At 43.6% G+C, this 72,089-nt stretch overlaps 1 protein-coding gene across 2 annotated transcripts; it reads right to left on the bottom strand.

Moving 5' to 3' along the window:
• Positions 1-24,207: 24,207 nt before the first annotated feature.
• On the bottom strand, positions 24,208-58,942 carry PDGFRA (platelet derived growth factor receptor alpha). 2 transcript variants are annotated; one of them, XM_038135721.1, is made up of 23 exons: positions 58,656-58,942; positions 51,222-51,282; positions 49,554-49,868; positions 46,551-46,814; positions 45,699-45,829; positions 44,216-44,387; positions 43,924-44,113; positions 43,315-43,430; positions 42,724-42,850; positions 42,026-42,219; positions 41,478-41,572; positions 41,232-41,364; positions 37,049-37,153; positions 36,268-36,378; positions 35,378-35,531; positions 34,182-34,348; positions 32,931-33,046; positions 32,268-32,390; positions 31,576-31,687; positions 29,881-29,980; positions 29,654-29,759; positions 28,708-28,943; positions 24,208-27,609 (listed from the first exon to the last, which is right to left on the bottom strand). In XM_038135721.1, exons 2-23 carry the CDS (start codon positions 51,268-51,270, stop codon positions 27,462-27,464), a joined length of 3,264 nt encoding a protein of 1,087 aa, XP_037991649.1. In that variant the 5' UTR covers positions 51,271-51,282; positions 58,656-58,942; the 3' UTR covers positions 24,208-27,461. The 2 variants fall into 2 exon arrangements, with proteins under 2 accessions (XP_037991649.1, XP_037991648.1); XM_038135720.1 differs by lacking the exon at positions 58,656-58,942 and adding an exon at positions 58,193-58,450.
• Between the last annotated feature and the right edge of the window lie 13,147 nt (positions 58,943-72,089).

Here is a 72,089-nt window from a genome sequence, read left to right as displayed (position 1 = left end):
ATAAAAATGTCCTCAGAGACTTTCAAGTAGAGTATTTCAATTTTACCTGAAGTGTGTGTGGTAAAATATTATCACTCTCAGGAACATAGGATCTTCCTATTTTAAGTAAATAAAAAATATAGCTGGTTTGCTTAGCAAGCAGTACTATATATATCCTTTTCATCTCTAATTAATTCCTGTAATGCCTTTCATTTTTGAGAAGCATCGCCTGTAGACCAGGATGCTTAGTTAAGCTGGGTGGTTCTTATGGAAGCAGGAGTTAGATTCATCAGTACAGGAATGTTTTGAAACTACATGTGTAGACCATCTATACATGAAGGCCAGCCATTGCTTTTTTTTTTTTTCTATATAAGTCTGGCCTTTTCAAGCTCTGCCTCAAAAGCCACTCAAGGTGCACCTCTCTTTTCAGTGGTACTGACTATTCATGCAGTATGTGGTATATTCTAGTGGATGCCTATTGAGGCTAAGATCCTGTGCAGGAGCCTCAATACTTACATTGAGGGTTTTTGCCACGTGCAACATGACACAACATCCAAAATCCTTTGGCTTCTGCTCACAAAGGGAAAGCTTTGCCAGGAGGTGAATGCTGCATGAACCACCAGATCTGTTACCGTGCACAGTTTCATGATAGATCGTGCCCTATGGTGTAACCCTGCAAAGAGGAGTAGCTCAGAAAGGAGAGGATACACAGCTGCTAGTAACCAGCACCCCCAGCCCTGCTGAGTCCTGCAAGGCCTCCCACCTTTTGAAGGGTCTGGCTCCCCAGGCTCTGCAGGGACCTGGTGTATTTCCCGCCTGGGGGCACAGGAGGGAGGTTTTTGATTGAGCAAAGGGACACCTCACTGCAGAGATGGGGGCACCACCAGCTCTCCTCGGATCACACTGCTGACTACACCAGGTTAAGCAGAACCTGCTGTGGGAAGAGTACACACAGCTGGAAGAAAGGTAGAGAAGCAGCCCAGCAACCCAAAAGCAGGAGTGTTTGCCATAAATCCCAGGTCTAGTTTCTGGAACTAAAAAAAAAAAAAAAAATAAACCTTTTTGTCTGAAATAAGCCTGCTTATTTACACAAGTGAGCGCTATACACTTCTAGGCTGAGTGGAAGTGAACACAAAGTGCCTCATGTATACTCACCCTTGCTACTTTTTCAAATCTGAGCAATGTTAACAAAGAGGTATATCAGAAGAGTGTCATTGTCAGGACAAGCACTCAAAACTCACAAATGTTTCGTTTGTTTTAATTAACACAAAAGCTGATCTGTAAAGATCATCTTCTGACAAGCCAGAAGCTTTGTGTTCAGCAGTTCAGCACTTTGTGTGCAGCAGTTCAGCCAGTGTGGACAAAGGCTCTTATTGAAGTGTCCAGTGTGAAAACGTGACCAAGACTTCCTGGCCATAAGTGAGAGGTGGTATTATTATTGGTGCATAGAATGCATTTTTAATATTGCTCCACATCAAAGGGCCTTGGCTAGATATTTGCTACTTGACCATGAAGATTCAGGAATGAGCAGAACATGCAAGATTATTAACTCCAGTGAACCTTGAAATGAGAAGATATTACCTAGTTTACAATCTCTTTCTGAGATGGTAGCATGGCTTTCCCTTATAACACTTTCCCTTTCCTTTTGAATTTCTTTTTCTTTTTTCCTTTTTGCCCCCTAAGTTTTTTCTCATTTTAGTAATATCATTGTACCAGTAATTACCATTGTTCTTGACAAAGGTATTTCCTTATCAATGTAGAATTATTGATTTTAAATGTCTGCATCCATATTTTTGTACTTGTCACAATAGGATGCTTTGAAGCAGAAACAATAAAGTCATTCACATTAACACCTGGACTTCCTGAAATGTCTGTTTTGTCTCCCAGTTCGAAACCACTGCTTTCTGGGGAGGGGAAAAAGAAGTTTTTTTTTCTCTCATTTGTGTTTTTAATGGACTAGAAAACCCAATGGATTTGTTGTAATTACAGTGCATTTAGTTTCACAAAATTAATGCTAATGCTACAAAGGATAAAGTTAATTTAAATTAGAGCTGTATGACTGGGCTTTTTATGCATTTCAGACCAGGAGTGTATGCAGGTACAGAGTCCCATCAGAACTGCTAAAACACTTAAAATTCTAAGTTAATTTGACTGTGAGGAGAAATATTGGACTATAATGCATTGTACAGATTCCCTGAGCCAGGCTGCGTGTAGCTGAGTGTGTTACTGGCTATCCTTACCAAAAGACTTGACAATGAAGTCAGAGAGCAGCTAACACTGTCATTAACTTGTGCATTTGCTGTGATTTCTTCATTGACAAACATGTTTGTTAGAACACATATCAGACAATGTCATCCTAGGAGGGAAGCAAGAACAAGGAAATTAAGACAGTTTGCTTGACATGCAAATTATCATCTCAACTCCAACCAGCTTGTGAAAAAGATACACTTTACAAGAGTGACACACACAAGAGAATACACATCAGCCTCATTTTATTTTCAGGAAACTGCTGTTCCATTTTTTTCACAGTATTTAAGGTAAAGCCCCTCCTTTCCTAAGTATATTATTCTGGATTCCCTTTAGAGAGAGAAGCTTTTTGCTCTGGCTGCAAGTTTCCATCTTATTCACCTTTCTTCTCTCAGGCTGTAATTGAATCTGTAAGACATGCTTCTTATGGTTCCCTAATCCAGTGTCATGGAAACTTTGGAGTCAGCCAAAAGGAAAGTGATTCAGAGCTGGCAATGATTAAATAGTGCACAGGATATTTTCTGAAAACAAAGGCTTCAACATTTTCGACTTCCATGAAGACAGAGAAGCAAGTCTTTTTTGAGGAACACCCAGCACATGCACAAGCTCATATACTGACATCTTTCCTTGGAGTATTGCAATAATGCAGACCTAGACCAAAGCTACCAGCACTGGTAAAAGGGTTCTCATTAACTGAATTTTTTTAATACCAAATGCTTAAGTAACTTAAAAAGTATTCAGGCCTAACAAGAATGGTCTGAAAAAAAATATTAGTTTGGGCTAAACTATTCATTACTAAAAAAAAAAAAAATTAAAATTAAAACCAAAAACAAATCAAAGAAGCCTAGAAGTTGAATTTCTAAGGTAAATCTATACCTTTTATGAACTGGAGCTGTAATAAAAATGGTGCACACATGTAGAAAAGCTATTGTTTCACAAAGAAAATGATTTGATTAGCATTAATGCAATAGATGAGACTACAGCAGAAGAAAAGAGTCACAAATCAATGCCTATGCTTCTCAACAAATTGAATCTTCCCTAGCAGCACTTTTCATACATATCTATATTAGGTATAGAGACTTCAAGAAGGGAAAATGAACACAGGGAAGGAAAGCTCCTATACCTTTGCACTATGATCTTAGTATTACATTGTTACAACCCAGATGCACAAATAAGGCACCAAACTTGTCCCTTCAAGAGTGAGAATAAATAGCACCAATTGCAAGTGTGACATTATGACAAAAGAAATATATTTTGTCATGAAAAAAGTACGCTGAAAGTTAGGATATCAAAGCTAGACTGATCTACACTGAACAAAATGTCTATTAAAGGCCTTTTCTAGCTAACAAAAATTCCCAGTTCTCTGTTCTGGAGACAGCTGGGCCCAACAGTACAACTCAGAAATACATCTTAATGCAGCATTTCCACTGCTGGACCTACAGCAACTTAGTAAAAAAACTTTCAGCAATCTCACAATGAGGTATCAGGGTGAGAGGAACTCATATTTACTCTGAAAATGGCCTTATCTTCACCTATTTCCAACACACTGGACCACTGAAATGGCACCGTGGCCTAATAGCTGAGGAACAAAAGGGCGAAAGCAAATTTTTGGTTTTCTCACTTTGCCTTAAACAAAAATTTTGCATTTAATAACTAGAAAGACATTGCAAAGCAATGGGAATCAAATCTGAACGGTTTGGTGGTGCTAATACAGTCTGCTGGAGAGCCTATATCTGTTCCTGTGGTTCTGGTTTTTAAAAAGCCTCATTTTGTTTGTGAGTAAAATGAAAAACCAGTTATTCAAACTAGTATGGCACAGGCAGTCTCATGAAAATAGGCTAGCCCAGCAGATGAGCAAAAGCTTCCCTGATAATCAGAGCCAGCCCTCCTGAACAAGGGCTCTGCTCCCAGCTGGGAGTGGGGACACTTTGAGGATTTGGAGAGCTCCCCTAGATCTAAGAGCTCACTCTTTGCAACATTCAAATTGCCATCACTACCTGTGGCCGCATTTTTTTGAGCTGATCCTTCCTTCAGTGACCTTAGTGTGAGTTTTAACCACATCACAGGGGAAGTGCCACACTTTATGTGATGTTTTTTACAGTAGATATCACTTTAAAACTCCAGCTAGCATTTGGATGCTTCCATTTACAGCATTTACTCCTCTTGGTGATGATTTGACCCAAGTCCACTGCAAGCAAGAAACATTGGCAGTGATGGGGTTTTTCTCACTTACAATTCTTTGAAAGAAATGAGGCATGCTATTTGGGCTGCCCTGATGTTAGCATCTGATTTGCTTTTGGGGTTTTAAGCACTGAGATATCATTTTCACAGCCAGTATTTATGACCTGGTGTGATTGATATAAGTAACCATCAATCATCTGGTGGTACCCACATATCAAGCACTGAAGGACCTAAATGGAATTAACTCCCTGACACTTAATTGTGGACAGAACATTTTTGCCTGCAACTTGTTTACCTGCAAATACTGGGCAGGAGGTGTATTCTAGGACTTGAAGGTCTGGCCTTCAGGTTTTTGTCTTTTTGTTGCTGTTGTTGTTTCTTTTCCTTCTCTCAGCTTGTATTTCTGCCTTTTTCTGTTCATGTTCAGTAGTGTTTTCTTAAGAGCAAAACTGAGTTTTCCGTCTTTCCTCAAGTTAGTAATTTCTATGCAGTGTCCCGTTATTTGAGTAAGTATTACTCACAGGTTGGAGACCTTGCTGGTTCGGGCTCCTTTCAACGGAAGAGAAGGTACCAGACAGCAGCAATCTATTTTCCAGCACATGGCAAACACCAAACACTGTGAGGAAGAATGTGTTTACTTTGGAATATGAAAAACAACTAAATGAAATGAATAGGCATGAGGCATCCATGAGACAACAGCAGGTGAATGTTGTTTTCCTCTTCCCTCTTTCAAAACAAAAGGATGATGTCCAGGAGAAACAAAATCATGATGCCAAATGGTGTCTCAGGAAGCTGCACTTGCCTGATGCTGTGGTCAGCACAAAGGATGACCTGCTATAGCAATGGCCTACGTTTTCCCACTGATGTTTTATTATAAGCAGTCATGTAAAAGAAGAAAAATACCTGTAGCAAATATTTGTATAAAATAAGGGTTTCTCTCTCTTACTTACACTACTAAACATACTATCTTTTGTCTAAGAAATACACAGTAGCATGCTTTTTATTTTTGACATGTATAAAATGTAAATATTTTAACCAAATTGACACAGCTGCATGGCAGAGATATGCTTGGTATGGTTACCTTGTTTGTCAGTGGATTCACAGCTTCTTTTTAATTTGTTTTCTGCTGTGGCACCATGCACATCCTCTCTCATTTCCCTGGCAAGCAAAACAGAGCTCTTAGGGCTCTCAGGGATGGTCCCAGTTCCATGGAACCTGGGCTGACCTTCCTGTCCACGTGTGCCAGCTGAAAGTTGTTCTGATAACACTGCTGTGGAGAGTTTCTGCCAGAGCAATGTCACCCTATCACTGCATTTGAAAGTAATTGGAGCTGCCAAGAGTAGCCTCTGCAACATGAAAGCTAAAGCATACTTTATTTAATACATTTCTTTCATTAGTCTTCATGGTCAAAACTGAGTTACAGATGCTGAAAAGTCTGTGTTCATTCCTGCAGTCATCCACAAACAAAACTAACCATTCGCTGCTGAGGATGGAATTATTCAGTGCAAATAAATTTAGTGTGTGCAACAAATTCCAGCTTAACATAAATTAATAGCTTGCAAACTGATTCCCTGCTATTCTTGAAGACATTCTGGCACACAAGGATTTGCTGGGCGCAGCGTCTTGGCTGGTGGGCAGCTAAGCCACAGACCTCTCCCAACACCCACCAACTCTGCCAAGCTACCAACTTTACCTCAGCTCTTGGTGCCTGGAGTGTGAAAGCTGAAAATGGCAAAGTGCAAGTGCAAAGGACTCAGGGGCTATACCCATGCCCCACACCCAAAGTCAAACTGAAGGGGCTGTCCTAATTTTCCCCTCTGCCCACAGAAAATATTCACAAATTGACTCATCTTCTACTTGATTAGCTGATCTGCTTCCTGTGTGCATGTGTGGGGAAACAGGGAGGAAAGGAATAGCAGCCTGATCATTGAGGAGGTGAAATTATTGAAAGCAAATTTGTCCCTGCAAGGGTCTGCACTTGTGGACCAGAGCCATGTACTGCAGGCCACTGGCCACCCCTGCACTCATCTGTCTTTTAGATAATTATAAACACTCTCTATCACCTTTTTGATTAATTTCTCAGTATAATACTAAAAATAGCAGCATTCTATTATTTTAAGAAGATTTTTCATCAATGACTAAGGAATCTCTGATACATTCATATTTGCTTCTTAACCAGTAACTCGTCCCAAAGATTAACTAGCTGCCCACTTTCCTTGGACTTCACGTTGTCAGTGATAATTCTGTATTATATATGATAATGGCTTCATATTGACTGTGCTAGAGGCAGAAATGTTGCTGGGGACACGAGTGCAGAATGAATATGTTTGTATTTTGTGTATGCTTGGAGAATTAGCTGAAAAAAAAGTGATGAATAACAAACCACCTACTCAAGTCAGCCTCTCTAGATGTATCCAACTAACTTTAAAAAGTGCAGTGTGGAAAAAAAAGTTAAACACCAAATACACTTTCCAAGTGAGTATCTCTGGTATATCTGGCTTTTTTTGCATACACTAAATCATTTGGGGTTTGTTAGGAAGTATTATTTTTACTAAAATGATACTTTGCATTCCACAGCTTCCCATTTCCTGTAAAGGAAAACAGTCTTAAAATACATGGCTAAGCCACAGGAAGACAGGAACAAGCTAATGCATAGATTGGCTCCACCTGTATAAGCCAGAATTTTGAAAAAAAAAAAAAAAAAAAAAAAAAAAACAGAAACAAAAAACCACCACCACAGCAAACAAATTTAAATTTACAAAGGTGAAATTAAATCAGGCAGCCTACCTTCTTAAAAGTTGCAATTGTATTCAATTCCAAGTATCAAGGAGCACAGGACAATGCACTGTATAGGCTTTTGAGCTCACACCATACTAGAGGCAGCCTTTTATTCCTTCCACAGGCCTCCTGACTCTGAAATAACTTCCAGAAAAATGGTGTCTCTCACAAGGGTGCAAGACTGAAGGAAGCTGCTAATTACAGGTTACCAGGCATCTGCTCTAGGAAAGCAACCTGCAGGGATATAGAACTGACCTGGTCTGGACAGCTTTGAATAAACACTACAAGTGACCTTGCTTCACCCCAGTTTTCACAACAAGGTTTTACCTCTTCCCCTGCTGACACACATTTGTTAGCTCCTCCATGCATCACAGACTTTGTGTGGGCACAAGCAGATAAGAAGGCAGAGAATAACTTTTTGCCAGAGTCTGCAGTGACAGGACAAGGGACAACAGTTTTAAACCAAAAGATGGTAAGTTTTGGTTGGACATAAGAAAGAAAATTTGACAATGAGGGTGGTGAGACACTGGAGTAAATTGCCCAGAGAAATTGTGGATGTCCTATCCCCGTTAGTTTTCAAGGCCAGGCTAAATGGGGTTTTGAGCAACCTGGTCTTGTGAAAGTGTTCCTGTCCACAGCAGGGAGTTGGACTAGATGATTTAAGGTCCCTTCCAAACTGGACTATTCCATGATTCTATGCAGGATGAAGGACAAAGGCCACCCTGACAATGAAACCAGTGCAGATGGCTCTCAATATTTTGGCTGAGCTTGGAGGCTCCTACTTCCCAGTTGGGTAGATACTCACTGCAAAAATGTTAACAATCCTGCCTGAAATCAAAAATACTGTCACTGCAATGCAATCTCTAATTCCCTGAAAAAACTGTGGGCAAAGCCACACCAACACATGGAGGAACTAGGCTAGTGAAGTGGCAAAGCCTTGAAGCTCCCTGCTCACTGGGAGCTCCCAACACACTTGGCAGAATCTGGAGGATGTGCGTCACGTGATGGAGGCATCTCCGAGCCTTTCCCGGCTGTGCTGGGAGCAGCGTTGTGCACGGTGAGTCACACTTGTCACCAGCTGCTGCAGACATCCAGTTACACATGAGCAGCATCTGAAAGATTGCTTCTGACTTCTGCTGGTGCTTGGGTTTATTAGTGTTGAATTGAAAGTCCTTCCAAGGCTGGAACTGGAGTATGTCAGACATCTCCTCCCCATCTGTGATAACTGAGCTCGTCAATGCTGTGATCCACACTGGTAACAGGAGAATGGTATTTTCAGTGTTAGACTGTAGGCAAGGAGAAGTCCTAGTAGAGAAACTGAGAAGCTAGAAGAAAAAAAACAACTTGAGAAGAGAAATCCCAGAGCACAGGAGTCTGGTTTTGTCTCGTGCTTTTGCCTTCACTGTGTCCTTTGCCTTCATTGATTATGGAATCAGCAACTTGATTTTTCTGACATTTAGTTATTATTTTCCTTGTTTGAGGCTTCTTACACATGGTTTCCAGTTCTGAACCTGTCAAGCAAATTGCAATGTCAGTTGCAATTTCTTCTTTGCTGACCATTCTCTTCTGGGTTTCCTTATTCACGGCTTTTGCCCAAGCCCCAGGATGAGAAAAATCTGCAGTTTTCTCATTTTCCTTCTCTCAGATACTCATTTATGAGGGATCTATCAAGTTGGTAACATTTTTTTCTCACAACAGCGAGATAAAAATGGAGCATTATGTTTTCAGAAAGCCGTGAATACAACAAAAAGGCTTCCATATGAATTAAACATCCAGACTAGTAGATTGCATGAGGTGTCCAAGCCTTTTATTGTGAGGACAGTTACCTCTGTAATTGCTGTGCTGGGACTGCAGCTTGCATGAGAGCTGAGGAGAACGACTGGAATCCCTAGAAACACGTGAAACCCAAAAAGCAAGTAGCACTACAACTCTGTTTAATCCAGTGTCCTCCAAAGTCAATGAGGAATATGAAAAATCAGCTGGCTTTGGATCAGGCCCCTGGTACCTTCCTGCTGGTTTGTAAGAAACAACGAGGGCCAAGTGGTGACATGAAGCCCATTGTTCTTAGTGGAGATCTACACACAAGAAAGAGCTGCACATGGATGTGTGTGTGTGTGAAAGTACTGTTCTGCCATGGGAAATTAGCTTAAACTCTTGGGTTTTTCTAACAGAATTAAAACCAGAAGGTTTTTCAAACTTCAAATATTTATACGAACAGGAGTACTGTACTATATCAATCAAACATTTGTGGACTGAAGACACATTGAAACACATACACACTATTGTACCTGCTCTCTGAGAGAGCTCTGTGAGCTGCTTGGAGCTAGTTTATGTTAAAAAAAGAAAAAAATCCCTAGCCCAAATGACAATACCAGAGCTTGTTAGTTCTCTGTTTACACTGTGTGAACTTAAGTTACCAGCACGACAGGAGAGGATGTATATTTTAGATAACACAATCTGGTTTCTATCTTTTGTATTTTTAGGTTTTAATCCTATCAGTCTCTTAGTCAAGCAACTGAGTATAAGATTTAACTATTGTTGTATGGAGGGAAAAATCCCAGCTTATCTTAAAAAAACAATGGTTTTGAGTATATATATATATATATATATATATATATATATATATATATATATATTTTAAAAAGTTAAACCTAATAATTCCCCTTGGAAACTGAGTCAAATTGCTCAGACTCCTCTTTTAGTTAACGAACTCAGCAGTGATAAAACAAAAAGAAATGGATTTGCAGAATTTCTGATTCTGGTGCATGCCTTTCATGAACAGAAATAGACTCTGAGAACTGCCTTCTGCAGGCATTATTTTTGAACGATTTCCATAACATTTCAAGTAAAACATCCATTTTTCCTCTGTCTGCCTTGTAAACACCAATCTGAGAGTCAAGCCAGATACTCTGCTCTTTCCATACAGCCACAGAGCCCAGCCCCACACCCAGAGAGTTCCAGGAGCTAGTGGACCTCCTGGGAACATCTGTGCTGCTTGAACAGGCCACCTTCGCTTTCTACTCAGGTACTACTGCCTCACCTCACTCTCCTGCTCCCTAAAAGAACATTTCAAGCTAATAAGTCTACTTCTGCTCTAATGAGAAAAATTTGGGCCTTGGAAGATTTATTAGCATCAAACAAGGTTGCTGGACAATGGTGCTGGAGTTGAGGAGGAATATTTTGCAAAGATCTGACTGCTGTCTCAGAAGAATGGATGGGTCTTCATGATGACCTCACCCAGCTGTGCCTGAGGTTCAGGAAATGGCTGTGTCCAAGTGGTTTGTCCAAACCCTCCCTCACTGTTATGTCCATATCTGTTGTGATAACCGTATCTGCCTGCACAGGATGAGCAAGGATGCCTCGGTCAAAGAAGGTTAGTGTCCAACTATATGTGTAGGTCAGGGTATCACACAAGTTGATTTCTACTAAAGCAAGCAAAGCCAGGACACAACAGGAGCCAAAGTCCTGGTGAAAATAAAGTTTTGCCTGAGTACGGTTTGTAGCTCAGGACTTTAATACAAACCAAGTCAAAAAAATATGTTTGACTCAGCACCAGGCTAGCTATTTTAAAAGCTTTGAACAAAACCTCTGATGTGAGTGACCTTGAAGAAATTTTGAATTCCTACCATGGCTTTGCAGGGTGGTTTCCTAGGAAATTTATAGCAGTGGTAGCAAAAGCAGTAAAAGCAATTCAGATAAGCAAATAAGGAGATACAGACCTGCCTTTTTCAGAGGGAGTAAAATGTAGAGACAGAGAATGAGCAGAAGAATTCTATGTTACCTAAATTATGGTACTTATTAATAGATAAGGTATCATTAACACATTATTAATTCCCGGGGGACAATAGTGTGTAACTATTGTTATATATCATAACTATAGGGTATAACAACCATAGCAGCTTTTACTGATGGGCTTCAATTTGTCACAAGGACAGACTTGGTGACCAGCTGCTGTGTATCCTCTCCCTCTGCAAGCACATTCTCCTAGGCTTTCTCCCCTTCCCACAGGGCAGGCTGCTGCCCTCCCTCCTGGCCACTGCAGCCACACACTCTCCTCCCCAGCCACAGCACCCTGCCACTGTAAGGTGCGGGTTTCTCTGATCCTGCTGCTCACCCCTCACCTCACAGCTCTGTTTAAAAAGTCCCAAATATATCACCTTGCAGCCACTTGATAAAGAAATATTCAGGGTTGGTTCCACCTCCAAAGCAATTTTGGACAAAGTATCTTCAAACACTGGCAATGTCCATCTAATGGGTTTCCTTTTGGACTCACTGCCACCAAAGTATTTCTTCCAGTTACTCCTGCATGAGCATGGAGTCAAATTTTGGTAATGCCTTAGAAAGTGCAGGAATATTTCTGCAGGTTTGCTTCACCCCTGTCTTCATGCTCTTCCTCGTGCAGCCACCCCGGTGCCCTGTGAGCCGCGGCACCTGTGGCGCGGTGCCAGCGGTTCCTGATGGTCCGACAGACAGTGCGGGAAGCCCTGGAGGGGCTGAGTTCAGGCCGGTTCTGGGGCTTCTGGGCAGTTCAGATAACCTCACCACAAGCTCGAGCTGACTTTTCTTTGGTGGTGGCGGTGCTCAGCAGTCCCCACTGCTCAGCTGTTTTCAGGTCTGCTACTTGATTGGCAGGGTGATTTACGAACTTTATTCAGCATGAGGAGCATGACCGATAAAAGGATGGGTCAAGGGTCTTTTAAAGAGACAGATGACCACAGCCCTGAAGACTTTTGAAGACTCTGAGGTATCAGATGTCATCCTAGGAACACATTGACCTATTCATTTCAAGAGAAGCTGTCAAAGAAAATCAACTACCTGATGCTTTTCCTTGTTCAGTGCTGTAAATATTTCATATTCGTGTTTCGTATTTTCCTGTGACCACATATAGTTATACCTCCTTAACACTAATGAACAGCTCTTGTTGCATCCACAGCTACAGGGCCTCAAAGTTTTTTTCAAAGAGTGATATGTTGGTTGATCTTCAAAGTCCTCTAGGTACAGGATCTGTCTGTGGCATCCTTTAGTTTAATACATCAAATATGAGGTAAGAGGCAAAGGCACTGACTGGAAACTGGAAACACAAATATCTGGGTGCCCCATTTCCCTTTTTAAAGAGATTTAAACACCTCTTGGTTTCTGCAGAGTTTTAGGGACCCCATCACCTCTCTTTGCAAAGCCTGAATGTGGCAGCATGCCTGCTATGGGATGGTGTATGGGCCTTAGAGACAGCCATCTTCTGGGGAGCCTCAGCTCAAGGGGAGCAAAGGGGCTCCTCTTCCGTGTCCTTTACATTCTAATGCTGGCTTTTGTGTGCACTGGGTGCCATGGCCTCTTCCCTGGCTGCAGCAGGGCCTGAGGGCCAGCACATCCCTGACACCATGCTCAGGGAAGTGAACAAAGGCAAGCCAGACATCTTTGAGTGCAGATGTGCCCAAAACATGGGACAAAGAAAGTCAGAAGAAATGCCTGAGACACAGATAGATTGAAATGCTGATACAAGAAGGGGTTTAGAAGAGGGGGAAAGCAATTCAGATGAATCAATAAATGAATAGCAGCACACAGCACTCTCTCTTTCCATACCCCACTTACAACAATATGATTTTCTCATGAGAGATCATGGGACAGACCAGAGGTGAGCCAACAAGTGACTTACATAATAAGTTTACATTAAAGGATGAGATGCCAAAACACCCTGTAAGAAGGATACTAGAGAACAGTTTTAATAACATATTCCAAACTTCCTGAGGTTGTTTATACCTTACTTCAGACTGATGAAATACTTCTTCTTACGTGTGGACTGATGTGAAATACCTTTCAACTACTGCTAAAAGACCTGGGTGTAGAACACATACTTTCTGAGCTAAGAAGATTGCTTAAGCACCTCAAGAAAACAGCAAGTCACTTAATTACAAGATTCGGGGTATATTCCAAAATATTTCCTTCTATAAATTAACATCTCAAACAGGAGATTAACTGTTACTTTTAGAGTAATTGTGTGGCATATTTGTTCTTCTTCAACTTTTTTTTCTTTCTCAGGCATTAGAAGTGCTCTGGAGATGAATGAAGACCTGTGAAACATCACATGAAAATAATTCATCTGACCAGAAAGAGGAACTGATTCAATTCTACACCCAAGTGTATCTTCCTGCAAACCCCACTGACAGTGGCACAAAGTTCAGGATAATAATAATCAGGCACAATAATCAGACCCAAAGTCATTAAAATTAAAACTAGTTACTAATGAATGACTTGTTTGGTAAGCCATATGAAAAAGGATGGTGTTTTCAGTACAGATCCTAGAAGACAGATGTCCACATTTCAGAAATTACTTCCAAACTGGTGCTACTTGGCACTCTCAGAAGAGAGGAAAAAGTATATTTTTTTTTTAGATGAACACTCTTCATCTAAAAAAGTATTTGTGTCTGAACTATATTTACGTACTATAGCCTGTGAACTATTCAAGGAAAGAATCAGTTCTGCAGTTGTGTTGTTGACTGGGGCAATTTTTAGACCTCAGAAATACTTGAATGCATCTCACCTGAATTGATAAAAGGCAAAAGAGAATGCAGCTAGTCTTAGTTTTAGTTATTCTACAGAATGTTGCAGACCTTTACTCCAGCATCTCTCCACTTGTTTCCAGCTCTTCTGATTAGCTGAATTTCCCCAAAGTTGCCAGGTGAGGATGCTAGTACAAAGGATTTAAAATGTTGCCTGCAGGCTCAGGCTGCTTGAGCACTTTTCATGGTCCTTTGCACAGCTCAGAGACGAGAGAAGTTTCCACACCCAAAGGGGAACTCCATAGAGCCTCAAGCTTGGCACGTGTTCAGAGTGAAGAAAAACCCAATTTTGCCTTGCTTTCCTCTGTACAAGGGGATTCCTAACTGCATCTTTTCCCCAGGAGACTGCCTTGTCCTTGCAAACTGTTCCACAGCACTGAAAGGCTTTAGCCACCTCTCCCCTTGGTGTGGTCTCTTTTTGCACATTACAGTGAACACAAATTGCTCCAGAGGGAGCATTACAGTGCAGTGATTGGGGCACCCAGCTGGGAGCTGGGACACAGAGGACCATCAGCACTAATAAATATTTAATCTTTGTATGCAAAGAGTAACAGCTTCATTGAGAGAGACTCTGCACCTGCCAGCTCTGCTCAGCCCAGAGCCGGCTCAGCAAGGGCTGCAGGAAGATGAGGCTTGAAGCAGATGGCGGAGTTGAACTTGGATCACCCAAACCATAAGCATGTGCTTTAGTCAATCTGTACATCCAGCCCAATTAGTGAATAGTGCCAGATCTGCCAAAGCCACATTTTTCTCACGCTAAACGATTGATCAAAACAAAAGAAAACATCTCACCCAGGCTCACCAGTCAGTCTTGCTGCTGATCACGGCCCCACAGGCAGTGCCAGTGTTTCACAACAGTCGCTTTCTTCAGCTGTCAGTGTGCATCCTTTAGACATCAGCAGGAAATAAAGCACAAAACTGGAGACAGGAAATTGTTTAATGATAGAAATTGGCAAAGACAGGTGTAATCCTCAAGCTACATTTAGCTCATTTTAGGAAATACGCAGGTATCATTTTGACAGCACACTTTTAACAAAAAAAGGTAGAGATTTACACGGTGCTCTTCTTAGAGGACCTAGCCCTCATTCTGTTGGTAAATTGACTGCCAGTCATAGCTGGAATGTGAGTTTTTTGTGAAATCAGTCTAGAAAAGGACGTTTTAAATTCAGCTTTCAGTGCCTTTTAATGCTGTTGTTGAATGAGAGCGTTGGTGTAATATGGATTGAAGGAAATCTATTAGTACCTGCCCTTGGTTTCACAGCCTCTGTATAAACACCACCTTTGCCTCTGATATTGGCCTTTCCTCATCTGCAGCTGCTCCTTTGCTGCAAACTTTGAGCCAGGTTTAACTTTGGTTCATTTAATCTCTAACACCTTCCCTAGCTGTGGACTTTTCTCTGCTCTTTTCCTGCCTTTTCTCATTAACCCAAGACACTCAGCTTTTTTTCTCAGTTTCCCATTTCTCATTAATTTATTTTCCAAGAACCAAAAAGGGAAAATAATTATACATCGAAAACCCCAGGAAGTACCAAATTAAAATCAGGGAGCTGATTTGTGTCCTGAGAAGACTCCAAGGTCACAGTCCTCTGCTGTTCCTCATTGTAACCAAGAAGCCTCCTTGACAGCTTCAACACACACAGAGCAACTGTAGGAAAAAAAAGGACAAACATCACCCCTCTCCAGCTGTGCCTTCACATACACAGACAAATCCTGCTAGGAAATGACAAGGAGCAGCTAAGGGAAATGGACTTCAGAGATACCAAACACTCATCACTGCCTCGCTTGGGATGAAAGAGGAAGTGTCAGATCCAAACCAGAGCGTGCATGTACACCTGTGACTGCGTACACACAGCCATCTCAACCTGCAGAAGATGAAAAGCAGATGAACAACTCAGTTTGATAAAGGAATATAGCTATCTATGTTATTACATGCTAATGACTGCACATAGGACAGAGTATAAACCTGACTTTTTGGAAATGGGAGAGATAAATAGAAATTAATCATGGCTTTCTTACAGTTCTGCTTCATGGGTGTGAATATCTGAGACTGAAGGCAGTGCTCGAATATCCTATTCAGTATAGCTCCTGAACTTTCTTTCAGTTTTATTCAGATTGCTGCTAGTTATTAAAGCTCAACAGGCAAATTCTAGAACCATTGAGCAACAGATTCTGGGATTCTCATTTTTTAAAAGTTACTTGTAAACTGAAAAAGACAAGAGAAGGGATCTTTTTTTCCCTGACAAACCATGTAACTGAGTATACAACTCTAATTAATCAGCTGAATGCTGGTGGTTTTCCCACAGAGAGAATTTCTGGAGAAGCCCTGTAATCTGTGAGCTCCTGTGGACTTCTGGCAGGAGAATGGAGCTGGTGATGGGCTGTACCAGATTCCTTGGCCGTGTCTTTGCGATGGATGGTGAAGTCCCACCTACTGGAATCACAGATTTTTCACTTTCATTTGTGCATTGCTAACTCTCATCATTAAAGATAAACAACATCATGTGAAACAAGCACAAACCTGAAAATCCATCAAGTGGAACTGAAAGAACCCAGCATTTTTTTACTCGATTTTAAATCCTGCCTTGGAGGATCAGCTTATCATAACTCCTGTTATTTGGTACAGCAGTGCTTCAGGTTTTTTCTTGTGCACCATAATCATTTTGCCTCCTAGGCATCAATCAGGGTTAATAAGGTCAGCCAGAAAGAAGCAGATTGCCCACTATGTAATCAAGACAGACTTTGAGTCAAAATCTTTCTATGCCAGTAGGAATATTTCCAGTCTTGTACTAGAAGATGAATAGGGATAAAACAGCATATGAGGGCTTTTTTAATAACCCTTTGATAATATTTTGGAAGCAGAGATGAAAATGTGCCTTAATTTACTGAAGAGTCATGAATTGAGGAACTGGAGAGGATATTGGGACACTGGTGCATATTGTCCATTTATCATTTTGATATTACAGTTTCTCTGCTCTGTCTCTTCTCCAATTGGCACATCTTGCATCAAAATACATATTTTTAAAGGTACAATCCCACTGAATTCCTGCACAGTTACTCACATGTACGACCCTTCAAAACCTGTAGGTTTTAAACCCAAGGCCAATATGTGATTCAAAGTATTGCAGTGAGCATGGAGCAAAGTACCTCAGTGAGCACTGAGCAAAGTATTTGTGTCCTCCAGAGCAAGGCTCAGGCAAATGACTCACAGCACCTGCAGGGAGGGAAGAAGGAGTCAAAATGATTTTCCAAAGTACTGACCACAGACATCTCATGGGAATGATGTGGCCTTAAGGGAGAGGAAGGACAGGAAAGGACAACAGTGTTGTTAGTTTGTGACTTCCATAATTGTATGTTTGCAGAATTAGAAGGGAGGGAGGGAAGCAGGAAAGACAAGTATTTATCAGTTGCCACTCCCTGCTTGTTGCCTGCAAAGGAACATTTCTGCCAATTTCTTTGCTAAAAGAGCTGAGCTTGCTGAAACCTAAAGTGGGGGCATTATATTGGGATAGGACATAAGCAAGCACAGCCATTGCCCAGGTAGCCCCTGCTCCTCCAGCTCTCCCAGGACCTTCTCATTACCATCCTTTGCTTTCATTACTCCATCCAAAACAATAATTGCATTTTCATGCAAAATGTTCTCTGATGAGAAACTGTGGCCCTTTTGTGCAGATATATAGCTGTACATTCACATAATTAGCAGAATTTATTATACAGAATTACTGACAAATAAGATCACATGCAAAGGTTGATAAGCTAAAACTGCATTTCAACAAGCCGTTTTTGATGTAGTCATGACAATGTAATGAAAAGTTTGAAAGATGCACAATTTCTGTAATAAATGGATATTCACTTTTGTTCTGAAGTATTAGTACTTGTGTCTAGACTTTGAGCACTTCCAATCACAGAGCTACTAAAGCCAGAAGAATTCAGATGGTTAGCAAAAATTGTATGTCTTTGAGATGTGCCTGCTGTACTAAAAAGATTTGATCTCAGCCTAGGCTGTGGGTCATGTGATATAGATAATAATTGATTTTTATTTACTTTAGTTATTGCTATTTTTAAAATTGTTTATATCTTTAAATTATTTTTTTATATCTTCTTTTTTCCAGATTCATTAAAAAATCAGGAACTTGCAAACTTTCCCAATATTTGGAGTGCTTGTCCATTCAAAGAGAGAGGAGGTACAGTTAAGTATATAGACAATCCAATCTCATGACATCACGTCAGGTTCAACAATATAATGACATAAAAATAACAATCTGACAGTATTTTAGCTGCTGCATGGCTACTTTGTAAAACTCAAGGTAAGATGAAGAATGGATCAGGAGGATCAGTTGTCAGCTGTTCAAATCTAGCCCAGGCTGCCGACAGCAGTAGGGGAGTAATGGAACCATCACTGCCATTACCTTCTGGCAGCTGTTTGGCTGGAGTAAAATAAGACAATGGCCTACTCCCTTTGTTTTAGGTTACCCATGCCTCTGTTCTCTAGACAGTGCCAAAAAAGCTCTCAGACTACTCCCAAGAAGAGAGGTGTCAATGCACAAAACTCAGCGAGGATGTCTCGAGTGACGGTAAGCACATCTAGAAGTAAGACACTTCAAGCCAGAATCACAACATTCTCTGGGCCCTAAAGGAGCCTCCTTCAATGCAGTAGCTTCTTTTAAGGTTTCGTGAAGATGTTCTGGTGATAACCTTAAGGCTGAATCCTTAATTGTCCCTTTTGATGATCCAAGAGTGTCACACTTTTGACTTACTGGTCTTGACCAGAGTCTTGGCCAATGCTCCTGTGGGAGTGAGAGCAGAGGTGCTTTGTCGTAGGCAAGGTGACAGGGTTTAATCCCTGCTAGCACTCTAAAATGTGCCATAATATGATGTTTATCCTGTCTAGTGCTTACATGGTATGGCTCCCTGTCCCACCATCTACAACTCTACAGGGGTCCTTCTACCTTCCTCACCAGCAGCAGATCCTGTTATTGAAGAGGTCTCCTGGAAGAGCTACTGTTCCTCCCCCACCAGAGTCAGACAGGTCTCAGCAGTAGGGACAGCAGTATGTGTGTGGCTGAGGGACCTCATCAGGAGCCTGGGGACAGCATGATAGAGGGCTGCTGGAATCAGATCTATAGTATCAGAGAGAGGAGAAGACAGGGAGGCAGGTTTGCCATGAGCTCCATCACCACTGCTCCGCAGATGTGTGAGAAAATTCTTCTTTTCTACTGACTCAATACTCTCACAAGCCTCCTGCCCTCTCCCTGGTGAGGGAGAAGAAGATAACCTGAGCAGTATTGTGACAAAATTTGGTGCTGGCACAGCAAAACTCCCTGGCTGAGATGGTTTCAGGATTAATATGTTGGCAGGTTGGCAATGCCTTTTATGAGCCCCATCCACACAGCTGGCAGCACCAGCAGTATCTCTGATCAGTGTGAAGTTGTAAGGCTGTGGTGGGGCTCAGAGTCCTCTTTCCCACTACCCCTGAGACATAAAGGTGTGGTGCCCGGGGGCAGGGAGCAGCCAGCAGGCAGGCATGTGCCCACATTCAAGTGCCACTGCATTCTTCTCACATGTTTGAGCCCTTGTGTCGGGGACCCCCTCGGAAAACGAGGCTCCCACTGGCTCACAGACAGACACAGCAGACACAGCTCTTTATCCTCTATCCTCTCCCAGCATTTATTTGGAACCTCAGGAGGGAGGAGGTAAAAGTGGATTTCAACCGGGTCCAAAAAACCCAATAGCTTGCTTTTTAGTCCACAGCAAAAATGGAATTTTCAGGAAAAAATCTGAATGCTAAAATATTCAAGCCAAAAAATCAAGTTTTTAATTTTTGGCAGCTCAGGACAGGTTTGGGCTGCTCAGTTTTTGACAGTAAAGCAACATATATTCGCACCATTTTTTTCATCTTCTTTTACAGTATGCTGACATTTTCAAATGCATTTTCTCTTGAAATGCAGTTTCTCTTGAGCATTTTCAACAACGCTTTTTCACGGTATTTAATTCTCAGGGTTTCTCACTGCCAGGGGAACAGCCGAGGATCCAGGGAGGAGCCATGGAAATGCATTAGCAATGCCAGCTCTCCAGAGCAGCTCGAAGTGGCACTGGACCTCTCCGATTCTGGCCCTTGGCAGCAGCTGGTGTTGTCCAAGTTTGAAGTGAGCAGAGATGCAACAGAGCTCCCAGCCCTCATCCCGGGGGGAAGCTGAAAAGGGTAGGCACAGGAGAAAAGGGCCAAGTCAAATACACCTTTGATCAAATGGCGTAGTCTTAATACAGACTGTGTCATGCCCCAGCACTGTCTCACTACTTGTGCCAAGCCTTGTAGGCAAGAGAGAGCATCTCCTGACCAGCCCACAGCTGTCCCCTGTACTTGCAACCAAAGGCAGTGTCAAAGCCTCAGTGTTGTTACATTACGCTGTACACAGAAATGCTGTGGAGGGTCTTCTATACATTCCTGTTTTTGCATTCATAAAAACCAAGTGCAAGCAGCTCTGGCCCAGCCCAGGAAGGGATGGCAGTGGTGTCTCTCCTGCTCTTCACTGAGCAATCTCTCTGAGCCAACAACAGGGAGACATAGCTCAAAGAAGCATGGGAAGGTCTTGTGACAGAGTGGGAAAACACATTTAACTAAATTCACCTGCATATTTTTCTGAATAGAAATGTTATGCTATTTTTTTTTTCCTACAGGCATCTTTTCTCCTTCAGGCCAGTTGACCTCCACTAACTTCTAGCCAAAGGGGCTCCCACTTCATATACAGAGCATCAGTGTTGCACACACATAACCAGGACTGCTGCAGGCAGACACCAGGAACTACACTAAAAACAACTAAAATATGCTGATGAAATCCCACTTCCCTGCTCATCCAGCCCATCAGACTAGAAACGATAGGGTTTCTGAGCTCCTCTGAGCAAACAGTGTGAAAATATAAGTCTTGGTTTGGTGCATGCCCAGAGTGTTGAACTAAGAATACTTGTCTCATATGTAAGCAGCTGCAAAACCTGATATTTACACAAGGATTCAGAGAGATGAGAAAAGCCTGCGTATTTTTTTTCTAGATGGCAGGCTCTGATTCAAATGGGAATTTATTTGGGAAAACCCTCTGGTTTGTATCATACATCATGCCAGGTTAAATGACTGGAGTAGACTCTATTTTTTGTAAAATTGAGGATTAGCTTTCGAGCATTGACATCATTCCCACATCAATATAGTAGCATTTTTGCCTACCAAAGCACCCATCATTTTGCATGTCAAATAGATAAAAAAAAGTAGAACTCTACCTTTAAAAGCACTCAATCAACAAGATCACAAATGCATTTGGTATAAATACAATTACACCTATACATGCTTGCTGTCAGGAGCCACTTTTTGCAGAGCTGTCTCTGGGAACCCACACGTGCTTGGCTTACCTTAGACAAGGTGGCTGCAATTTCAAAGCTTATAGCTGCCTTTAAATGGCTTTTCTTGGTCTTGGGTATCAGCTGGCACATGCTTCTGCTGGCAACACAAGGGCTGTTGTCTCAGCCACCCAGAAGTAACATGCAAAAGAAGCCTTTTATGAGGCCAATTAGTAGAGCTGGAAAACCCAACTCAGGTTTTAGCTACCCAAGCCCTACCTCAAGGGCTTGAGTACCTGATGTGAGTTTCTTCTCATTTTTTCAGATTTATCAGGTGGTCTAATAAATTACATCCCCCTTCTTACAAAGCTTGCATCAGTTTTGTGGAGAAATGCTGAAGCAGACAATGCTCCTGCTGGCCTCTGCTAGCAGAGCTAATGGCAGGGTGGATACAGCAAAGTCGGATACATCAGATTGCTGCAGGGAATAGCTTGCAAACTCGAGCTAACCTCCAGCCCCCATGCTTTCTGGGGGTTACATTTTGGGGGTCTTGGTACATACATTAGGCTGGTCCCAACTATTTTTTTGAGTCTCACAAATGCACATGAATCTGGCCCTCAGCTCGGCAGTGTTTTTAGCTCCCCATCTAGCACCAGCACAGCACTAAAGCAACAAAAGAATGAATGCAGAGAAAAAGACATCATCTCAGGTGATACTAGGGTATCTAAGGTATCACTTCTTGCCTCATTTTAAATCATATTTTGTTTTATATCCCTCCCTCTCTCTCCACAATAGGTACATTTTTTGAGGCAAAAGGCAGAGTGCTCTTCAGCACTATCAGGGATAGAAAGTCTCATCCTGTAAAAAACTACAGTTATCACAACAGGTTCAAAGTTCTTCCAAACCAAACATCTGGAGCTGATGGACACTGTGTGTTCCTCCTATTGCTTTAAGAGCTCCAGCTGCTCTGCCTCTGCAGTGGCAGTACATCTGTGTTGTTGTGCAAGCAAAAACAGAGAAAGGATGAGGAAAAGAACAATTTCACATATTTTTGTCTGTTGCTTCCATCTTGTGGCCAACTTGGAAAAGAAAAAATTGGGTTTTTATTTCAGTAAAGTTATTATTAATAAATGAAAGGAAACACTGGAATTTTTAGAGGTCGTTCTAATCCTTACCTCCAGTTGTTTGGATGGGAATGAATTGGGGTTGGAAGCTAGGTTTTCCCTTTGAAAAGCACTGAACATCAATGCCAGCAGAGGAAGGGGCTGGTGCCTCCTCTGCAACACACCCCGTTTTGGTCTCATACAAGCTGCTGTGCCAAGGGGTGCAGGACAGAGATGGGGTCAGGAGGACAAGCCCATGAGTGCTGAGCCCACCCTCACCTTGCTGTAGGCAGCAGTGATGGGACTCAGGCAGAGTACGGACTCCGCTTCAGCTGCTGGCTTCATGAGCTAGCCCAGATCTGTGAGGTGACTTTCTCTCTTCTTTGTTTTTGAGCCTACAAAGTCTTTTCTTTGTTTCCCTTTCATTTTTCCTGGGGATTATGCCAGCACACAGCTCCCACACCACACAGCCTCTAACAATGGGGATAACTTCATGGGACACAGCAATCTTGCTGGGACAGTTGCAAAGGCACCGTGCTTCAGGTTTCCAGAGCCATGGGGAGCATCTCAAGGTGGGGTGGATAACTTCTCCCTGGCTTGTGAACCTTTTTCCACTCATGGCAACACAGCTTAGCCAAAAATCTATTTACCTGCATAACCTAAAGTAATTCTCTTCCCATCCTCCTGGCCAGAAGCCTGCCCTTCTCAGCTCCTGGCACGGTGCTGCTCTCTCACAGCTCCTGTTTCCTGGGCAGACTGCCTCTGCCTTGTGCCATTGCATGCCCTCAGCACATTTCTAGCCAAATATTTGCTGAGGCCTTGAGATAGGGAGCAAGATGATGTGTGGCACTCATGTCAGACCCCCAGTCTGGGGGATCAAGGAGCTAGAATTTTGCCCAAAATAGGTCTACTTCAGCAAGAAGGTAGGAAACTCACTATCCATGCTCACCAGCATGGACAGATATGCTCACAGGCACGCACAGCCATGCCCTGTGCCTGGGAGGATGCTCTGTAGCCAGGCTCTTGCATAGAGTGAGATTTTGGTGCCCCCACCCTTTACCCCACACAGCAGAAATGACAAGTCCATTGGTCCTTATGTCCTTTGGTCCTTGTGTCTCACACAGCTGCTGAGCTGCCAGAAGAGCAGGTGCACAGCCCAGCAGGATGTAAGGGCACAAGCACTTCCAGGGCCCTTTCCTGTCCCCCTGTGGTGACAGGAAGTGGTGTGTGTCTATGCAGGGCTACAGGATAAAGACTCCTTTCAGTGAGGACACACAAAGGAGACACAACCCACTGTAACTCTTATCAGGATGCTGCACCCCATTTGAATGAGGAGGGGGATATGTTAGATGGAGGGTTCATCTCCCAGCAAGTTCCCAGTAAGAACAGTGACCACCCCAAGGACAGAAGGTTGCTGACCTGCCCATTCACAGGGCATTCCCACAGCCAGCCTTGCCTGGCTCCCACTGGAAAACCAAGAGAGGCTTTTGTGCAGGAAGTGCAGCTGCCAAGTTTAACAATGATTTCAGGTTGAAATCTTGCAAATCTTCTCAAATTCACATTCAGTTATATACACTGTGTAAAATTATTACTGTGGGAGCACAGAACCATACTAAAAATTCAGTGTGATTCACAATGGTGGTGAGTTCAGCACAGGAACACAAAAAACGCTGTAGCCAAGGGCCTTTCCTGAGTGTGTGCAGACCAGCAGGCATCAACCCCCCAGCACACATGGTGCCAAGGCCAGGGGTTTCATCTTGTGCAGGGAGCCCAGTGCCCACCCACTCACCCACCCAGTGCTGGAGCACCATACCTGCTGTGTTTTGGGAGATAACATGACTCCCCACAGATGTCACTTGGTATCCTGGTCATTTGCTGTGAGCACTCCCTCACTATGCCCAGTGGAAGGGCTCGGAGACATGGTTGTCATTACTGATTGATGGCTTCGCAGACAGCTCAAAGACCTCTTGAGGGAAAAATCCCTGAGCAAGACTGATTCTTACAAACATCTTTCAATAAGTGAGTATAGACCCCTCACATATCCTTAAATTATATATCATTTATTGAAATATAGAGATCTTAATTTACAAGATTTTTTCAAAGACAAAATATCAACAGGGGCATTTTTGAAATACATTTTGTGCCTACCATCACTCAGGCCAGTTTGCCCTCCTTCAAACATTTCACAACAGCCATCATTTTGGAAACACTTCCTTTTTTATTATTCTAAAATATAACTTTTGGACATTCAAAGTGCAACAGTTAACGTGCCTGTGGAATATATCACAGTAAAAAAAATATAAACAAAGGCAGTGATATAGCTGTCATAAATGTTTTGGCAGTATTCTAGAAGTCTATATAAAAATACTTATATACATATTGATGTATAACATCATCATATCTCACGTCCTTCATCATGTAATAGGACCATTTTGTACAAGTTGCAGACCACGCTGTAAGGAATTGGTTGGCCATTCCAAATCAAAAGCTGCATTTCGTAGGATAACACTGATTGTCGTTATACAATTACTGTAGCAAAAGGTTTGGGAATATCTCTTCCAGTGGCTTCTCAAAAAGTAAGCCATAAAAAAAAAAAAAAAAAGTCTGTAATACTGATAATATTGTGAAACAAAACAATTCATCCTTTCACACTTCTCCCTCTCTAGTAAATTCTCTCTCTTCCTCTCCTTCTCATTCCAGTTTCCAGGCCAGCTTGTCTGATTCCAAGCCTGCAGTGAGCTGGGTTTGGCTAGACCCCTGCCACGGATGCAATTGATCTGTACAACACTCAGGACAAGATGGAGAATTAACATTACCATGTACCAGAAAGTGAGCCAGCTCTGGTTCACCAGTTGAGTCTAGCCTGAGATGCATTGTGAGATACAGAACGAGGCTGGTGAGGGGAAGGCAAAGCTGCATGAAAATGTCCTTAGATTCCAGTAACTGATATAATAAAACATGCTGGGGCTGATTTTCAAACCCTGAAGAGCACTAGGCCATGTGCAAAAATGCAGGTGAAATTGCTTGCCTAATTTGAATGTGTAATCGTAAAGACTACACATGCAAATTAAGGCACATGTCATCTCAAGTGGCCATTCAGATATCTGGGATATCCATAGACAATTTGCGTTTCCTCAATTCATAGTTCATAACTGGAGGGAGATTTCACACCATCTCATCTGTCCTGGCTATATCAAGAGTCTAAGTTTCACAGTTGTCCCCATACAGAGCTCAGTGACATGTTTGGCAAAAGCATGGTCCCAGGAAGACATCTGTTCTTGATCTGTCGAATGCAAGAAATGGAGAATGCACCATCATTCACAGTTCCTTCTGATTGTCAACTTCCATCAGGGTTGAAAATGTGGGGGCTCACTTCAGGTCCTGTTTTCACATTTGCTGTGATCTTGTGCATGACCTCAGTCAGGTGACAGCTTGGAACCCAGACCCAGAATTATTTGCCTGTGCCGTGTCACACGCTGTAACACTGCCAATATTGCATTTGCTTTTATTTGATCTGTAGCTGTCCACAAGTGAAGTCAAGGGGACTTACAAAGCTTTTTGTAGGGCCTTTTGAAGGTAAACTGTAGTTTAACATGGCAGCATGTTCTGTCAGTCAGTCTTTCACACTTCCTAGAAAAATACTGCAACACAGGAATGGGTTTGCACTGCATTTGCATTGGTTGTATCGTAACAGAGGCTGGGCATATCCTACGAGGTGCTCATTGCACTGAATTAAGGCGAAGTTTGAAAGCTGAGTACCAGAAAGGATGGAGCCCTTGGCAGTGATGTGATTTTTTTCACATGTAAGTCTTCCAAAGCATCATATCTCAATAACACATTCTACAGTGATAGCAGTAATCATAATTCTTTGTTCATATAAGTGGTGTCAAAAAACAACAATTGCAGGCTGAAAGCAGATTCATTTTCATGCACCTTCTTCCAAAAAACACTCCTAGAAGCATTTACTTTTTGTAATTACAGTCTGCAAAGATAGTAGAGATTTCTGTTCCTGTTTAAACTTGAAAACTAAGACAAGAATATTTTCTGCATATTTGTTTCTGCTTATTTGACCTTGCATTTCAGGCTAGGAGAAAGAAATGTCTTTGTTTCTTGAACAGTGTAAATATCAAATCAATTCTTCACAGCTAAGCTCAGGATAAGATTTCTTTTGAGTACCTGTGAAACAGTAATAATGGGGTATTGCTGGTGGTTTACCATAATCTTCCATTCTCCAGCATCCTGGAAATCTGGTATAATTTTTTTTAACTAAAATTTTTAGGACCTCACTTTACCAGAGGAAAACTAATTGCTTCTAGTACATCTGATTAGAAAAGCTACTCAGCTCATGAAAGAAAAAAAATGTTAATTTTTTTTCTCCATGTTAAAGTAGTTTTAGCTAACCAGAATGACTAGCATTCTGTATAAATCAAAAAAAATGAAAAAAATTCTTCATAAAATTTTTGGGCTGGAAATTTCTCCCCTGCACTTAAAAGAAACATTTTGATATTGTGCTTTTTCTGAAGGACAATGGATTGTAAAATATACATTTAGTGTTACTGAAAACAGTAGTAGTATTATTTTGAAAACAGCTACCTTCTATAGTTAATAAAGACTTACTAGGTTTCTAACACCTATTATAGACTGAATTTTAATTATCATTATTATTATCATTATTATTCCCCTTTACTTGCATTAATGGTGAAAAGTAACATGTTTTGTAGTACCGGTCAGTCCCTTGTGGTTTTAGACCTTTTTTGGTCCAAAAGTGGTTTTTGCATGTTCTTCAATTCACATGATAGTTCGACAGCAGCTGACATTGAGATTGAGGGAGGAAGTACACAGAATTCATGAATTACCTCTTCTAAAATCCGCGGCATATGTTCAATGTGCACCTCAAAAGATCCTTGAGTAGGCAGTTATTTACATAATTACAAGGGTGAAGTATTGCTGCAGTGGAAAATTGATCCATCAAAGTCATATGAATGCCCTTGAAACACAAAACTGGTCTGTTTGTGGCCTTTCCCTTCATCCTCCTCCCAGTTGGAATGGCAAACAACACTGAGATGCTACTGAAGTACTGCAAGAAGCAACACTAAAAAAATCCACCTTCAACGTGTCTCTTTCATTTATACTCAGGCTGAGTCCTCTGCCCATTTCTGGGAGCTCTTTTCTACAAATCCACCTCCTCTTCACATCCTTGACATTGCAATAAAGTGGTTTTCTCTGTGGAGCAGAAGTCTGTAGGCAGCTGGGGAAGCTTCCCCGTGTGCAGAGCTGGCAGGTGTCTGTGGGGTTACAGGAAGCTGTCCTCCACCAGGTCTGAGGAGTCGATCCCAATGTCGTCCATCATGTCAATGTCCTCAATGGTCTCGTCCTCTCTCTTGATGAAGGTAGAGCTACTGGAACCAGTTTCAATGGCACTTTCTTCAGATGTCTGTGAACTGGAAGAGACAGATATCTCAGAGATAAGGTACGTGGTGACTGTGGCTGGGTAAATACTCCAGTCTCTGTCAGAACTGAACGCTACCTCCCCAGATGCTTTCTGACCCACGGTGCAATCTCAGGTGACTATGACCACCAGTTTCTTAGGACATGACATATCTTGTATATCAAAAGTAGTGAACCTCCTTGGAATTCGAAGGAGCATGCTGTTCTCATGTTCCTCCAAGAACTCTCAGCCAGATACTTGTTGGAGAAGTAGTTTTATGACACTGCTGTGACAATAGGTCACTTAGGTAAATCTGGGGAGGTCAGGTGAAAATAAGATAGCAATAACAGAGAGTAAGATAAGAATAACAGAAAGAGATAATACATCTTAATTTTGATAGTACTTTTAGGGACTTCTTTCTTCCCTCACTTGAGGGAAGCACAAAAATACACCAAAAAAAAAAAAACCCAACAAAAAACAACCAAAAAAAAACCCCAAAAAAATTTCTATGTTGCTGAATCTATACACTATGAATTAAGGGCTGAATTAAACCTGCACCATTCACGATTAGGGTCAGGCAGTGCTGTGTTGTAGTGGCATTGTTCACACAAATTGACAAGAAAGAAGTAAAGAGTTCTGGACACACTGCTTTCATATAAAACTAGAAGATATGTAGACATAGAACATAGAAGATATTATCAAGAACTTCTCCCAGATTTTAGAATTTGTCTCATACAAACAAATCAATCCTTTGAGATCTCCTATGAAGCTCCAAGGAGGCAAGATATGTTGCAAAATGTACCCACAGATCCCCAAGACAACTACTGTGACTCGACCAAGCTATTAAAGGAGTCCCAAAAACATATGGAAGCCCCCTACCAGCAGTCACCTTTACCCTGGCAACCACAAAACAGGCAAAATTAACTTTTTCCCATTGAAAAAACTGTGGGCAGTCATACTACCATATTTATATGTGACTCCCTCAGTAAGTAGTTTCAACAGAGCCAAGGAAACCATTCGCAGAGTATGATGCTGCAAAGTGTAAATGGACATTGCCAAACGTGACCCCAAAGGGTGACTATGGGCTAAGGGATCTGTAAACTGCACCTACCTGTGTCTGTTTCTTTTGCCAAGCTCATCTTCAGAAACGGGGTCAATGTCAGGCAGGGGAATGATGTATCCACTGTCAGCACTCAGCCTCTGCTCATCAAATCCACTCTCCCTGTCCTTTAGCTTGTCTTCATTCTTGTAAGTTACACCAATGTAAGCATTGTCACAGTCCCCTCTCATGCGTGTGACAGCTGGGTGATCACTTTTCAGGAAGTCCAGATGAATCTTCTCATAGCTCTGAAAAAATTCATTTCAACCCCCTCATTAGATGCTATTCACTAAGGCTGCTTTTCTTCAGATGGGCAGCTCTGATTCATTAGCCTAGCAAATATTCTGCCCTTTGAGCCAGCAACACCGGATAGAGAAGTCCAGAATCTTCAATTTCTTTGAAGGGAGAAGGGACACATAAGTTTTAGATGATGCAGGAGCAAAGCTTTGAGGCAGCACAAAGCAGACAAGTAGATGTGAAAGAAGGATAGGGAAAAGGGACTTAAGTTAGGTGGGAAAAATGAAACACTGAATGATGGAGAAGGCACAACTAGTCAAGAGCTATCAGAAGTGTGAGGGGAAAACTTGCTGATGTCAGGATCCAAAGAAGGAGACAGGGAGATTATGCACATGGGCCTAGAAGTCCCTTTTATATAACAATTTCACAGCCTAGAAAATCCCATAAAAATATATAGAACTAGTTCTCCAGTAGAAAAATTGAGTTGTTAGGATTTAATTAGACATAAAGGGTTCTGCTTCCCAGTTAACACTGCAGAACTGCTTCTCTCAGCAATTTTGGCTGAAGAAACCAAACATGCAATGTCCCCGTGCTAATCACATAATTCACATAGCTTAGAATGTGCCAGTTCAGTGCTCATGGCTCTCATGGCTGGAACAATGCTTATAATTCCCTCTGAAGCAGTATACAGAAAACAAAGAGAAAATTACAAAGAGCAAACCTTTTTGTACTCTCCAGGCAACAAGCTCTCCACAATTTCACTCAAATGGTAGAAAGAAGGTCTTTTCTCCGGTTCACTGTTCCAGCACTTCACCATAATCTCATACCTGCAGATAAGAAGGAAACCAGTTTAACCAGCTGGTAGAGGAACATAACTGATCAAACAGAAACTAAATCCAAAATTCTCTGGAGACTGAGCAGGTGTGGAAAAGCCAAATGCACACATACACTTCATTGGTGGCATGATCGGGTTTGGCCATTCGGTATCCACTCTTGATCTTATTGTAGAAAGTAGAATCCACCATCATGCCAGGATATGGTGTGCCACCTGCAGATAAAAGAGAAGCAAAAGTACTACTCTGTACTTAAATATCCATGCAGAGTTCCCAAATACTGTCTCTTGTTCATGTCACGAAGTGTTAACACTACAATTTAACATGACATCAGAATGATTCTTTCCTAGCCAGTGTTTCACATCAGAGCTATTGTCTTGCTGACATTAAGCCCTAATGTGAAACGCTGGCTAGTGAAGTTTGAAGTAGGTACTAGTTAGAAAAAAAAAAAACCTTTACAGTGTTTATAGAATGTACTGGGGACAGAGATTGGATGATACCTGGATCAGGTCATCAGCCTGCATTTGGCATGGGTTGTCAAAAAGTTTGGGCTTGGCCCAAGCAATCACAGTTTACTGATAATTTGGAGCTGCAGCACAGAGACATCATTGCACTCATGCTCAGTTGTTGCTGATGTGTAAAAGAGTAATTCAAGCTGAAGTCAACATGGTAGCAAGATGTTATAATTGACCTCAACAAACAGTGCTGAGGATATGTTTTGCTTTCCAAAAAGGAACAATTTTCTCAGATGGAGGAGGCATACTATAATATTACTTCAGAAACCTCTGCCCTTTCAAAAGCAGGATTCTCACCTAACATTGAGCTTCAGAACTTTCTTTACAGGTAGAGCAGTGAAGTTTAGTGCTCCAGTTCCTGAGCTGTCCAATGCCTCCCAGGCATATGAGGAAATGGCTATTTACAGGAGCCTATGATGCCCAGAGCTTACAGGAATCAATACCATAAATAGTGGTGCAACTGTTGTTTTCTGAGAAGCAGTTGTGTGACAACTTATTCTAGCAAATAACATTAGGCTTGGGGTTGCCGTGGGGCGGAAGTAGATACCACAGAGGCATGAGTAATTCTGCTGGCAGTAAATCTGGGCAATGCAGGCTCGCTGCAGCGGGCCATCCACCCGTCCAGCAGGCTAATTAATGAGGCTGAAGAGAGAGCCAGGCTGCTCCCAGCTGGGAGCTGAGCATTGTCTGTAACTGCTGTATATTGTCATAACCACTTTACGCTGCCATAAACCAACTGTGTGAACAGTGTTGACCTGGAAATGAGAAATCAGTGTCCCAGAAGATTGACATTTATTTTCATTCTGTAATGGGACTAAGACAGGCTCTTTTGAAACGTGTATGAAGAGACTGTTCCAAAGCAGCTGCTGAGCTGGGCTGCAGCCCCAGGCACCCCATTGCAAGGGAGAAACATGTTCCTTCTCATATCAGATAGAAAATCAATCCTGTTGTGACACACCAATACTTTTCTACAAAAGATTTTCACACATTTCTTTTAGTTTTACAGGAAAAAAAAAAAGTATATTGCAAAAACAAACAAACAAAAAATCCCAAAAAAGCAAAACCCCCAAAGAAGGGAACAAAAAAATCCATACCAAAACTAAAGAGAACTTTGGGAGAGTATGGACATTTCATTTCACACCTAACACTAGAATCTGAAATCCCATGCAGAAGAACAACTAACAGTGGATTTCATGCATGCATTTTTATATGCAGAATTTGAAATACTTCATGTAGAACAGTTTGAATTGAAAAAACTTAATCACTACACATAGGAAAATATTCACAGTACATACCAAGAGAAAATATTTCCCACAGCAGAATGCCATAAGACCAGACATCACTTAATGTTGTGTACAGGTTGTCAAAAATACTTTCAGGGGCCATCCATTTTACTGGGAGGAAAGTCTGTAATAAAAAGAAGGAAAGCCCAAACACACAGATTAGTCATTAAATAAATTATTACTATTGCAATTGTTGTTTGATAGCCATGAATAACATCTCTCTGTAAGAAAAGTTATGTTAACCTTGCTGGTGTTTATTTTTAATTTCATTTCATACAGAGGTACCAGGATTATAAGCAATGCTACTTGTGGCTCCCCACAGAAACTAGTTAAACCATAGCTGTATTATTTCATTACTGGCAAATGACCAGGTAGTAAATGATTGAAGGTATGATGCAAAATTTGGCACTGCTGAACTAGGTCTGGTATGTCATTGTTTGACAGTTCCTTAATACTTTATCCAGTCACAAAACCTGCCAGTTAAAAATGTCAGACTGTGAAGTACTGAATGTGTACTTTTTCACTTTAAAACAGAGTTAGAAAAGTTACAGGAATTAATGATCTGAAGGTAAATTGTTCTGAGGCGCATTCCTCCCAATGGTCAATTACTGTAACCAACACTGAATGGCAAGAACATGAAATAGCATTTAAAACTGACAATTTTCATTTCAGTTAAAGCAGAGCTCCAGAGATTAAGTACATACACTGCCCTTGGAGACGTAGTTGGAATCATGCATGATGTCTCTAGCCAGCCCAAAGTCACAGATCTTCACAATTTTTCCTTGAGCCAGGAGGACATTACGAGCGGCCAAGTCACGGTGCACACACTGTATGAAGAAAAATTAAGTTGTTCAAGGACATGCTTTTTCCATGAGGGCCACTGCCCTTGCAAAAGTGTTGGCTTTCTAGGTACAGTCCTAACAAGACCTTCTAGTGAACAAGCACCTGCTGACAGGGGCAGGGAGGCACCAGGCCTCAGGACCAGCAAGGTCTCACACGGATGCATTTTAGGGGGAGGAGGCAAAAGTGAGGTCACCCTTTCCCATTCTACCCCTCGTGCTAATGATATGCCTGTGCTTCTGACCGTGCTGGTTTGTGACTGCATGGACCCTTCACCCACACCCTGCTTTGATCCTCCACCCTGACTCCAGCAATGTCACAGGATAAAGCAGGGGAAGACAAGTGACTGCTGCTTTGATTTTTTTCCCACTATGGTGATCTCCATTTCCAGGTAAGTGAGAAAGCTGTCTACAGCTCCAAAAATAGTACTATATTGTGTCATGTGCTCCACATCTAAATTTAAAACCATAGCTGCAGAAGACATTTTTACACCTTATTCCATTTTGCTTACTTTTTTATTTACTTACATTTTTAGAAGCCAAGAATTCCATTCCCCGTGCAACCTGGTAGGTGAAGCTTAGCAAATCCAGTAGGCTGAGGCCCTCTGAACTGTCATCTGAAAGAAGGTTTTTGACTTCTGATTCTATCAAAAAAAGAAGAAAAATGTTGTTTTGCTGTGGAGTGTGAAAGTAGCATCCATCTTCCCCTACTTATCATGATTCAGAGCTGATAATTTTAGCAGAGTACCATGACCAGAACAGTCTTTTCACAGTAACTATTGCCACTTTTAATGTCTGCCTCAGTCACTGACACATACTGCATTTTTAAAAACAGCCAGTATTAAATAGCAGGTTAGGGTGTTCTCCTGTCTGTAATCTTTTTCCCCTGGGAACAGTAGGAAAAAGTAAAGTGAGAAAGAAAGAAAGAAGTGTTGCTGGACATTACTGGACTGTCATGCAGGTTGTTTACTCATTGTGTGGTACAAAAATATCTAGAGGTGATGCCTTCATTAGGGTTTTGTGCATGCATGTACATTCTTATCTGTTTACTTTTGCTGAACACTGTTGTTTCCCAGGAGGTATTCACTGGGACTAATCCAATACCAGCAAAAAGGGTCAGGGATTCATGGCAACAGTTCTTAATTCTTTTATGAAAAATGCCAGAAAAAGTCATTTTTCCCTGACTGTCCTGGAGCAGGAGTACATAAGTCTGCCATGTAAATCTGGGACTGATATGGTTCTGTTTCTGAGGCCTGGAGGCAGAAGTGGCGGTGTCTGTTTTTAAACAAGAGCATATTTGGTTTCTGAGAACAGGGACAGGGAATAGGATGCATTCATTATTTTCATTACATAGTCCAGGAAAATATTTGGGAGTGTTCTGCATTTGGTAAGCGTCAGTTAATGTGAAATGTAAGTGGAAACAGTACAATATAAACTACTATTATTATTGGTCATTGCCATTGCTCAAAATCCTTCAAACTACCAGACTGATAAAATCACTGCCTCCAAAGAGTGCCTACAGCCCCAGTGCAGAGCACAACTGCCCAGTGCCTCAGCACAGAAACAAACACACAACGGGACCCCTTCTGCTCCAGCAACATGCTCTCATACCCCAGAGCAGAATGGAAGAACACAACCACAAACTTACAGCTTATGCTCACACTCCTGCTGAACAGAGCTAAACAGTTGGTGTGCATTTAGAGGACAAAAATCAGAGACCTGTTTACACAAGAGTCATTTGTATTAATGATATATGCAGAAGGGACTGTTCTACATTACCTGACATGGATTTCTTCTTATACGAAGCAGGCCGATCATACACAGATCTCTGAATATCAGAGTACTTAGAGCCCTCCTTCCTTTCCAGCATTGGCACGTACTGAGTGGTATCAGCTTGTTTCATGTCCATGTATTCTCCAGTGTTTTCAAACGATAGTATCACATAACTGAAATTGGAAAAAAAATACAAGTGTATCAGGTAGTGACTTCCCTGTCAGAGCATGTACACATCTAACCATTCATTTAAGGTGTACCATTGTATTGATGTGTAATTAAACAGCTGGCTTCTTGTTAGGAAACATATATATATATATAAAGATTATTACCATGTATCATATGTATAACATAACCATCGCTTATTAATACATGTTACTGTGTATTACTGTGTATTATTATTAGTCAAACACACGTGTTCCAAACTTAGGCTTTTGCCAACAGTCAGGTATGTAACCATGCCTTATTTCCCAAAATCCCACTGAACTCAAGTATCATTACCTAGGGCTTGTAGCTCAAGGTATTCCAAATGACAGGTGTAATTTATTCACCCAGACAGTTTGCATCAAATTCAGTGCTGCTGAACAAACCCATGCCCAGATGAATAGTACTGGCTTTACTCAGCTACCAAGGCAGTTGATCTATTTCTCTGAGTGATTTTTTGAATGAATCTCTGTTCATTTTTTAAATCCTGGGTCATTTTATGGCATTACATTATTGCTGAATATATGATGACAAGCTTCCTCAACCGTCATCTGGAAAAAGTTCTGGGATGAACACTAACAAGTAGGACACTATTGACACTGGCTAAGCCTTTGGTAGATAAAGGAGAGAACTTGAGTTTGGAGAACAAGCTCTGCTAGGTTGTTTGAAGAGAAGGAGTTTTGGACACTGGAAATTCCCCAAGCATGGAAACAAGGAGACAGGCAGATGCACTTGAATATCTATGGAGAAACCACAGGGGTCCTCAGACTGCAGGCATGTCTACATGCAGGAAACACAACTCTAGGACACATGTCAGGGAGATTGAATAAAAACTGTTTAAACCTTCCCAGACCTATGAAACGTAACAAACAAAAGTCTAATAAGAAAGATTAGGGAGGAGTTTAAACCAATGAATGAGAGTAATGCAATAAGGGTTTATAATGACTTAAGTCCTTAAGTCACAGGTCACAGATTTATTTTTTTCATTTTTTTCCCACCTTCTTGTGCTTTCATCAGCCGGGTTCATCCCAAAGATATCCAAATCTTTTTTAGGCTTTTCGGGGTGTCGGTTGAGGAAATTGTCCCTATTCTTATGCAGGTAGTTCACCAGATCACCATAAAAACAGTATTCGGTAATGATGTAAATGGGACCTGTTAAAATAGAGCAAAATTACGCATTGATGAGCGGGGTTTTTGAAAAACAGAAACAAATACCATAAGACTCCAAAAGTTGAAAATAGAGTTGTGACTTAATGCATTTCTATCTACTAAGTTATGACTGCAATTATTACCAAATATCAAGAAGTTTTCTGAAAACCTATGTTTGCTTATATTTATTGCTAAGTCCTCTACTTGAAACCTGTCTCGATGCTTGGAAATAGCACATAAACTTTTCCAAACAACAGAATGATAATATAAAAGCCTTCAGATACACAGTATGGCAAAAAAAAAAAAAAAAAAAAGTGCTCCAAATTAAATTTGTACAGTTTTATAAAATAGGGCAATCAGAATATCTAGCCAATATTGTCCAATTTGAGGAGCCGTTGGTTAGAACTACACCCTGGGTTCTGCCCCACTGGAGCTCTCCCCCCAGGTCTCCTGCCCTGTCTTTATTGTGTCTGTGATTACATGGTGCAAAATAAAAGGTCCTCAGTAAACTAACATGCAAGACTAGATAAAATTTAAGGAATGCATCAATAAACATTTGTTCATTGTGGGAAAGAAAGCTGGAAAAGTACTAGAAGTTATACCTAGGCATTTAACAGTCTACAAAGCTACAAATACATGAAGATTGCATAAAAAGCTAAAAATCTTTAAGCACCAATGTGCTTGTTAAATACTGAATGATGATCCCACAGCAAACCCTTATTTTGTCAGCCAAACTCACCTGATTTTGTACAAGCTCCAAGCAGATTCACAATATTCAGGTGGGGGCCAAGATGTGTCATTATCTTCAGTTCAGACATGAGTGCCTGTTTTTCACTGGATCTAGCTGTAGCTGTAGAAAAAACACATTAGCTACCCGGTGGGAGCAGTCATCTTTTTCATATTAACAAAAAATTTCTCCTTGCTTGCCTCATTGGAGCATTGCTGCCACCGTGTCTCTTACTTGATGCATGTCTTTCTTAAGACTTGGAGAGAAGCCACAAATGATTAATAAGGGACTCACTTGATGCAGCTCAGTAGCTGACTGAGTCTGCTTGTCCCTCTCCAGAGGTGTAGTGAATTGCCACATGGCACAGGAGCACTCTACAAGCTGCTCATTCAACACAAGCAAGCTCCCCATGGTTCTACAGAATCACTGCATCAGATTCTCAGTTCTCAAGAAGCAGGAAATCTTGAGTGAAATTATACAAGACCTGCCTATTTCCCCTTGTTGTACAGCCCTCATTTGTTCACAGGCATTCATGCTTACTTTATCTTCCTCAGTATTTCTTGAGTTATTGTAGCTATTCAGCTAAACCTAAACTTTGGATGTTTTCAAAAGCCTGGGTACCTTCAGGCTTGAAATACCATCAGGCAATCTAGCATATAATTTTAAAATCCTGTCATTTCACCATTCATTTTCAACTTCAGATATGAAGAATTGATTTATAACAAGCAATGTTTGAATAACCCTGTGGGAACCTGCCCTACCTGGCTTGGGAAATAGAACCATGACAACTTACGTTTCAACATTTTCACAGCTACTTTCATCACCGGCTGAGAGCGGCTCAATCCATATGCAGTCCCTTCAACTACTTTTCCAAATGCACCCGAACCAAGGATCCGACCTGAACACAAGGGAGACCATTATTTATTTCAGAAAGTAACAGCAATTCAGCTCCTTTCCTATCTCCATTTCTCTACAAGTTGATTCTTGTGTGGAAAGGGCATATTCCCTTAACCAGACCACTGGTATTATTGCTATTATTGTTGTTTTTAAGCAGAAAAAGTAGATATAAAGTGCTATCATTAAGTAGAATTCTTAAAAAGATGCAAGAAAACATCAAGAGCACACCTGCACCTGGAAGCTCAGCTCATTCAAATTCATCCCTTCCTGTGCTCTGCCATCTTCACTTTATCCTCTCACAGCATGGATAGTCCTAGGCTTAAGCTGACCTCTTTGCCTCAGTCAACACCTGATTAAAATACAGGCGTGTTCCTGACTTACAAATCTGAATTGGGTCTCTCAGCTGTAGTTTTGGTCTATTATATAATGCTGGATACATCCAGCAGTTAAATGGACTAAACCATATCGACAGCACATTCAGAAACAGACAGGCAGCCCCATTTCAGATCTGCAAGAAGCTGAAATACATGTTGATCACATATGAGGGGAAACTTCTCTGAAGTTTAATGTACAAGTGTGTTTCATCTGCTGGAATAAATTGTATTGCAAATTTCCAAGTGCTGTAATGAAACAGCTAATGTTTATAGACCCTTTACTCTTGCCACAAATCAATTTAGACAAAAATTTGGGATCAGTATATCCTGTCTTCTAATATGGATATAGTCTCCAGAAGAATTTTGTACAGATTGAGATTTTAAGAGAATTTTGTACAGATTGAGAGGAATGTGAACTGCACAAACATACTCCAAAATGCTGTATTTCATAGCTTCTGCATTGAAAACCAAGTTCATCAAGGGAACACTTAGTGAACAAACCCGTGTATGAGGTCCAGATGCCCAAATATAATCACATGCCTGACAAGCTGTCACTTTGCTACTTTTTAACTTGAAGCACAGTAAGAATAAGTAGTGACTTTTACTATGGAGATACACAGCATTTTGTCTTTGACGTTCGTTTGCAGTTTGAACTTGTCACCTTTTACACTTCTGAAGGTGTTATCTGGCATGCAATGCCATATGTTTCCCTTATCCTCTAGCTACTGCCCCCACTTTTATTGTACACGTGCTTTTGAGAGAAAATTTCCAACCAAACAATATCTACATCATTAACAATCACAAGAAATGGTTAAAGAATGCTTAGCTGAGTTAACACTGGCGAACGTCTCCAAGATTATGACAGCATAGTTTGTCATGCACACAGAAGCTATGTGATTTCTTTTCAAGATTCCCGTGCTCCAAAGGTTATCCTTCCCAATCAGGATGTGAGAAAGCTTCACACTAAATTTTAGACTAATTCAAACAACCTGAGTTTGAAATTTGGCCCCCTGAAACTTTTCAGGCTGAAGGTCTGGGAGCCATATGGCAGGATGCAGCCCTTCAGAATGTGATGGCATTTGCTGATGCTCCTTGATCTTCTTGTCTTCACAAGCCAATTCCTCCCCAAAACCATATTGTCAGCTGAGCACGAGGCACACATCTCCCTCTCCATCACCTCTGCTGGGCTGGGGTGCATGTGGAGACAGTGAGAGCACTTCCGGAATGGCAGGGAGCCACCACTGCTATTTCCCCTTTTCAACCCTCTCTGCAGATGTAGCCCAAGCCCCTCGTCTTTTGCATTTGAAATTTGGAGCCAGGTGGGAGCTAACTGCCCAAGAACTGGAAGCATCTGTAATGCCATCATATTCTTGGTGAGTGTTTCACTGAAGCTCAAAATTACAGTGTGAGTTTACTTTTCAGTAGAAAGGCACTGCTGTGATCTGCTCGCTGAAGGAGCAGGGCTGCTTCACCACCACAGAGGGACTGTGCAGACACAGCAGCAGCTCAAGACTCCTCAAACTAGTGGAGGAACAGCAGCTAATTCAGCCTCTGTACCCATTCACAGAGCTTATCTGCTGTGCCTGCCAGAGTGGTGCTGCTTTTCTGTTCAGAGCGTACAAGGGTGAGGTGTGTGAATTTGTTCCAGATGCAACCATCTCAGCTGGATGCTTCTTTTTCTAAAATTGGCCTGAGATAATCAACCCACCACAAATGAAACCATAAGTCTCTTGGACTATATTAAAAGCCAAACAAGTGTCAAGCTTTATAATCTAAACCCAGTTTCTAGACTCATGAAATTAGGTACCACATCTCTGACTGTTGTGTGACCTGAATCTTAAGTTGCCTTTTTCAAATAGGCATGGGTCAGTTTCTGTGTCAGACCAGCATTTCACTTTATTAAGGTCACCAGTACAAATAAGTGGCTTGCTGGGAAGTGAAGAGAGCAATTCTGCTGTCTCTGTACAGTCACCCTGGTATCCTGAGCAGCAGAACTCAGACCCCATGTCTCAAAAGGCACTGCTCTCAGCTCTGTCAGCCAGATGAGGAGGTCCAGGTCCTGCTGGGACCTCACTAATTCTCAGCAGAGCCAGGAGAAGGCAGTGGTGTTCAAACAGCTCATGGCATTACTGCATAGTTCCTTTTGATACGCATCGCCTGGACTTGCACTGGTTCAGGAGCCCTTTAAAGAGCAGTGCACTGCATACACTGTGGATCAGTGATTGCAAAGGGAAATTTGCAGTGTCACCCAAATTTATCAATTGAAGCTCCATCCAGCCAATGTTCAGAGCTGGCGTTTAACACAGAACTGCACTCCAGGCACTACTGGCTAGAAGAAACAAATAAATGCCAGCTGGCTTACTCAGCTGGGATGGGAAACACTCCTCTGGCAGAGCCAAAATGAGTTTGTGACCTGCTTCAGAGCCTCCCTGAACTAAAGGTGTAATTGCTTTGCTGTCATCTCCCAGTTAGATAAGACAAAATTGCCACGAATCAGAATTGTCAGCCCCAGAAACAAAAGAGGGTCCCCCCTCACCAGCAAGAATTTAGTATGGCAAAAGTGCCAGCAGGTGAGTGTGTCAAGTAGAGCAGCTGTGCAACCCAGATTGACAAAAGGATATGGAGCATTGTGTTTGAAAGTTACTGACTATTCTGAATATACTTGTAAACAAGAAGGTATTGAAGCAGGGTGGTGCTCATGAGTCAGAGGGAGACAAAGTCACAGTGGTGGTCTTTAACAATTCAGATCTGACAAATCCTATTTAGGCATATAATTAAAGTCTGGCTTGTAGTAAAATAATTCCATAAAACATTCACCCTCCTCTAGTCTTCAATTAGCAACATGAATTTAATTAAAGGATATTGTTCCTGAACTGGAAATTTTTCTCTTGTTTCTTTCAAGAATTAACTCTTTCTCTGTGATGGTGAAGAAATACACCAGGGGAGTATGTTTCTTAAAATACTTCAAACAAAAGACACATTTCATCTTTTTCTCCTGTGTTTTGCAATACAATTTGGTTCACAGATATCTCCAAGAGAGGGAAGACTTGCATGTTTAAAGCACTATCTTGATAGAGCATTAAAATTTTCTATAGTCATTACACTTTCAATTGATATAAATGAGAGGTTGGGCCAGCCTTGAGGAAATAATTACCACTGAATTGTGCATGAATTCCAAGAAGGAATAGCAAAGCAAGAAAGCAGAACGGGAAGGAGAAAGAAAGAGAGACAGTAGCCACAAAAATATGTAGTTACTCAGCACTGATATGTGCATGGCATGGATTAATAATTTAAAAAATATTTTTAATAAAACTACATAACTAGTTGCAGATTTTCCTGGTCTCCGCACATAAGTATATAAATGTCTTGCAAACAAAAAATAATTATGTCCTTCTTGTGGATGCCTTAGCAGAAATGAGGGTTGAAAAGGATGTTTAACGCTGAGAGACTCCCCTAAGCCACACAGGGGTGGACACTGCGCACAGGAGGAGAACAGGAACGCAGGCACAGGAGACACTAACACAAGGACCTCAGGGCTGATGCCAGTGTAGAAGAGGATCAGGAAGGGGAACTGATGAGAACAGACAGAGACTCTGGACTTTGTGGACATAACTTCCATTGCAAATCCTGCAGAGTCCTCTGAATGGTCACTGAATGTCTTTCTCCCCATAGAAGGGTGGGGCTGGTCCCTTACAGAAAACTTACCAAGCACTAACCCATCTCGAGGAAACTCCCATCTGGAGTCATAAGGCAGTTGCATTGGGTCCACATAAATGTACTCGTGGCCATCAGGGCTGATAGACTCAATGACTCTCCATCTAATCTCATACCTGGGCTTCTGCAGGGCACATTGAATGCAAAACCAAGCATTAGTCCCGGACCTGACTTTAGAGCAGATCAAAACCTTTAGAGCAGGGCTCAGCACCCAAACTGAAATACTTTTCTACATACCTGTTTCCATATGATGACCAGGACAATCAGTGAAATTATCACAATCACTAACAGCACTAAGACAGCAGCAGCCACAGTTAGCTCTGATCTCAAGGCTGTGGAGTAAAAAGATAGACCATATTTTTTTCATGAGCCACGAGGAACATCACACACGTAAGACACCAACCTCCCCTATCACTGCAGTTTTTGTGTCCTGCAGAAGTGGCAAGAGCAGTTCCTGGGGCTGGTGGCTGTAAAGTCTTTCCAAGCCCAGAGCTGCTCTGCCATCATGTTTCAAAACCAAATGCAGATTGCCTAGAAGAATGTCTCATAGCCAGTATTAATAAAATGATAAAATGAACTATGGAACCACATAACAAGCAAAAAGCAGATGCACCATAAAGACCTGTAAAAGGCCTCATCCTCAGAAATACTGGGGTGAAAAAAAATCCACCCTAATTTATTATCTACAACAATTCATACTTTTATCCATTAGGACTGAACTGGGGTGAGTTAGAGCAGGGTCAAACTGGCTGTTGTAATTGCACAGAAGGACAAAGCAAACTCACTGGGAGCCACAAGTTTCAGTTCTCGAGTAACGGCACCGAGGTCATTCCTTGCCACACATCGCACAGCCAGGGTTTCCTCTACCTTCTGGAAGGTCACCTGGCTTTCCACCATATTTTTCTCATCCAGGTGGGCTTCCATATGTATGTCAGAGATATTGTTAGTCAAAAGGGTCCATGAGGTGTCATTGTTGCACCTGCAGAGAAGATTATTGGGGGAAATGGGCATTGGGTGTACGTATGGATAAATAGGAGTGAACAGAACAAGAATAACCTTTCCCTGCAAATTTCTTCTGACAACAACACATTTAAGGGCCAGAAGGGTCTTTAGATCGCATCTCTGAAAAAGCTGCACCTTTCTTCCTTCAAAATAAAACTAGTCCCTCCTGAATGGAGGGACAGCTACTTCTCAAAATCCTTACTCAAACCTGGACTGTGAAATCCTTGGAGTTGGCTTACTGAACAGAAAGCCTTCATGAGAAAAAGCTGAAGTGAAGCATTGTTTTGTGTCCTATAGGATGTAAAAAGAAGGGCACTGACAACCTCTCTTGAAATACAAACAACATGCCTCTAAAAAGAAACAAGAATTTTCTGAAACTTACTGGCTCTTGATGAGGAAAACATGGTACAGTAACTAATTATGTTAATATAATTGAGGATATAGGTCCTATTTCAGGTAAGAAACCACCCACCCCTCTTACTTTTTAATGTCCTTGCAAACGAGCCATTCCACATCAGGAAGTGGGGTCCCCTCTGCCAAGCATCTCACGGTCTGCCCACCTGCAGAGCCATGGTGATCATCCACAAGGGCTGAGATCAGAGCTGGAACTGGGGAGGAGTCAGGAGTTTGTTAAAATATTTGTCAGTGCTTACAAAAAAAACAGCTTCGAATTTCAAAGCAGGGCAGGTGTTGTTTGGCCAACACCTTAGCAAGAGCTACAGACACAGACTCAACCAGGAGGTGCTTATCTCCTGTAGCTCAGAGTGGATTCTAGGCTAGGGCAATGAGAAGGAAGTGCTGCAGTTGTGCCACGTCTTCATGTCATGCTAAATGAGCTATCATCCTACTGTCAGCTGGAATTACTTAGCTGTGCGGATAAAGTTTCTTTTTGGCTCAAGGCCAGTGCAGAAGTGAAAGCCAGGATCAGCCTAGAAAAGCTCCAGAGACTAACATGCACTCCTCTGCTCAGCCTGGTTTGTGCCTTTCATGTATCCATACTCCAGGCAATGCAGTGTGTAAGTGGATCAAGTGTGCCATGAGTTCTGGTGGGCAAGGCTTTGGGGCTGCTTACCTTGTATTAGCAATGAGAAGGTGTATCTTTTAATCTCATCTTCATTTTCAGCAACCAAAGTATAGTATCCACTGTCTTCCTCCTTGGCCCGTATCAATTTTAAAATACTCTGAAACCTGCAGAAATGCAAGTTTTTGTTTGTATTTTTAAAGCAGGCATAAAAAATTCATTTTAGGGCAACACGTAATCTGCATATGTTGCACATATAACATAGTGACATTTAGCATTTCTAGCATGCCTTTAACTAAGTCATTACTCAAGTGGTAAATAACTATCAACATACAACTGAGAAAGAAGTAGCCTTAGTTACTTTCTGCAGGGGCCTGACAAAGCCCTGATTTTACTGGAAATAGCCAGGAATTATTGGTGTGGGACATGTTAAAGGGAACAAAGAGGTTTCTCGCCCAAGAACCTTGAAGAAGTTGATGTAATGAAGAAGAAGCAAATTAGGCATTGCCCTTTAGAACAGAAAACATATAAACTCTTTTCAAATGCAACTGAGGAAGAAGCAACAAACTGAGGTGTAAAGAGTGAGCAGGAATAGTTCCCAGTTTCCTGGGGGAGGAGCTCAAGTCAGCGTGGCAAAGTAAGGGTCAGAAGGTTTTTTACCTCGTTTCCTGGACTCTTCCTGAAGTAGTAACAATCTCTGTAAGATTTTCAATCAGAGTCACATTATCCTTCAACCAGTACATTTTTGGTGCTGGGTAAGCCTGCACATCAACAACAAAGTTTTTTACTTCATGCAGGTTGACAGCTTCCAGAGGGCTGAACTGAGGCTCCAGGTGAACAAAGCCTTTGTCTGTAAGTGAAAAAGCCTTGTGTAAACAACACAATGCAATATTTTTCAGGAATGGTGTTTTCCAATGTGTTAATAATTTCAGACACTAAAATCAGACCATACCATGAACTGTAATGGCTACTTTCTTATTTTCCTTAACCTCCTTCGTTGCATGCCGAGCAGTACATTCATAATCCCCTGTGTCTTTCACTGATGCCTCAGGAATGGTCAAGGTGTAAACCAGCTTCTGTGATGGCACTTTGATATCATCAAGTTTTATCAGACCTTTTTCTTTCTGTAATTTGGAGAAGGAAAAAAATCCTTGCTTAAGTAACTGAGTTGAAAGCACATCACCAAGGATCTTTGATACTCCTGAAGTGAGAGCAAACATCTAAATTCTGTATGGCAGAAGACTTGTTTACTCAGATAAGGATGCCTTTTTCAGCCACAACAGAAAAGCTGTGCCTATAAAAATACACCCTTTTGGGGGTAGGCACAGGAGGTTGAGGTTGAAAGCTCATATTTTTTTCATAAAAAACAAAACACCTTTGAAAATTTGGGTAAGCAACTTGACAGAGAAATTTACTCTTTATGCACTACCTTTTCCTCAGATGTAAAGGCCACTTGAGTCCCCTTTGTTCAATGTCCATAAAGTAAGGTGAATTTTTATCCCCTTCACCAGACAAAAAGTAACCAGTTAATAGATGATATGTTCTGCCTACTCTCAAAACAAGAATAATTTATTGACAAGGAGAAAACTCCTGAGAGTAAAGGGATGATGAAAATGACAGACCATGTTATGAGGGGCTGGTACAAAAATATGCTGGGGCTAGTTTTGAAAGCTGGCATATAGCAGAGACTATACTGATGTGTAAGACAGAAAACAAGGCAAAACTTGCTCAAATAATTTTTCCTCTTGGGCTCTTAAATTGCTGAAACAAAAGATGGGGTTTGGAGTAACAATCAGGCACACTTCAATTACATCATTCCTTCAGCAAGCAGACTTTTTACATGGGATACTCTGATGTTTCGTGGGACTGGCTCTAGCCAAATTTCACTGAATACAAGTTTTCACTGCAAAAGGATGTTAAGTCAGTTTGAAAAATTTCAGGGTTCTGTTTTAAAATTTTCTTACTAGATGTTTCTTAATAGTAAATTCAGTGGCTGTAAGAATCACTTCAGTTTACATCTGCATAATGAAGAACACTTAAGATTCTTCATTGACTTTTTTTATCCCCAAGAACTAGGATTTAAGAGAGCTGTTTTAGAGGTTCAGACCTTCGGCAGCAGAGCTCTACTCAGATGCCCAACATACCTAGACCTTTTTATTTTCACAACACTTCTTTTTTTGCAGCAGCACAAGACCTTAGAGCATTACTTTCTCAGCCACTTCTCATGCTTTGTTTAGTTACTAACAGCAAATTTACCTTTTGGGACTGACTTTCTTTCATGGTAACCTAAAATTAAAAGAACTTAGTTGGTTTTCTCTACTCAGCAGTCCTCATTCAGATAAGAGAAGAATATTTTACAACCTCACTTGCTTGCCTAATAAATAACTACAAACATTGTGAAGAAGAAAAAAAAAAGAAAAAAGAGAGATATTTACCACTTTCCCAGGATAATTCCACTGTAAATTAACCACCTCATTGTCAAAGACCACACAAGTTACTACGATGGTCTCGCCTGTTTTGTAGACAGTTTTAAGAGCTTCAATTTCAACAGGCAGCTGTGAAGTAGCTAAGAGAAGAGAGAGAGATCTCATTTAATTTTTAAAATATTACAATTTTCACATGGTGCAGTTTCAGAGGAAGATTTCCATTTCAATTCCTCTACTGAGGAATCACCTTAAAAATTCATTAAAAGTACTGCTGATCCATTCTAACATAAACAATTTGTATTTAAAGCATGAACTGCACAGGCAGTTCAATCCCACAAAGAAATGATCCACAAATAAAATTTCAATTAGAGGCTCCTATCTCAAATCCCCCTGTAAAAAGGCATTGGGTATAAAAGCAATTTCCCATTTCGCTAATCAGTGACTGTCTTTGAGAATTCCTTGATGGCCAGGAAAAATATTTTCAAAATAATTAAATCATTATGTTTTTCAGGCTATCCAGAGTTCCACAGTTCAAAGCCACTGGGAGACACCAGCCTTTTAAGTCGCATTTCAGCAAATAAATTGAAAATACATGGGCTACAAAACATTTTTCTTGCAGTAATTTTGGAGAGAAGACAAAGTTAGAGACACTTTTTTCTCATCAAAATTGTAAGTAAACTTGCAACTAAGTAACTGGCAGTACTGCCAGAGGAGCAAGGGGCTCATCATTGAAGAAATATCTGATATAACCCTGATATAATCAGAAATATCTGATATAACCCTGTGATGCTGATGCTCTTACAGTGTGAAGAAAGAATACAAGCATTTTTATTTTTTTAAAAAATGAATATAAATAAATACCTCTTATAATATAGATGAGGAACTCATCAGACTTGAACTCCACACCTTTAACCATTGTTTTGCACGTGTAGGAGCCTGCAGGAAAATTCCCTATGAAGCCTTGTTTGGTGTCATATAAAGCAGGAACAGACTTGTCTAAACTGTTAACTAAAGTCACTTGAGCATCTGGGTCACTTGTCCGACAAGGGATAACTGCAGGATCACCTTCTTCTACCAGGATGAACTGGTCTTCTGGTATAGAAGGAACAAAAGGCATGTCTGGGTCTGTAAAAAAACAAGAGGTAATCTTACACTGTTTGTTTGCCCCAAGTCCATGTACAAGAATTGCATATCAATGACCACTTATATGTCATAAGTGAAACTTGCACAGTTCATTCTCCCAGTGTTTCAGATATTGCAGGTAAGGTTTGCTAATTTCATGTGGTATTTTAGCTACTTGAAGGGATGTGTAATGAAACATTTCTCCTAAGGACAAAACAGGAAAGGGCTTAGGTTCCTTTGTGACAATTCAGGATGCAAAACGAAAAAGACAAAAGATCCTCCCCCCAAAATGTTAAGTGTTATTATTCACAACTGACATGATTTTAAGTTAGATGTTTTTTGCCTTTTTTATAAGTAGCTGTCTCCTAACCAATATATAAGCAGGGGATAAAATAAAAATAAAATAAAATAAAAATTGCAAACACTTTCCAAGTTAAAAAAAAAAAAAAGTAAAAGTCAGTCTCATGTTGTTTATGTTGAACACCACTAAAGCCACATTTCATCAAAAATAGTTCAAGGTACTTATCTTCATGTATTTCTAACATGTCCAACATTACAGTTATGAGACATAGTTAATTATGGTCACAGCATGTGGTTTTCAAAATACAGTATTCAACTAGGAAAGAAAGCAAACAAGGACCTGGTAGTTTTATTTCTTTTAAAGTCAACAAAATACATGCCAACTTTCCTATCCAGCCAATCCAAAGTCTGAGTTTAAAACATAATTGCATAACATTATGCATAAAAAGCATAGCCTTCAAATCGTCTCCATTTGGCCATTCAGAATAAACAAATAATCCCTGCTAGCCTGAAGCTTCTGTGCAAAGCTTCATAATAAAATTTAATAAATAGCAATCCAAATCCCTCCAACAATAGACTTTCTGCTGCACTGGCAGCCTCTTTGTAGCAATATTCCAAACACAGCGCTCCATCCCAAAAATGCTGCCAACTCCATGTATTCATTTTCCCACTGTAATTTAAAACAGAAACAAGATTCACCTAGTTTGGTTTTCTATGTGCTGTTAGTGAAAATCGGATATTGTGTGAAGTCCCAACGTAATCCTCCCTGGCTAAAGTGGGTTGCTGCCACCCATTGCCCTCCTAATTCATTGCAGGAAAAACAATTGTAAAGACAGAGTTTATAGTGGAAACAGAGACATTCTCTGTAATTTGGAGAAAAGGATATGTTTCTGCATTTATGACATCTTGATGGTTAGCAAGTGGAAAAAATTACAGGGTGTCTCTGCCCTGCAAATCTGGTAGGCTGATGTCTACAGGCTTTCAAAAACCAAACCAAAAAGTCCTCTTGAAGAAATCTTCCAGCTCTTGCCTTCATATTCCTCCACTGGGTGAGTTGCATGACTGCTTAACATAAACAACATCTTCTGGTAATTTGGTTAGAGCTGCTTGGATATTGAGATGTATGTGCCAAAGCTGGCAGCATCCAGCTCTGCTGAAACATCTTGCTCCAAGAACGAATGCAAACACTTTACATTTGTCGTGGTAAATGGAGAGAAATTCTTGGAAGAATCACTGTCCTTGAATCACACACTGTCAACAGCAAAAACTTCATGCCACTGCAAAATAGCCTTTAAACCAAGTCCTGTTATTGCATGCTGGCTTTTTGCCTTTCCAGAATCTTCCTTGCCATTGCAGACATCACTCCTTCAGAACACACTTCAGTTTTGCAGGATGATTTGCAATCTCTTCTCCTCTCTTTTGTTCCCTGTTCAATATGCTTACTGCAAATCCAGTGGCTTGATCTCTTCTGGCCCTGCAGTTGTGACCCTCACCCCCTGAAGCCCTGCCAATGCTGAGGAAACATCCAGACAGGGCTTTACAGAAGCAGTCAGTCGTGGCTCAGCCTTTGGTGCCTATCTCAGCTATGACAATAAAGATTCTCATCCCATAGAGATTGTGGAAAGCCTTTAAGCAGACTTCCAGTCAGAACGAGGGGGTGGGAGAGCAAAGCTGGAAATAGGCACTCCAAGAAAGAAGGGATGCCATTTCTTCTGAGTCCAACAGTTTTCCACCACTAAAGAGAAATGCAACGCAGGGCCTGGGAAGGCTGTGTTTGCCTTGAAAATTACAGGGCACTGCACAGCAGCACCATGTGTTTAATCTTGTGTCAGACTGGCCAGCAAGAACACTTCTTTCCCCTCCCTCTGACGGTCACCTCTAGGACATCTTCATTGCTTTACACTTCCCAGGCCCTGTCCACACATGAGCTTTTTCCAGTTCTCAGTTAAAGCCTAATTCAGGTTAAGAACAGGATATGGCCTTCCTCATCTGGCAGCAGCTTTAGTATCATACACAGCATTGGTTTGGTCAGTACACATCCCAAGATACCCACCCAAGTGCCCCCTGAAAAGCCTGGAATTTTTGTTAATCCCCACGTAGGAGGCAGGCAAACCTGAAGGCTGGGCATACTCCCACAGATGAGCTGATCTGGCCACCAAGGTCTGCTTTCCAGCCCCCTGCTGGTCAGAAGACCTCAGCTCTAAAGTTCTGAGTTCATCACTCTTCTTGAGAACTCAAACTCTTCTCAAAAGTGAAAACCAATAGCAAGAAAGAGGAACATATCCATAGATTTACGGGGCTGGTCTTGATTTATATTATTTAACCCCGGGGTTATTTCTCTTTCTCAGACAGTAAATTGCCAGCAACACACCTCTTCTGAACATCCATGGTTCACCTCTCCCACCCCAAGCTCCAGGTACAGCTGTGGCATCCCCCACTTACCAGGCACATAGATGTAGATGTCCTTCCCTTCCACCTCCCCATCCTCCACCTGTGTGTGGTTGTAATAGCAAACATACAGGCCCGTATGGGCAGCTGAGGCATTTCCTACTTCCAGCACTGTCACGAAGAGGCCGCTGTTGTTCTCTTCGTGTCTGATGTCTATCCTGTGGTTTCCCTCAGTCACTGGGTACTGCCAGCTCACTTCGCTGTCTCCAGAGCATTTGAGAGTGAAATTGGAATACAGCTGTACCACCATTTCATTCCTATTGGGAACAATAGTTGGCAGAGGAAGCTGGCAAAATGTTAGGAATGGTCCTGCAAAAAGACACAAATAAACAGCACGTCAATACACAAAACAGCTTCAGCACTGGGATGTGAAAGGAAGCAGAGAGGGTCCAGAGCAGCTTTCTTTTCTGACTGTTTCAGATCTGCTGATGTCCCAGGAAATTTGCCCTTGTTAAAAGCCAAAGCTTTGCCTGAGGAATAGCAAATGGCTTTCCTTTGAAATGTTAAGTGTTTGCTTGCTGACTTCTGTTTGTCAAATCAAGAGGTGAAAGACAGACAGAGGTGAAGTTAGAGATAGATAGCTCCCAGTCCACACCACGGCTTTCCAGCCCCAAAGCTGTACACAGCTCTACTGCAGACCAGTGACCTCCACACCCTGGCTGCTGGGTCACAGGCATTTCACACCTGCTTACAGCCATGGTCACGAAACCAGCAGTCCTGTCAGCTTTCAAGCAAACTCTTAGCTGAAATCTGAAAACCACTTCCCAAGACTAAAACCTGCATTTTCCCTCTGACTTCGGTTTCTGCAAAGGGCCAGAGCAAGAACCTGTACATCAGGTCTACCTCTAGCCAAAATGTACAGAAGGCTTGTAGCCAAATAAAACTGCAATTCACTGAACTAGACGTTGTAGATGGAACTGGTTTCCAGATGCAATCTCCGGTTACAGGCTCAGATTTGCAAGTCTAGGTAATTTGCAGGTGGGTTGGTGCAGGTCCAACTCTCAGAAGGAAAATTATAGGATCCAAACCCTACAAAAATAGGAACTCACCAAGGAAATATGTTTGTGGTTTCAGTCTACCAAATGACCTGTACAATAAACAAGCACCTAGGCCCACTGAGTGAAGTTGGCACTCTCTGCAACAAACCGGCACCAGGAATCCAGACTGTCTTTGAAATCATTTTCCACTCCTGCCCAGAGTTACCTTGCTCCAGAGGCCCTTTCTATATTTGGCACCCTGTGGCACAGCCAGCCCTGCCCTGCCACCACCACTAGTCCAGCAGATGCTGGGAGGCTGGGCCGGCAGCCCGGCGGGGGAGGATGCAGGGAGCCCACCCAGGCAGCCTGGCCCTCCCGCTCTGCTGGAGCATCCCCGGCGGGCGGGCGGGCGGGGACAGCTGCAGGTGGCAGCTCACTGTCCCCGCACACTCACACAAGTCGGGTGGGAGGCTATGGCAGCACAGGAGAGACAAAGCGGCCGATATGGGCCAGTGAAAGTATTGCCTTCTCAGCAGGTCTTGTCATAGCCTACCGGGTCACAGCTGGTCTGTGACCAGCTGGCAACCATGTGGCATTTGTTATTGTGGGCAGAATAAAAGCGAGTTTAAACAAAGATTTGTGAAGAATTAGGGGTGGGGAAGCTTAGAGGATTGAGGAACATTACCTGTGAGAAAACATCCCAGGATCAGGAACGCCTGTGGGTAGGTACCCATAGCTGCCAAGGGCTGAAACACAAAGGAGAAGGCAAGAGAGAGACAGTTAATGGACTGACAGCTGCGTAAGACTTCGGAGAACCCCTCTTCTGCAGCGCCCAAGTGCATCTTCCTATCACTCCACACAGTGTCACGAAGAGGAATGGCCCAGGGTCCCCAATTCCCAGCCACAGCCCAGTGAGATTCATGTCACCTACTGCCACAAGGTGTGTGTGGCCACAGACTGATCACAGGCAGATGGGACACCACAGCCCCTTCTCTCCACTGGCAGTGCAAGGAACCAAGTCCTGGTGTAAGGAACCAAGTCCTGGTGCATCCCCTCTCCAACAGCCAGCAGGCAGCTCTGCTCCCACTGTAGCCTCTGGGACCCAACCCACAGAAACACCCCTGCACAGAGGCAGCACCCTCACAAACATCAACGAAGATGTAACATCTTCATGCAGAAAGTTCTGACCTTTCAGCTGCAAGCAGCTTTTATGGGAGAAAAAGTACATTTTAGAGCCACTCTTATTACAAATAGTACAACCCAGAGTGATATTTTTGTTTTGCCATTGTACATATGTGTATATATAGCTTGCAGAATACAATGTAATACAATAGTGCTTATTGCTTATTTAGCAAGAATTCCCTTGATCGAGAGACATGCTATTTAAAACACATGCTAAAATTTTCTAATTAAATAAATCCATTACAGACTATATGCCAGCAGTACCGTTCATAGAGCTTTTATTCTTCCCAACAGTGCAGGGAGTCATAGATCACATGCAATTATTTCAGCTTTCAAACATATAATCCTAAAGCATCTGTCTTATAGAAGCAACAATAGCAATCAGCATCTATGTCATTTTTGTGCCATGTAATGACATTTCTACATAAAAGCCTCAAGCAGCATGCTAGGTAATTTCTAAAGGAGAAGATCCTGCAATCCCTGCTCCCATTGAAACCAGCAGATGCTTTGTTGGTGACTTCTAATAGCAACTGGATTTGGCCCAAATCCAATATAGATAAAAAAACACTGCACAGAAGAGCCCCTAATTTGAAACACTGGCCAAGGAGTAAAATAAAGGATGGTGTGCCAAGACAGGGACTATTTTTCAAAGGTTCTGGAGAGTTTCTGTTCATCCTCTGGTATTCAGCTCCTGATGCTGAGATATGAAAGCACGTAGGTGCGTCTAGTTATTACAGCTATGGCAGTGCCATATGGGAACTAAATGCTTACAACATGCCAAGGAGTGTTTCTGATCTAGTCCTGCTTTTCTCCTGCAATGGGTGGAGCAGACAGCACCCCTTTGCAGAGCAAAAGAACTTTATATTCAAACATAAAGGTCTCAGAAGAAGGATTAGAAGACTACCTGACCCCAAAATATGTACAAACACCTTCAGAAATCCAGCCAACAATGTTCCAGCAGAGACAAGGCATCTTGCCTGATTCCTCAATTAGCAATAATTGCCATGTGTTTATGTATCTGTCTCCCATCAATAACAGGCTCTTGGATATCAAATAGTTCCGTCACTTTCAGCCTCTTTACTCATTTTTATCACATTTATACCCTGCATTTTTTCCTGATAAAGTAACCCTCTGTAACTCTTTAAAGACTTACCATGGTCTGCTTTATTGATCTGACTCCTAATGTCCCAGATCCACAAGACAATGTTACCCCACTTCTGCCAAGTTCCCTCCCTTTTCTGACTGAAAAGGCAACTCTCTCCTCATCTTGTGTTGTTTTGCCAGACTATTCAGTGCAAGTGATACAGCAAAGGAGGACAAAAAACAAAGCTAGTTCATCTCTTGCACACCAGAAGCTCTGCTGAAGTGGACTTGTTGCAGAGCAGTGTGTGTAAGTGCAGACTGGAGCCCAACGATGTAAATACAGGTGACAGCATTTCCAAAGTGCTACTTTGAACTTGCTGTCTTGGCTGGGCTGACACTGAAATCAATGAGTGTCTCAATGTAGCATTGCAGTTTAAAAACACAAGGACTTAACTAAATTTGCTTTCTCCATCTGGCTCTTCTTTCGCAACCCAGAGCTCTGATCTTTCCTCAATGACCCGTTAATCTCATCAAGACCCAGAGCAACACTTCTTCACTGTGAAAGACAGAATAATGTACTAAGGATTCACATCACTCGAATTCAAAACCTATTTGAATTTAGTTACATCACCCATCTGACTTAAGAATGCTGGTGCCATCACCAGCATACCCTCACATATCCATGCCGGTGGTTAACTCAAGGTTTAACACAGGCACCATTTTGCAATTATGGACAACAACAGAGTCTACGCATTCCCACAACACCAAGCAGGTACACCTATCCTGGTTTTCTTTATTTACAATCACATACACCTCTGTATGCACCTTTTTAGCTCCTTTACCTTCCTTATGGCAGACCAGTTTTCTTCTTCGCATACTATCCAATTCTCAGCCCTGGACAAATCCATCAGGTTCAGTTCCTAACACCAGTCTATCAATCCATAACTTGGTGTAGCCCTGCTGAAGCCAGTAGGTTTATGCAAGCTGAAACCCAGTATTAGCATGACACATACAATGTGAGTTTGGGCAAACCTTTTTTCTTGCATACATAGGACATTGCTAGCTAAAATAGAAACATGGGTGTGTATAGTAAAAACAAGGTAATGCACTGGCAGATTTGCCAAACTCATTGCAGGGGTTTGCCCCAGGTTGGACAGCCACTGAATTTACATGGATTTTGAAAGGTTCTGACTTGAAATCCTGGTATCTCTCTTTTGCACTTTTGCGCTTAGAGAAAAAAAACCCGAAAGCTAATTCTGAAGAGCTGTTATCAGTCAGGAGTCAATTTTCCAAACACTAACTGCCAAGCACTGCCTTCCTTTAAAGAAAGGTTTCATTGACTGTGGCACCAAAGACAAGGTACAATCAATGTTCAGAAACTCAACAGAAATACTTGCTTAGAAAATGGCAATACTCCTAGGTGAGTGCTCTATGTGACCTAAAGAGAAAGAGCGGAGAGGGACCGAGAAGGGCCAAGGGTAAATGTTGTTTTCATACTGCTGTGACTCAACCGAAGTCCTCTTTCAAGACAGAAAAGCAGCCCATCTCCCGAGCGCCGGAGAGCGCCGGGCCGATTCCCGGCCAGCCGCGCAGTCACTGAAGTTCGCGCTGGCGGCCGCAGGATGGCAATGTTGATCCGCACTGACGAGACGCATCCCTGTCCTGCAAGAGGCAGCGCTGGTCTCCGACGGAGCAGCCTAAACCGGCTCTCCCGGATCAACTTAAAATTCGAAATTCCTACATTTTTAATTCCATGTGATTAAAAAAACACTAAGAAACGAAACAAAACTAACAAAACAAAAAACCACCAACAACAACCAAAAACAAAAAACCAAACTCCCAAACAAACAAACAAAAAAGCAACAAAAAAACCCAAACCCCAGCAACACACCAAGCCTGGTCCCATTTTCTCTGTATTTACATAAGTGATAGGAGAGTATTTGGATTGTAAATCTTGGCACGTAATGATATGATTATCCTTGTTATGGGAGGGCTGGGTAATTTCAGTCGTGATTTTGTCAGTGGCAGTCTGTCCTTCTGGGAAAGCTGATCTTTTCCAGGAAGAGCTAAGGCTAGCCCAAGAAAAGACATTTCTTTCTTGTGGTATATGTCACCAGCTGAATGTAAATGTTCAGACAGGACCTTCTGAAACGTTTTTTGGTCCTCAGTTCCCAAACTGCAAACTCAACTCTCCACAAGAGCAGCGCTGCCCTGCAGCGCTAACATGTGGGTCTGATGGTTTTGCTGGGGAAAGGCTCAAAGCTCTTCAATGAAAAAGACAGGCATAAATATTCTCCCAAAATGAGGTTTGTTCCATGGCCCTTGACAAATATTTGAATCCAGCGTAGCCTGTACATAGAAAAGCTATGCATCAAGAAAAACCCAAGGAATAGCCATGCATCAGGGGTAGCCCAGTACTGGTCTCCTGCTGAGAACTTTGTGTTCTGCAGGACGCAGTGAGGCTGCCTCCCAAGGAGCCTTCTGGTCAGTCCCAATTCTTCAGCCTAACCCTCCAGGACAGAGTCCCTCAGTCTAGGAGCTAAAGGTGGTGGGGGAATTGCAAAGCCTAAATTTTCCCAGTTGATCCAAGTAGGGTTTTCCAGACTGTCCCAGAAAACAGGGGAAAAAAAAAAAAAAAAAAAAAAAAAAAAAAAAAAAAAAAAAACCAGCTGGCACTTCCACGTAATGCATCTTCCTCAAGTTTTCAGAATCAAATCAAAGAACACCTCAGATCCCAAATCAACTCCTGAGAAGCATTGTGCGGAAAAAAATATCCATCACTGTTGACCACAAGAACTAGGAAGCCTAGCTATTGCAAACTTTTCCCGTGGGTACCCACACGAAGCTTCATAGGCTTGAAAGGGATGAGTCAAGCAGGAGAGCAAGGCATAAGGGAGAGAAAGGATCATTTGCTTTCTTGTCTGTTTTTTTTTTTTTTTTAATTATCAGCAATTCTCACCACCACCAGGAAAAATCACTTCTCAGAAGTCATTCCTTTGTCTTTAAATCTTCAAAGGTAAAAAAGGAAACATCTTCTATTAAAAATTTTAGAGTTCGCGTACAAAAGTAGGTATAATTGTAGTCATTATGAAATAAAGAAGCGGGCAAGGCAAGGATTATATAAAGTTTTACATTTCAGCCTCCTTTTTAGACCAATGGGTATAGCTGGAAATAATCTGTGAGGTCTGGGCTGTGTAAGACTTTCTGTCTATATATACTTTACTTCAATCCTAGCCCAATGCTGTAGTAGAGAGGTATTTTATTAAAATATTTATTACGTCCTGCTTTCTTGAAACCCAATACCTATGTATTACCCTCAGAGCCACATGAAGATTTCCCATACATCAACAAACTAGTAACAGCAAAGATGGCCCCAGTACCCGATGGCAGCTGGACTGGCACACCTCCTGCCCCTCATGCCTGAAGAGGAGTACCAGAACAAGGGATCTCATTTAAAAGCAGCAGCAGAGTGCCTGCAGGCTGAGAGAGCTGGTTTGCTTGTGGACTCCCAAATCCCAGTGTTTTGTGAGGTCTCATTTTTCTGCAAACTTTTTTTCCCCCAAGCTTTGAGGTTGGCTAAACCGCTGTTTAGCTGAGGGCCGTTCTAAAACACTCATTGTTAACTAGAAGCTAAAACCGAAGTCCCTTGCTGGGAGATCTTTTCCTAGCGTTTATACACACAGAGTTAAAAGTCGGATCTCCACAGTTCAGATTTTGGTGAGACGATGATAGAGAAATCTTTGATGCCTGTCTCCTCGCTTTGATCCAGTGTCTTGTCCCATCTAAGGACACAGAGCTTAGTCAGCCGAGCTGGGACTCCAGCTGGGCTCTACATCGGCCCCGGGAGATGCCGAGAGCGTAACAAGCCATCCCGCTTCCCCCGGTGCGTCCCGTCGGGGAGACAGCGGCCGCCTGCAGCCAGTCGGGACTGGGGTGTGGGTGGTGGTGGGAAATTCCGTTCGCACCCTGCAACCCCTATCAGGCTGCAGGCGCTCGACAGACCCTGCCGGCCAGTGGGGAGCCCGGGTGGCAGCCCCCGGGGAGCGGGACAGCGGCGCTGTCGCGGCTCCCCTCGGTCCGCCCACCCTCGGCGCAGCCTGACGGCTGGAGCCGCTGCAGATCAAAGGCTGCCCGGGACACCGAGCAAACCTAGCAGAGACGGCAGCTCACAGCCACTTCACTGTTTGTCCGGGAAACAATAGGAAAGCCTTTGCCAAGATGGAGAAGCGACTTTTTTTTTTTTTTTTCTTAGTGCGGGGTACAGGGGAAAAGAAAAAGCGGGATAGGGGAGACGGACAGGAGCAGAGCGCAGACATGTTTCCCTGCGGAGCTGGTGCTACGACCCGACGCTTCTTCTCCAGCCCTCTCCGTCAGGCGAAGCACGAAGCCCCAGGCAGAGCGCGGGGTCTGGAGAGGGGCGGGGGTCCCGGCGGGGGACAGAGGTTGTGCCCCCGTGGGAGCTGTGGGAACAAAAGGGAGCCGTGCGCCCGCAGCCCCGGGAACGGGTTCGTAGGTTGCCATCAGGGCCGAGGCGATGCGCTGCCTTCTCCGGGCGTGCAGACTTGGGCCCCGCAGGAGCGCTAGGCAGCTCGAACATCGGCAGGAGACGCGCCGAAAATACCGTCGAGGGGCGCCGGGAACGTGCCCCCGGCACTGGTGGGGGCCAGGGCATCGCTCCCGCCTCTGGCCCGCAGCCGCCTCCCCGACGGGGTGCGGACGAGCCCCGGGGGCTGGCGGCCGTGCCCTGGGACTGCTGCTGCCTTGCTAGATCTGTCGCTGCTGGCTCCAGAAAAAGCTGTCCAAGTCCTGTTCTCTGGAACGGTTCCTGAGCTATGGGATCCGCGTCCAAAAATGTTGAGCAATGCCGCGGACAGCCAAAAAGCCATTTCCTACTTGCTCCTAGGACTTTTCCAGGGGACTCCAGCCTGGCAGAGGCTGGCAAGTTTGCAGCTCTGCGCTTGACAAAATCCAAAAGGTGGCCGCGAAGACTTTGCCCTTCCCGGGGTAGGAAGCAGTGGGGTCCAGCAGTCCGGCAGGGCATACGGCAGGGCTGGCATTCCCGTTGAGAGAGGGGCTGCAGGCTGGAAAGGCTCCAGGTACCAGCCCTGTCTAAATTCAGCATCTTCCCTTACAGCGAGACGCTTAAAAAAAACCAAAAAGAAAAAGAAAAAGACGGGGCGCGCAGGGATGGAGATCGGGCCGCCTTTCGGGGGTTGTGTGCGTGCCTCCGCTCGGGATCTCGGGGCATTTTAGGCTACCGGGTCAGGGGGAGAGAGGTGAGAAAGGGGGTCTAAAGGAGGGAAGGTGGTGAAAAACAAAGGGTGGGGGAAGGGACGGGAGAGCAGCGGGGTGAAGGAAGCGAGGGATGCGAGAAGAGAAGGAGCCGCTTACTTGGTCGGTGCGCGTCCCGCTTTCCCCCCTGGGGCGGGCACTGCCGCTGCCCGCGGAGCCCCGGCGGGTCGCTCCCGCCCCCGCGGCAGGAATGCGGCGCGGTGGCCGCCGCCGTCCCAATGTGTTTGTCATTAGCGCTGCCCGCGCTGCTCGCCGCCGCACCCCGACGGCCGGCGCGGCGCAGCGCTGCACCCCCACTCCCCTCCGCGGGGTCGCCAGCGCCCGCCGCCTGCGCCCCGCGAGAAGAAGCCCTCCGCTCGGATCAGAGCATCGGGGGGGAAGAAAAAAAAGAAAGAATGTAAAAAAAAAAAAAAAAAACATAAAAAGAAAAAATTAAAAAAAAAGAAAGAAAAAACCCCCACAGAATAAATAAAGAAAAACGGATAAAATAAACGAGGAAAAAACCGCGGGACAAAAGGTGTAAAAAAAGAAAAAGGTGGGGAAAATGCCCCGCACCTCTTACCTTCTCCTCTACAACCCGCAGCCCCAATCCTGCAGATTGTAAAACATCCAAAATATGTCCACGTCTTTTGTGACTTTCCCTGCTCAGCCGCGCTCTTTCCCTCTCGCTCGCCCTCCCTCCCGATCCGACTGTAATGGTCTCACAAACCGCGTCCCGTAATTGATTCAATGTTATAGACCATCCTTCCAAAACTAATCATTTGCTTTAAGTAAATAGCTGTCAGGAAATGAAGCCCCCCTCGGGCCCCTTCAGAATAAGAGCGGGCTGGCTCGCCCGGCGCCCCCAGCCCCGCGGCCGGAGGCGGGCGCGCCGGCGGGAGGCTCTTACGCAGGCAGGGGGGCCAGCCTCTGCCTCCAGATTTCAGCAGCCTTGCAGGGGAGGGGGAGGCTGGCCATATGGCAGGGGCGAGGGGGAGGAAAGGGGGAAGAGGGGAGTTTTGCACTGCAGGGGGAGAAAATAAAAAAAAAAATTTAAAAAAAGAAAAAAAAAAGACCCAAAAAACTTTCATGAAAACTCAGAGTGCTCCCAAATTTCATGAATGAGTCTTCCCTCCTCAGACCCTCCAGGACGGTGGCTCGGGCGCCGGGCTCGATGTCCACGCTTACAGTGTGAGTTTATGGATGGGGAGTTTGATTTGGAAACGAATTCGCGGCTTCCTCGTGTCCTTTGTACACCGCTGCGCTCGGGCTTGGGCTAGAAAGCTGCACGGACGGCCGTGAGCAAGCCAGGACCAGGAGGCACAGAGAGACGGGGGGAGAGACGAATCACTAACATTTATGAATGAAAGACACAACGAAAGGTAACCTTCGCCAGGAGTCAGCCTCCCCAAAACCCGCAGCTCCGACGGGACCGAGAACACTCTTCTCTTCGTCTCTGCCTTCGCTTTGCCCTGCTCAAACAGACCCCAGTAATAACCAAACCAGGGACACGACAAGGGCCGGAGTGCCGGCGGAGGCGCGGGCAGCGCACGTCCGAGCCCCTCCTGTTTGAACACGCTCCAGACGGAGCTTTGATCCCCGCCGGGGAACCAGCGCTGGGTATCTCTGCTTTGTTGGCCGTCGCTATCACTGGCGATAAGGGGTGGCCGAGGGAGCTGCCGGGGAGCTGCCCTCGCCGCCCTTTTGCTGCAGGCTTCGTGCGGAGCGCGGCGAGCGGGGCCGGCGGGGCGCGGCGATGCGGCGGCCGCGGGAGAGGGGGCAGTGCAGCCCCAGGAACGGAGCGGAGCGGAGCGGGTCCCTGCCCGCCGCCTGCCTTCTGGGGAGGGCACCGGCCCCACAGCTGAGTGCCGGGGCTTCTCCCCTTTCCTTCCTTCCCCAGTCCAGCACCACCACCACCCGCACCTCTTTCTCCCATTTAGTATTAAACAAAAGTTTGTTCTCGAAGTCAAGAGCCAGGACCCGGGGTTTTTTTTCTTTCCTAAGCGAGGGAGACTTCAGCCTCTGAAACGAAGATGCCCCGAAAAGACCGGAGGCACAAACGAGAACCAACTCCCGAGGATGCGCGCTCAGGGCTGAGGTATCCCTATCTGGGCTCTCAAGGTTCCCGGCGGCGCTCCCGGCCCTTTGCACGCCCTCGGCTCGGGTGAGTGCACAACCCCGCTATTGCTTCCACATGTTCCTCCAGGAAATCATCGGAGTCAGATCTATGAGCAGCCCCTGGTCGGAATGCTAACAGGATACCGTAATGCTTGTGAATAAACAACAGGCTCCCAGTGAGTCAAAAAAAAAACATGGAAGGAAAAAAAAAAAAAAACCCCTAAACCAAACAAACAAACAACACAGGAGAAAAAAAACCCCACACCGCACCCTGGAACTCTCCATCTGAGAGGGCGAGCGCACCCAGCATCCTGATCCCCTTAATTTGCGGAGGGAAATGCTTTGTCATTACTTGGATCAGAGCTGCGGGCTCTCGCGAATTTAAACCCCTCGAAGATGAGCATCAGCAGCCTATGCGCCGGGGCGATCCTGCAGGGCTCGGGCCGCGATGTACAGGCGTGAGCGTATCTGGTTCAACGTGCGGGGTGATTCCGGGCGAAATACCATCAGGACGGGATGTAATGCGAGGGTTACTCTTTCGAAAAGAAAGGAGCAAAAGGAAAGGGGAGGAGGCGCCTTCTGGTTGCAATTACCTGCCTCATTTGAATAATGCCTTTGTCATGATCATTATCGAGAGGTCGTTAACGGTTTCCACGTGGGATCTCACAAGACCCAGCCAAAAATAAAAATTGTAAACTGGGCGACTGGCAAGGCTGCCTGCTAGGCCAGTCTGGCCCTTCTGGCGGGGGCCCGACGGCTCTGTGGAGACAGGGACGGAGGTGTTCCGCCGCTCAGGGACCCTTGTGGGGAACGGTGACGCTTTCCCCGACTTGGCTTTCCCTGCCCCACACTAAGGGCCCGGCCGCGCCGTGGAGCACCGAGCCGGCGGGAGCTGGGCTCTGCCCGCTCTGGGCCGATCCCTCTCCGCTGCGCCGGCGGTGCCTATGGATTGGTCCCGCGCAGAGGAGATGGTAGTTAAAATAAACCCTCCAGGACGGCTGCTGAGCTCTGCCTCCCGCCCCGTGTGGTGCAGGGGGGTCCCGTCCAGGGAGGCGAGGGGGACGTGGGGTTAGCGAGAGGACAGGCTGGGGGTGGGGGGATTTTTCACCTCTCCCCTGTCCTCCCGCCTTCCCGTCCCCTGAAGGGCTGGAGCATAAAGCATCCCGTTAGCGTGTGTTTATGTGGTAACAGATGGAAGCTGCACGTCTCAAACAAAGTGCGGCGCCCGGGCTAGAGCCGCTCTCGCCTGTTTATGCTCCCAACCTGCCCCCCGGGGTGGGCGGGGGTGTGTGTCCCCCTCCCCGGGCCCGCGGCGCCGTCAGAGTCCGGGCAGCGGGAGCACCGACGGCTCGGGTTATTGCGGGGCGGGTCTCTCCACTCTCAGACGCTTCCAGGGGGGCTGGGAGCCTTCGAGGCCCCTTTCCCCCACTCCCCTCCCCCGCTCAGCATCCCCCTCTCTGGGGAAATCACAATTTGTTTCAAGTAATAAATCCTTTCCTGCGGCTCTCTCCCAAGGGTGAGCCGGGGAGCGCTTAACTGGATAAGCCTATTGAACAACCTAATAGGTGGCTTGTGCGGCCACCGGCGGGACTGGGCAGCCGAGAGGGGGTGCCCCGGCCCGGGGTCCGCGGGAACCCCCGCTGAGGGGCCGCAGCCTTTTGACTGGACGGGAAGGCTCTTCTGGGTTTAATTATCATTAATCCCGCGATGCACGGAGCAGTAGTCACCCTTTTTGCCTTTCAGAGCAGGAACCCCTGCGCGAAGAGCAGCTACAGCCCGGAGCAGAGACCCCTCAAACCCCTGAGAGAGGGAGAAAGCAGGGCGGCCTCACATCTGTGTTCACATCCATCGCCTAGGGAGGGCTGCCTCACCTGGGAAGGAGAGCTAAGCACGGGAACTCCAAGGGCCCGAGCCCCTCCGAGAAAAGTGTTGTGGCGGCGGCAGGATCTTATGTACATTTTACAGTCCTACCAGATTTTTACTTCTTTCCATCTTTCCACGAGTACAGATTCTCTCATTTTGTTTGTTCAACAGAATTTGGCTCTGAATAGCAGGGATCCCGTGTCACTGGGAGGACAGGCAGCCAGACAAAAGAAATTAACTTTGCCCAGCCTGCCCTCCCTAGCCTTTATTTTTATTCGCCACATGGCTGCTTGAGGTAGTTCCCCGCGCCCGTCGCTTTCCTTCCCCATGCCCGTCGTTTTCCCACCGAGGCCGCTGCTGCCACGACGTCGAGCTGTTTTGCTTTCATTGTTGCGTTTGGCTCTCGACATTAAAAGATGCCAAAACAGCCGTGGAAGCCTTACTCTTTGAAAAACAGACTTTGTTTTTCCTTTTGCTCCCGCCCTGACTTTTTTGAATGCGACAGAATAAACAGCCCGCTCTGGTCCAGAAGCAGGCTGAACGCGATTTCGGGGCGAGGCAAAGCAAGGGCAAAAGGGGTTGTTCCCCCCCTGGCCCTTCGCCGCCGCCTGGCTCCGCGCTCTGCTCCGGTCCCGGGGCCCGCGGACCGCACCGACGGGCGGGGAGGCAGCGCCGCCGTGGTGCGGGCACCTCCGGGGCGCCTTCACCGCCGGCCGAGGGCGCCCGGGCAGTGCCAGCGCCGCCCGCGACACTAGAGGGCACCGGAGCCCGCGGGAGCAGCGGCCGAGCCCGGCAGGGGCACCGCGCCCCGCCAGCCGCCGTTGCCTCCGGGTCCATCAGCGACCGAGTGGCTCTGGAGAACATGGCGAAGAGGGGCCGTCCCGGGAACCTAATGGCTCCAGCCCTGTAGGTCCAGCCCTGTGGGTCCAGCCCCGCTGGTCCGGCCCGGACCCGACTCAGCAGCCCGGGGGATGTGGCGTGTTGCAAGTAAAGCAGAGAGATAAATTCCTCCCGTGCCACAAATGATAAGCTTTCCCTCTGAAATCAAAGGATCGTCTGCTGATTCAGCCCAGGTTTGACTTCGGTTCCTAACTCCCGAGACCATTATCCCTGCCTTTGTTCTTTCGAGCTGCAGCAATTAATGGATTACAGCAGGACAAAACCACGGCCAGACCAAGCAGCAGCTTCGTTCTGCAGCTATTCGCTATTAGTACCAGCTTTGCTCCCCTCGGGCTGCTGTGGTTGGGAGCCCAGCCCTGAGTTCTGCACGGGGGAGCTGGGTGGTGCGGAGGCCACCCTGGATGTCACGGCCGTGGTCACTGTGACACGGTGGGCGTGTGCCAACATCTGTGTCAATGTCCGTCCCCACGTACTCCTGAGCTGATCATGTCCACCATACATTCCTACCATGGGCACAGAAGAGCCAAGATAGGCTGAGCATCATAAAGTGTCAGACTCTGGAGAGAAGCATATCTGTTCACTGAGTATCCAAAACCCGCCCATGCTCCAGGCAAGGGATGTAAAGGGATTTTTCTGCTTCATCCCACAACAGATTTTCTTCTGATGCTGAGTGATTAGTACACACTTTTGGGGTGATTTGCTGTGGAAATACTGGAGCTACAGCCAAGGTTTATGAATTGTAATTAGGTTTCTAAAAGGATCCTTCTCCTCGCCCGATCTTTCATGCTCCAAAATACTCCCCAAACAAAACATTGCCCCTCTATTTCTGTGGAGTGTTTCTGAACGTGGATCTTCGTCATCGCAAGGATTAAGAAGATGGAAGGCATTAATGCTTCCTAAGAGCTTGCAGAATGGGAGTTTGTGTGGAGCCACCACTAGGAGTTGCAAGAGCTGCAAGGAGTTACCGCAGTCAGCAAAACATTCCAGACCTGGAAATGAATGCAGCCATTCCTCTTTAGTCATTGAATTTGTTCACTCATTTCACTCAGATTTACCAAGATCATGCTGGAGGTATGTCAGCAGGAGGCATGAATCATGTGTTCATTCTTCTTGCAGCACTGTGTGTCTCCTGTACTCAAGGTTCTGTGGCCCTAATCAGTGATGGAAGAAATCAAGCAGGAGCCAATCACACCTCAAGCCGTTCCAAGAAGTGGCCAATGCCCATGTCCTCATTTTCCTTACTTTAGTTCAGACACAGGAGAGACTGAAACATTGAAATATCAAGGAAAAGAGTTCCTCTCTTTTTTTGTTACTTCTCCACTATTTGGCCTTTTTCTCCAAGATCACGTTGTTTTAGTCTGTACCTCATGTAATTCTGCAGAGAGCACTTTCTGCCTCAGTTACATGATCACTTGCCTATTTGTTGTTGACAATCCTTCAGAGAACTCAGCTATATGGACTTCTCTTGAGCAAGGTGGTTTTTAGAGAGAGAAATGAGAGAGTGAGATGAGAGGAAAATGCAGGTAAAGGTTCCCGTAGCCATGCATGTGAAGCTACAGTTCAGGCTTTGACAGGAAAGGTCTGATACGGCTCAAGAACAGAGGATACAACAGCATGTAGTTACATTATGATCCTTAGACTGCTGGCTTTTTTTTTTTTTAGTCAGATATTTTGCTTTTTAATCTAAATTATCTTTTGAGAAAGAGTCTAGTGTGGAAACTAGGCCAGATTCTGCTTTGTGTAAACCTGGTGTAACTCTAACTTCAAGGGAAATATTTCAGATTGAATCTGGTATAATTAAGATTAAAATTTGGCTCTGGAAGTCTTTTCTTTGGCAATAAAGTTAGAGAAGTTCTGCAAAGAAAAATAATTAAAACCAGGACTTCATTTCAGTGCTCTTTTAAATAACATATGCTATAGACACTTTGAAGGCATTTGTTCTCTATGACAGCAGTATTTTAAAACTTTCACTTAGGTCCCACTGACCAAGTTAACCCTTGACAAGCAACTGTGCTTAAAATGTTATGTACAGAAACTTTTAATTTTGCAGGACATTGTCCAAACAAAAACCAAATTCCATTAAAAGGATACAAATGCTGCTGTGGCAATTGCAAGCTTCTGCTTGCTGTTGAAGTAATGAATTTCACTGCTCTAGCCACAACACAAGGACTGAAATAATTCTGAATTTAGACCTTAATTAACATGGGGTTCTTTTATGGTGCAAACCTTGTTATCTGACTGCTAAACTCAACACATTGAGAAGGAGCAATTGTCCAGTTCCTTAGTATCCCTGGAAAGCAACCTCTACAAGGAGTTCCTAGAGGAATGCTGAAATACTATAAATCACTACACAATTTTCTGTAAGAAAATGAGATGACATTTAGCAGTTTCTATGTCCGTTATCACTGTATTTGTTAGGCCCATGCCCATTGTAGAAAATGTGTCACCATAATTTGATTGCAATTGGTGAGAAGATGCTGATCAATTTTGTTAGGTCTGGCTTTCAGCCCCAGTGAAATCACGATGACATTTGTCATTCTCTTGACTGGCCCTAGATTTTCATCTTGGATTAATCAGATCTCTTTTTAGGGCGTGTAGGAAAAGAAGAAGTGAAGAGGAAAGAGTCATTTATCTTTGATTTCTTGTGGGGTATGAAGAATATGTACTTGGAAAATGTATTTTGCTCTTTTTAAGTGGGGTTGGCATGTAGGAGGAGTCAAATCTATTTTGTTATTTCAAAAGTACATGACTGTCAAGCCTTGTCAGCCTTTTTTTTTTGACTCCTTGCTGAATCAGTGAACAAAGACACCATGGTGAAGCTGACTCTCACAGAGCAATCTTTCAATCTCTCTGTTGAGCAGGTTTGTAGAATTAGGAAGCACCCTAACACATCACATCACATCACACAACCTCCTGTAGCTATGAGCTCATCCACCATCCTTTCTCTGCCCTGCATGAGTGCCTCGGGAGGTTGCAGGAAGCAAACACAGGAGGATAACCCAGACTGCAGCTTTGAGGAAATGTGCTGAAAGAGCCAGGAAGATGGAGCCCACTCTGATTTTACACATTTGAGATTTCTTTCAGAGAAAGGGAATTGTGGGGTAATCCCTCACCACCCTGGCCCCTATTCCCATCCATGTTTTGCTTCCTTTGTCCCTTGTTAAGAGGCTACGTGCTGAAGGAATAGCAGTAAGGATACAAAAAAATGCCCAGTTCTGAACAGTTCTCTTTGTCCATCAGTCATGGACATCAAGAAGAAGGAATAGGCACAGGTCACTTAACCTCTGTTTTTTATTTCATAGTGAACGGAAATACAAGCCTGTTCTTATTGTCAAGAGAGTACAGAACATTCTCTCCCTCTCTTTGCAATAGCAGAAAACATTTGTAAAGGCAACATAAATCCAAATAAATTCTTGCTATTCCTTTCCATCACTAAACTTGTGTTTTTCTTTTCTTAGTTATTTTTCTCCCAATGCATTATATTCTACTGTAGGGAAATGTATTATTGAAATCCACACCTCTATGAAATTTGGTTGGGAATCTCTTACCAAGCAAGCTTCAAGTAGAGTCTCTGGTAGTCTGAAAGAATCTATGAAGCCTGTTCAGATTATCCTTTTCCAAAACATTGTAGGATTTAGTCAACTTGACAAGATGAAGGGTTGAGGAAATGCTTTACTCCAGAAACATTAGCAGCTGTACAGCTGGGGGCTGATCAAAACAGCGCTCAGAAGTATAACTGTAGCCTCTACCATTAACAGGGATGCTGGAGGCATGCAGCTCTGTTCAGGGGAAGTTAAAATATATAGGTAGTTAGACAGTTGGAGTGGACAGAAGCCATTGTAAATATCTGAGGAGTCTAGTGCTTTTTTTTTTTGTGGGAGACAAATGGTCCCCCAGCCCACTTAGCACCTGCCAGTGTCTCTCTGCTGCCCTTTGCCCTGTGAGGCTGCTTGTTCTGACAGCTTCTGCAGCTCTCCTGGCTTCAAATTCTTTCTCCGTGTGTTGGCCTTTTTCATTGCTGCTTATCCTAATATTGACTTAGGGAAGGAGGAGAGTTAAAAATAGCTGGCTCCCCTACTGTCTACAGACCTTCTGCCCAGCTTTGCTTTAGGCCTGTGAATCACAAATATTGGTTTAAACCATCATTAGCATCTGAATGAAGATAAAGGGACAAGAGGAGCTAGGGTAGGCAGTCACCTTGTGTAAGTACCACTCCTCAATTATTTTGAAGAGCAGGAGAGAAGTGGAGGATGTTTGCTTCCCATTTCAGCAGTGAGGATTATTTGGAATTAAGGATGTAACAAACCGTCTTTCAAAAAACCATGCTGGATCCCTCAAAGCATCCACTGGAGCCTGAGTAAAACCTGCTGTCATTCTTGGGTAGCTTTGTTTCCTCCCTTCTCTCTGCCATCATTGTTTCTAAACTTCTCTGCCTGCCTAAACCCAGGAGAAGCAAGGGTGAAGCCCCAGGTCACAGGGGTGTGCAGTGTGAAGGGGAATGTGTGTGACGGGGGGAGGCGGTCATACTGCGGTGGGTGGCACAGTTTTATGAAGGCCAGTAAACCTCTGCTCCATCAGACCACCAGAGAGAGTGGGTTTCCCAGCTGGAATCACTCAAACATGTGTCCCTGCACTGAAAAACACCCTCGCTCCAGTCTCCAGGAATGCATCTCTGCCATGGTTAGTAAAAGTGTCCCAGAATATCTCAGCGTCACTGTGTTAGACAAGAAGAGAGCCAGACTCTGAGAAAGGCACATTCAAATTGGGATTGAAACCAACTGCTGGCTTCCCACCCAGAAGCAAAAATAAAATTAGCATAGTCTGTAAGCACAGGCACCATGGGCTCCCTCCACCCAGCTCCATGGCTTCACCAGCTCTGCAACTCCTGCAGCATTTCCAGAAACCACAACAGAAAGGAGACACCACAAAAGTCAAACCCAAAGTAGTCTGTGGTGAGGTGTCCTTTCAGGGGAAAAACTTTTCAGATCTCGACAGAGGTTAAAAAGTGCCAGGAGTGATGGTTTTTAACCTGTTTGGATAAAAAAAAAATAACCCTTTCATTATGAGAGCAGGTAATGAATCTAAAATATGGCAGCACTGTGGCTTTGGTAAGGAGTCAGTGCTGGGAAATATGATGTCATCCTGATGTCAGTTAGAATGTGTCTCCTCCGTACGGCAGTGTAATGACCAACTCCTGTGGACCTGTGTCTCTACCGCTTGCTGAGGAGGCCCAAGAATCAGTCCCACCACATCTGAGCCCATAGATGTGGCCAGAGAGACAGGAGAGGAACACACTGGAGGACAGGTTTTCTGTTGGAGAAGACCTGGATGCAGTCTGTGGTCTCCTGAGGGCAGGGATCATGCTGAGACCTGGAATAAGAACAGCACCACAGTGCAAGAAACACCACATGCAGAGGGTGCAGGCAGGGTACCTCCTGGTCTTTAAGGTGGTGGTCTCCAAGCATATTGAAATGCATTGGTGCCAGTCCTCAAATCCTCCATTTGGATGGAGAGTGGTTTCACTGATGATTAGATGATTAGGTCCACATTAGTGGCACGAGTGTGTCCCCAGCAGGGAAAATCCAGGGTAGACAGAGCAGCCAAGCCTGTGGAGAAAGCACAGGCAGAGGCCTGTGCCCTCATGCTGGCATTTATGTTAATTATCCACTTAGCATTCACTAAAGCAGCTACAGGGCTACAAAGGTGAAAGTTCAGACCACCCACTATTTCTGTTCATGTTAGCTTAGAAAACTTTGGGCCCAGGTATACCAACACATGAAATACCTTTTGGAGTTGTGGTCCAGAAGACTGGGTTTAACCAAGTAAATGAAATGGATCAGCTCATGTTAGTGCTAGTTGTACAGGGAGAAAGACCCATCACTTCACACTGATTACAGTAACTTCACTAATGGAAAAGAGGGATAATGGTTGAAATCCACAAGTGGGAAAAGAATGGAACCAAGAGGATGTCTTTTTTCTTTGAACTCATAGTGATCATCCATGATGTTTTTCCCTTTTTGAAAACTGAAATGGTAAATCAGAAAATCTGTAAGGACAACGTTTTATGTAACAGGCTGTACCTACAGGGATCTGTTAGACGTCTCTCAGAAAAATCAGTGTATTGGAGGTGGGGTTCTAAGAAAAGTTTTTAGTGTTTCTGTCAGGAATACCACCAAAAGGACTTTGTTTTGGAAACAATAAAAACCAGAGCCAACTTTCCACTTCCAGCATCTCCCATTCAGAAAGAATGTGCAGAAGACCTTGATATGATATGAATTAAAAGGATTCTGCCTTTGCCAGCCCTAAATTCCAGGAAGTGAGACACAGCATCCTCATCTGCTCTTGCAGGCAACATTTGTTTTTACTCTAGCCTAAATACCAGACTGTTTCCTAAATCTCAACAAGCTGACCGTTCACTCAGATTCCTCAGCCTCTCACAACAGAGGAGCAGGCTCTACACAGGCATTTCAAGCGCTCTTGCATGCCATCCAAAACTGACTCCTGCCCCTGGAGATTTAGAGGCGCCTCTGGAAGAAACACAACGGGATTCCAGTGTGTGCAGAGCTGGTGGGACAGAGGGGCCCCAAGGCCCCGTGGTGGCAGTGCACAGAGTGATGGGGCCAGGAGATCCTTTCCTATCTGCGGCCAGATGAACATGACAGCTCACAACCCTGCAAGGGGAGTAGATTTCATAAAGCAGATTCAGAGCCTTTTTTTTTTTTCAATCATTCCATAGCCCTGTAAGGGCTGCTTTCAGATTTTGCTTCTTTCCTTCCCCTTCATAGTGTCTTTCATTATTCTACTTTCTGTTCACAGGCAGCAGGCATCCTACTGCTTTGCACACATACTCCCGAAAATGTGCAGAAAACCTCTGGCTCTGGCCTCTGCACTGGCAGACATTACCAAGCCAGTCCTTCACTCCCTGCAGATCAGCTGGGCTGGTGCTCTCTGGGCTTGAAGTGCATTGTGCTAGCAACATCTGACACTCTTCAAAGAGGCTGTGCACTGCATCTGGTGGAGTCACTGGATTTGCTGCTATCATGTAGGGGAAAAATGCAGATAAAGAGGCTTCTGTAGCTACCAGACAGCTATTAAAATTTAGAGGTCCTGATCCTGAGGACAACACGGCCAATAAAAGCCTAAAATTTGTTGGGATGCCTATGCCTGCTATAGACAGGTAAACCACCACCCTCCTGCTTCCCTCTCCTCTCACGAAGTAGTGCCCATTCTGGTATAAAGTAGTTTAAAAAAATGTAAGAAATGTGCTGTAGCATACTAAATATTTTGCTAAATACTTTCTGAAGTTGCTGAAGGATTTAAGTAGTGAACAATATTACTCAGAGGAAGTATAGTAGCTTTTCATCTTGAAATGTAATTTATTAGGTACAACAGAATATTTTTGCAAGCATTGCTCTTTCCCTAACATAAAAAATATTGTTATAATAACTACATAGAATTAATCAGGAACTCCATAACCCATGCCTCTGCATATCATATGTAAGAAGTCTTTCTGCTTGGCCATATTACCTGAAGCCTGAGTTAAGATCAGGGTTCCTAAAACTCACTACAAGGTGGTTAAAAAACTTCAACAAGCTGTACCAATATGTACATCTCCTCATGTCAGGGGTTCTTTTTCAGCATCACTATGGAAGAAACTCAGAACATTGAATGTAGCTTGTCAGGACAGGACAGATACTCTATCATCAAGTAGGATATCTTCCATCCAAATCCCTCTCTGGCAAACAGTGCAAAATCACTGCTCCAAATGGGCTTCTGGCTGTTGTTAACATATATTAAAAAGCTTCAATAAGCCAAAATAGATTACTGCTTTTTGCTGGAAATTTTTAATAAACTTTTGTGGAAGTTTTTTCATTTTCTCTGAGAAATCTCTTCCTTTTAGACAAAATTAAGAAGATCCAAATCATAGCCTATGGAAAAAAACTATTTAAACCCTACCAGGTTCCCATCTTCTGCATTTCTTTTAATTTTTTTCTCTTTTTTTTTCTCTCAAAGAATATAGAAGGAAAAAAAAAAAGAGAGAAAGAGAGACAAGAATGGGAAACATCCCTGTGGTATGGTGACTCTCCCCAGCTTGAGAACTGACACTGAACAGTGGGGTTATCTCAGCTCCATACTCCAGTTGAGCTTGTTTACTCCTTTGTGCAATGATGAAGTTTGCTGGCTCACTTTCAAGCTCTTGCAACAGTCACATCCTGAGACTCTTCCTCCATCTGTCTGTCTTCAGACTGTAGCACATTCCCATTTCTTGCACCAGGGACAGAGAAAACTGGGTCAGGAGGAAGACAGGTCAGTGCTTGCTCATTTGCGGCAAAGCTTTCAGCTGTGCCTGTGGCACAGGCAGAGTAGATTATTGCTGCAGTTCTGGACTGAGTCAGCAGATAGATACCTGAGAGGGAAGGAGATTCTGATGGATTTGGTCAACCTGGGGATGCAAGGCTTCTCTAAACAATTTTGAGAACAGAGAATGGTGAAAAACAGGAAGAGGATCAAAACCAATGCACACAGTTCCTTTCCAGCCTCTTCTGCCTCCAGTGTCATCTTGTTGAAGTTGGTGTGGCTCGCTACAGCTTGAACAGGCAGGGTGATTGCAATACTAAATGTTCCTATGGTACACAAAAAGACAGGACATTTTGAAAAAAATATATAGTTTTATGAAAATATTGGTAAGTGTTTGGAATGCAGCCTCAGGAAAAGGAGATATGCAGCACTTTCAGCAATGCAGATAATATTAATACAAGAAAAAATTAGGAAGTATGACTGCATATAACATTTAGGCTATTATTTACTTTATTTGACAACTGCTTTGAACAGAAAATAGCATTTTAGAAAGATTTTTCATTTCCTATACTCATATTAAAAGGATTTTGAGGTGTAAAGGTCACTCATTTTTTTCTGAAGGGTGTGGTGACATAGATCAAAAAGTTATATTGTGGCATTAAATTTGCTTCATTACAAACTTTGATCACTATTGGGTTGTTATGATTCTTATTGGAGAAACCCTTTGAAAAAATCAAGTCCCACTAGCACAGTTTTGAAAAGCTATCTCAAGCATCTCTTTTGAAATTCCTTTGAAATATTTTTGTCACATTATTTGTTCATACTAGTTTGTTTTCCT

This window comes from Motacilla alba, chromosome 4, assembly GCF_015832195.1.
Source record: "Motacilla alba alba isolate MOTALB_02 chromosome 4, Motacilla_alba_V1.0_pri, whole genome shotgun sequence".
NCBI classification, from domain to species: Eukaryota; Metazoa; Chordata; class Aves; order Passeriformes; family Motacillidae; genus Motacilla; species Motacilla alba.
Note: the sequence above shows the minus strand (reverse complement) of the source record. Positions and strands in the feature narration are given on the sequence as shown.

Excerpts from the sequence above, each read along its gene's own strand:
- PDGFRA (XM_038135720.1), bottom strand. The coding sequence starts at position 58,324 with ATGACAAACACATTGGGACGGCGGCGGCCACCGCGCCGCATTCCTGCC. Across the intron at positions 44,388-45,698 it reads GGAATTATCCTGGGAAAGTG|AAAGAAAAAGGTCTGATAAA; the intron begins GTAAATATCTCT and ends TCCAAATTACAG. Across the intron at positions 42,851-43,314 it reads CTTCTCATTGCTAATACAAG|TTCCAGCTCTGATCTCAGCC; the intron begins GTAAGCAGCCCC and ends ACTCCTCCCCAG.